This window comes from Buteo buteo, chromosome 11 (genome assembly GCF_964188355.1).
Source record: "Buteo buteo chromosome 11, bButBut1.hap1.1, whole genome shotgun sequence".
NCBI classification, from domain to species: domain Eukaryota; kingdom Metazoa; phylum Chordata; class Aves; order Accipitriformes; family Accipitridae; genus Buteo; species Buteo buteo.
Window position 1 is genome coordinate 37743707 of NC_134181.1, and position 72089 is coordinate 37815795.

Genomic DNA, 72089 nt, shown 5'->3' on the forward strand with positions numbered 1-72089 from the left:
GCTCAGAAGCCGAAGGTCTACGCAGAAAAATCAGGCTGGGTAGAAGGAGGTCACAGGCTCTTTCCTGGAAGTGCTTACTCTACAGCCTAGAATATGAAGTGGGAAGTAAGTCTCTTTTCTATCGTTTGTGCAATCTTTTTCAGGGAAAATAGAACATCACTGAACTACAGACTGAAGTGCTGTAGCTAGTCTGGCCCACCACAACATAGCTAGAATTTTTTCTTTTAGGCTATGCAAAAGACTTGGTTTTGCCTTACTATATGCCTCAAGCATACAATGAACTCTTATATAAAATGAGCAGGTTTATGTTTGTCAAGGCATGTTCAGAATATTTCTTTCCAAGAGCTACTTCTATTTGAAGGCTAGATAACAGCTGCACCATTTAAACATTTAAATATTTTCTCATTCTAATGAGAACTTAAGATTCTTTCCAAACACCTCAACATAACAACATGAGAATATGGCAAACCCAAACTTCAAAACATTTTAACTCCAGTAAAAAAAAACCAAACAAACCCAAATTGCAAGTATCAAAAAGCATCTAACAAGATATCAATAATTGGTTGTAGTGCAACAGGTAACAGATTTTGTTAGATATCCAAATCAGAAAAGTTCAAGAACAGTGTAACACTTTGAAAAAATTGGGTTTTTTTATATAAGGGATGTTGGCTGCAAGACATCTGCACAGTTACATATGCAAAACTGCATTATCAGTTTGGTGAAATAGGTAAATACCCATTACAGTCTCTACACATAATTTACAAGCAACTTTCTGCATGACGTATTCAAGGTTATTCTTGATTTCTTAAAAAAAAAAAAAAAAAAAAGGCAAAAACTTAGAGACAGTAACATGAAAGCCTGTAATCTACATTAGTGCTACTTGAATAGCAAACTTGATCTAGATGCAGAAAACAATGTTTTGTCTGGCTCTCGCCAAAGAGCAGAGACATGCTAAGTCTGCATTACTAGAGGACAGCCCATATTTCTTAAAGATCTCCTAGTCTCTGAAGAAGCACTTCTGCTCACTCCATTTCCCAGGTGTAGAGGACAGGCATTTCCAGACTGATCTGGTAGAGCTTAAGAATTAATTTCTGCATAGCAACCCCCAGTAAAGTTTCCTAGAGAACCTGGATGAAACCAGCAAATACTAGTCAAGGTAAACTGAGGAGCTCTACAAGAATTAAATAGCCCGCATTTGTGTTGTAACAGTCACTAATTCAGTCTGGAACAGAAACATCTGCCTCATCACCACTGTTATTTCATTACTTTCTACAGCCTAGGAAATGAGTGGCTACAGATTTTACAGCACATTTTCCGCAAAGAAACATACATCAAATGGGGGTGGTTAAACAGGACATGAATATTTGTTATTCCTTGCTTAAACAATTGAGGTGGATAAATGCTTCTGTGTCATGAACCCCATCAATGGCATCTAAGTTTAGCTTCATGTAGCTTTAAATCAAAGCTTTACATTTATTTCCACGGGCTTATTGATTGCTTCTTGCTCAAACCCCACAAGCAACAGAGACTGCATATGACTGATATCACAGAGCAGAAGGTTGGCTATGAGCCCCATGGTCTATTGGAGATCTGCTAGACGAAAAAGAAAACATTCACGAGTAAGATAGCACAGCCAGCCAAGAATCAGCAACGTCTGGCTTTCACCTCCTACTAATCAAAAGGAGACAGTAAAGCCAATGTTGGGCACCAGCAAGGAGAAACAATAGTGATGTTCAGTCCTGTTCTCAACTGCAGCTGGAATGGGCTCAGATCTATAGGAAGATGGCACCCTTTGTTAGGAAGTACCAAAGATGCCTACAAGACACTGGAGCGATTTTGTTCAGCTCTGTGTTGTTACCAGCAAAGAGTAGCTGTAGTTGCCTTTGGATTGTGGAGTTACCTGGCTGATGGACTCCCATAGTTGCTTTCCATAATCAGGAAAGAACAGCAGCAGTTAGCTGTTGCTTATGCTCCCTGGTGAGCTAAGTGCATCACAGGCTAGGGAACTGCTGCTAAACCTAGTCAAGCAAATCCCCAACCTACACTTTTCTGAGAATTTGCTACTTTTCGAGAGATTATTACAAGTGAATTTTCACTCCTGGAATTCTGTTAAAAAAACAGAAACCAAACCAACAGAACATTCAGAACCATCAAATGGAAGATGTTTTTAAGACATTTGAGGTTTGATCTGAAGTAGGTTCAAGTATGCCCACAGTATCTTGAGTAGAATCTACCTGATGATTATTATGGTTATCGTTATTTTTGTATTTCAAGAAATACCTTATCTGCTTCCCTCTGATGCAGCACCCTGGGCTCTAACTAGATTTTTATTTTTCTTCTTCACTAGGATAAGTACAACAGCATTTAGACAAACTGCCTGAAGACTGCATCTCTCAGATCCCCAAGACTGTTAAAGTTTTCTTTTTTTCAAGTCTCTTATCCCTGTCCTGCTCTCCTTACATTTTTCTTTCTTGAGGATATGAACACCAGCACTTCAGAAACAATCACACAGATTAGCTTAGCTTCCAAGCCATACTTACATTTTGAAAGTTACCATCCTTCTCAATACTTCTCTATGTTCTGTAGTAAATTAACCTTAACGTACTCCAGGAACTCACTGTCCACACTTCCACTTTGGCAGTTAAAGACCACTTCTTTAACAAGTATGCAAGTAAACAACAAATTGTCATGATCTCTGCTGCAACAGGGTCTTTCAGATCATTATCCCATTACTGTAAGACATTAGGTAGTACACCAAACAACCTGCATTATTGCTGTTGTTACCTGGTAAAAAGAATGAAAGAAAACTTAGACCAAATTAATTAGAAGTACACAGTCCACTTCTAAGATGGTTTTAGTGACATCATCTTTTCAAGTAAGCATGCTCTGTGATCCCAAGGATTGTCTCCTTCTAGCACTTCCACTGGTGTCTTCCCAGAAGGGCCCTATGGAAGAAGGTAAGATTTGGTGACAGGGTAACCACTCAAAGATGTGGAATATGACCATTGTGGATCCAGCTACTTGAAGTATTAGAATGAAAAATACATTTAAGAAAAGAAACAAACAATGCTTTGAATCACTATACTTTATTAATACTTCAGAAACATCAGATCCTACAGTGGAGAGTTCTTATCCCCGCCTGTTTCCAATCACTGCTTTGAAACAACTTCTTGCAATATGCAAATAGATACATGAGGCACTGTGTGAATACAAAAGTGACGATACAAAAAACCCCAACAATTGAACCTCATGCAATACATACACACACACACATATATATATAAAAAATATGGTAATGTAGCATAATACACACAAGCACTATTAGAACAATCCATGTAAATGAATGTACAATATGCATAGCATTTAATGATCAATGACAGCAGGTTTCTGACCTGTGCACAAAATCAGTCAGCTTAAATAAGTGTTTTAAGATACTAGATAACTGGTTAAGCCACAGCTTATAAAACCTGCTGTACTGCAGCTTTTCTGCTCAGGGTCACAAGTGCAGATTAGCATACAAAATAAATAAGGACTACAATTCTACAACACTTGGCTAACAGCTCCTATTTCAAAGTCACTGGCCCTCTTACTTTCATTCAAGGTTCATTAGCCAACACAGTGGCAAGAAATGTGCCTAAAGCAACAGTTCTGCTCTTGTACTACTTTAATACTGATAAGAATACATATTTTTAAGTCAGCAGGAGTAGTCACAGAGGTCTAACTTACCACTAAATAAGCACAGGATTGAAGTTATTGTACAGAGCAGACAGTGAAGAATTACACTGACTGAGAGGTTGATTAGCCATGTGGTATGCTGCAGTTACCAACCTGTCTGTTCCGTCAACTAGGGCAAGAAAGAGAGAGAATTGAACTGTTGAAGAAAATTAGAAAGCTTTTTTCCCCTACTCTAAACAGTGCAAATGTTTGAAAACGCAATCTGCAGGAACAAGGAAATACAGAGACAAGTATATTTCTGAAGTCCTGTATTCAGGATGAGAGCTTCTGTTACCTGAAATAAGCTTAAGTATTTGTATGGAATAACATGCAAATAACAGGCTTTTCTTCTTACATATCCATTAGTGGTCAATACCAAAGACACAACAGTTGTAGTGTCTTATCTTCCTAGCTGACATGGTACTTTCTACACTCTTGGTGTTGCAGGCCTCCAAAGATCAGACCACATTCATTATGAACACAGATGAAATTAAAATTATAACGTGGCAAGTGAACTGACTTAACAGCAAATGGAGTTTACAGTCTAAGAAGCAGCATCTTGGGGAGGGGGGGCTGACAGTGTAAAAGGACATAAAAGATAGAAGAAAAACAAAATTGGGAAGAGAATAAGGAGGAGACAGAGTAGGACTGACTTTTCAGAAGAGGAAGTTAGAAGTAGTTAAAGTAGTTAAGTAAGTTAAAAGTACTTAAAGTTAAAACTTTATACTGGCCTTTTTTTTTTTTTGCCAATGTAAAGTTTTAGCCCCCAACAAAACAAACATCTTGCTATTATTAAACACACTGAAAGAAGAAAAAAAAAAAAAAAAAGAAAGCAGCATTAATCATCCAGTATTAAGCAGAATGCCTTTTAACAAAGTTAGAAAGGGCAACGTGAAAAAGAGGAAGTCATAGTATTTAATTGCCCTGAGAAGGTCCCCATAGGATCTCTCTAGTTTCCTAGCTATTATCTCTTTATTCTTAGACATCCAAAAGGAACCATCATTCCTTAGATAAAAGGATAAATACTTCCTGCAGGGAGTGATGGTCACACCTTCCAGCTCCATTTACCAAAGCAACAAACCTTCCACATGCCTAATGTATTGCCACACAAATGATAATAAACTTCAAGAAGTGATCCGCTAGATCAGGAAAGACTGATGAAGTTCTTGTGCATGGAAATCCAGAACCATTTAATCATTAATAAATTCAGTACTTGCTATATTAATATCTCCTGGAAATTAGTAATCAGGATTAATAGTTGAGAGAAAATTCAACACTCATAATCTAACTAGTCACAAAACCAGATGCATTCAGCTCCTTAGAAAGTTAAATATATCTTCTCTCTGCAGACTAAAAAGCACATATCAACAACAAGACATGAAACCCTGACTGAGAGGAGTTTGTTAACAAAATAAAGCAGGCATTACAAAGCAGCCAAATTCATTTCCTTAAAACAGTGGTTTTAAGCTGACAGTGCACTGCCAACTCTTCTAGCTTACTTTTTTTTATTCCATTGTTTGCATTCCAAGAAGCTTGAAAACATTTCTTTTCCTATTGATTTTGTCCTCTTCTGTTTGACAAAAGCTGTGTCTTTCTAAATTTTCTATGCTGCCAACACAGCTGTCTTTTGTTTATTTTTGTGTGCAGCAGCAGCAGCAGCACGCACAGCTTGGAAAACACATTAAACTAGCAACGTTGAACAGCTTGTGGGGAAGGCTTGTGAGTGCTCAGTCTCTGATGGGCCACACCAAAATAAAGGTTTAAGTGACTCTCTGTAAGATTTCGGTTTCCTGTTCTATTCAGAGATAAGGTTATCACAAGAGCCTACCAGTTCATTTTAAGGTAGTATTTTAAGAAGAGTCTATGACAGATAGTTGTCCAGGTCCAGTCACTCCTTCATGTCTCCATTTGATTACTTTTCAGCTGACACGACTGATACCAACAGAAATAACTTCAGATAAAGTAAAATCCAATAAATGTATTAAACCCAACCAAAACATATGCAGAAAGTGGCTGGCTTAGCTCTTAGAGCTGTCAACACTGCAAAACAAATACTCAACAGGGCTGGCTGTTTTAGTGGCTTGATTTAGGAAAGCAGGGAAGACTAGTCTCTTGGTTTTGGTGCTGTCAGTTTTAAAGGTTATGACTAGCTTGGCAGAAAACCCATTGCTTTCCAGCACAACTATTCAAATGCAGACCTACAATAAATGTGTTTAGAGAGAATACATAACTCAGCATAGATTAGGAAGTTTTGCACTCATTTGAAAGCTCATTTTTCTCCCTCCCCAACCCTTCCTGACTGACATTTTATCCATCAGGAGTTATTTGCTCCTCAAAAAGGGGAAATGGACCATTACTTCCTAGTAGGATTTTGTCTGACAGCACAGGCCCAATTGTAAAAGGGACAGTAATAGAACTAAGCAGGGAAATTTAATTCAGGCTTAACTAGAGCTAAATTATATATGAATCATCTGCAATCTGCTCTGTTGTGGCTAACATCCCCCCACTTTCTCCCTAAAGCATTTGCTTGATACTTCAGTAATATAAGAATAGAAATAGACCACGTCTGGTGCTGTGCATTAAAGTACCTGCATCCACAAGAATATGAGTGATTTAACCAACACAGTCTCACTTACACAAAGAGCGAAGCTGCAATCTTAATTTAGACTTTAAGCAGCTCAACTGTCTATGCCCTTTACAGATTGAGGGTATTTGCTGGTTACCTTTTGTTCAATGCCATTTAGAAATACCTATGTTCCTCAGCCACTTGTTTTGGAAGCACCTTTTTTGTTACTTTTTAAAGGATTGCCTGGGAGTGAAGTTTCAACCCCAAACAGCTGCTTTAAGCTATCAACTGAAAATGGGTTTTCCAGTGCAGACAGCCAACTTTCCTCCAGAATTCAGAAAGCAAGAGAAGCACTTTTCCCAACATCCAACAAAAAAATTGAAATTTTAGTGGCTTTTCATGACAGAAAGCTAATAGCACTGGAAATGCTTTTAAAAAGAGCAGTATCTCATCTGACTTTGCATTCAGATAAGTGTCTATTAAATGTTATTAAAGTCATCACTGTGATTAACACTATTCAACTGCCAACTCTGCTGTAACCACTCCATGCCCAATTACTCATCTAATGAGAGCTCACCAGCCGTATCGATTCATTAACACACTTCATGGCATTTACTCATGGCAGCAGTTGCACTGTGACCAGTAACTGCATATACTGAATGCTCCCTCTTAGCACTACCTTACACATACAGATGTTTAGAAAAACCCATTTAGTAGCATTAGCTTCCAAGACAGTGTTGAGAGGTCACAGTAAGTCACCTCAGATGCTTTTATTGCGATTCCTTCCTTGGCTGTTTGAAGACACAGTTACCACATCTGAGTTTTGCCTTTTTAATGGGTGTGTTTCTAACTCTTTCAAGCACTGGTATTTCACTCTAAAGAACTGACATTTGTAGCTCTATTTTCCAGCCCACTTCCTTTTTAAAATAGGCATTAATAATACTTAAATGCATTCCTGTCTCTCTCTTTCACTCCTCCATCACTCAGAGGGTGGATTTTACTTAATCTCCCTCTGTTCTAAAAATTTTCCTGCATTTGTGTCCTCTGTATTCTCAAAAAAACCCCTAAACCAACCCCCTAACAAATGTAATTTGTAAAACTGTAATCTTGTCTATGTCATACCTAGAAGACTTACTGTCTTAGGTATATTTATTTGTAGAAGAGGGTGGGGTAGGGAAGGGAAAGAAAGGTAGAAAGCAAAAGAGATGTTTGATACCCACTAAGCTAGTTTTCAATCAAGCACAATACAAGAATTTAAGAATGCTCAGTTTTAAAAATGCAAGCTCCTTTAAGGAGCAAGTTTTCTAATGCTGGGTGCTAAAATGCAGCAGCAGATATTTCACTTGGAGTCCAGTAAAATATGAAAATACTTTCATTTTTCATTGAACATTTGTCTTGAATCCTTCAGCCAACTTCTATAGCTTCAAAGATTTTGGCTATACTCAAGAATTGGTTTTGTTGCAGGCCCATCAGAAAGACAACAAGGAAACAGGCAAATTAGTCAATTTGTCATTAGTCCATTTGACATTGCTGGACAAGTGCTAGTATATCGTAGATGGTGCTGGGAAGGCCCAGAGAGGCAAGAGCATTCTCTCACCAAAATTACGCATTATTTTTAACCCTTCCCAAAAGAGGGAAGGAAAACAGAACAGAACAGCCAACACCTGAAGTCCAAGAAGTTTTAAGAGGAAAGATAAGAAAAGCTAATGTAGCAGATTAGTACTACAAATTCACAACATAGCACCAGTCCATATTTTGGACTATTTAGTTCAACTTCATACCTTCTGCTAGAGCTCCTTCCCCTCTCTCCTCACCACCCATACTAGTGACACTTCTTGTAACAGTATTACGCATTATAGCTGGTGGCTTCTGAAAGTGATATCAAAGTCACAAGCGAAACAAAAATTGGAGGTTGCCTTGCTATCCCAAGGATAAGACCATCCTGATGACCATTTTCAATAGAATTTTAAAAGTGCACTTCCAAAATCCATACTTGCATCCTGTGTCATACTTTCATTACTGATTTAACATCAAATTTAATGTTGTTTTTTCAGTTTAAAAAAGAAAAAAAAAGAAGTTTCCATAGGTTTTGATCAGGCTGTCAAGAATAGATAAGGCATCTCCAAAACCAATTTTCCCCCCAAATAGAATTTGGAATTTTACTGTAGATGACATGCTAAGACTTATTTATTCTACTGATAGGATACAAACTGCCATTTTTGACCCAGTTACAACTCCTATAGATGGGACCAGACTTTTTAAAGCTAGTAAGAAAGAAGTCTCTAAATTTTTAGAGAAATATTTTTTATCCCTGCTGAAATCTGTATGAGTTCCCAAAGACTATTCCTACCCACTTCCATCTCAAAGAAATGAGGCACTAGGTCATTCAGAATGACAACATCTATATATGGGAACAGCTTCTCAGAATGCAGAATTTCTTCCCTAGAGCATAGCCTGAGAATTAAATTTTTGATTACCACAGACAGCTTTCTAAAGGCCCATTTCACTTAGCTCCTTTAAAAAAAAAATAATCTATCAAGTTTGAAACAAAAAAGGATATTCTCACAGAGCTGGAAGTATCGATTGAAAGACTTAAGACTTTATTTCCCCTGTAACACAAATCTGCCCCAAAAAGGTTGAAATAGAAGGATTATTACAAAGAATTTGGCTTGTTTGGTTCCCTCCATGTTTCAGGAAATTTGGCAAATTTCAGAAACTGAACCGTGCTGTGAATTTACCAACATTTCACACCTCCCTTCATGAATACAATAGCTTCCCCCTCTCCTGATAAACCTCAGATAGCAGTGAAATAAAACAATTCTGTATGATTCTTACTATATTATTAATGAGAACTATTTCCAAGACACCAAGAGGCACTAGTGGTCATCAGAATTTAGCATGACACTGAATATCTGGGTTAGAAATCAAAGAGATAGGAGATAGTAAATCCAAAGGGATTACTATGCAAGCCTTAACTGAAGTAGGCTCACTACAAAAAATAACACCTACCCTACCAGGTTGCCATCACAGAAAGCCTTCCCCACATATTTTAGGAGAGCAAAATGTAGGAGGGAAAAGAGTTTGCAACCTTCTCAGAGGAAAAGCTCCTGTTGTTGCACAGCAAAACAAGGAAGTCACTGTCCGAGTTGCTATGTAATGAGATGGTAGCTCACTGAGGAGTTTCTATGTTAAACTGTACAATCAACCATAGTAACCCAGCAAAAGACTCAAGTCGTGTGGGTAACTGCATTGCCCCACACGAGCTAACGATTCAGAGACACTATGGACATAAACAGTGCTGCTCTGTTCTTCCTTTTAGCCATCTCAACTCTTCTACATAAACTTCCTCCTTAAGCAACATTAAAGTTCAACACATTTTAATCAACAGGACTGACATATTGCAATGCCATGTGCTTCTAAATTAGGCATACAATCTTGCTGCCAGATGTAAAGCATTTCTTGTTTAGATACAGAAATTACTAACACATTTACCATTGAGCCTTCAGATCTTGTTGAGTCCTGCTAGCCTGGCTAGCAAGGCAAGACAAAACACAACCAGAGGCTCTAGCATGTAATGGATATAACAGTTGCACAACAACATACACATTCATTAAGGTTCATTCATCCTCACCTTAGCTTCACATCCCCTTAGAAAGTTATTTAGACCCAAAAAGTTCATGAAGTATGGCCAAATTAACCATTTATTAATCAAAACCTGTTACTAAACTGTTTCTAGTTTGTGTTATTAAATTTTCTTGCGAAGGTCAGAAGCATATTTGTTTTTCAATGAAGGTCATGATGACTCAGATTGTTACTTTATGATTAACTACCTAGAGCTTTTTGCATGGGGCAGGGGTAAATCACAGTAAGTATTGTGAAGCTTTTACTACAAGCCACAAGATTTGGCAACAATGAAAGACATGTTTTCTTGAAACCTAGTTCCCACTAAAATAATTCACAAAAATGAAACATTTAAGTGCATTAAACATTAATATTAATTAAATAAAAAAGTCACATTTTAAAAACATTATGAACTGGCTCACCAGAATATGATAGGAAGCAAGCAATCCTTGGGTGAAATATTTAAGGCACTTGAGGGTAGTCAGTTTTTAAAACCAGGTAATAAAGACACAGCCACTTTAAAATTCTAATTTAAATAAAAACCACAACAAAATAAAGTAACACTGCAAAAAATTCCTCCAACTGTAAAGTTCAGTAAATAAACAAAAAACCACTTAGAATAAAAATACAATTCTTATTTGTTATAGTACACAAAAAAGAGGCAGAAACAGAGCATATTTAACTGCTAGAGCGTACATACTGTAAAGATGTCTCTCAAATACAACAACAAGGGTCCTTTCTTTTCAGGTTGCCAAATAACCAATAAAGCATGTTTGTTAGGGAGAAATAATCCAGTGCAGTTAAATATTGGATTCCAGTTTCTAAACCAGAGCATTCCACAAAGCAGCTGATTTTGTATCATTTTGCCTGGGATATTTCTAGTTAGCTTTCTTGCTCTTTTTCTGGAGCATTCAGTTTCATTTTCTGCTTTCCATACACACAAAATTAAGTGTCTCTGAATAAAGAGCCCACATCATTCTTGTAATATCATCTTTGGTACAAAACAAAAGCAACTTACAGAGCATAATGGTGTCACCCAGTCTCTCGCACACCAAGCCTGTTCCTACAGACCACATGCAGTAACAAGCTTTTCTGTGATGGTGACAGCTTCTCTCCTCCCAATCTCCAAAGTAACATCACAATTAAATATAACATACAGCATTCTTTTTAAGCGCTAATAAAAGTTTTCACTCAGAATTCACAAACGGGTATTCTCACCCATTAGCTTATACATATTATGGTTTCTTACCACTTCCAGGGCAGAGGGGTATGACCAGCAGCCCTGGGACACACTTTAGAAGTCTGCTCCCAGAGACGAAATAGCTGTACAATCTCCATGTCTGCTCAGTGTTTTTTTTGAAAGGAGGGGGAAGGAAGGAAAAGACAAATGGGAACTCAGTAAAAGGAGTCTTGCCTTTCTGTTAAATGTTTGTCCATTTGTCATTTTTCTCCTGACATGTTTCGCCTATTGCATTAGAGGCTTCTTCAGTGGAAAGCAGTTCCTTATGTGAACTTATTTGAATGTTCTGGATTAAGCAGATTTTGTCACTGTGTGGCTGCTGCCTCACAGCTGAGGAAATTAAAGGGTGAGCTTCGAGCATCATCACCAGCCCCAAGGCTCTTAGGGTCTCTGAGACAGTCTGCCAAGATGTCCTGAGGATCCCTCAAGAACACCACTAGAACAGTGATGTTATCACTGGATCCATTCTCCTTTGCAGCAGCCACCAGTCTTTCGGCTGCTTTGAGACCCACTCCTTTGGTTTGCATTAAATGATCTAGAACCAAGTCTACAACCTCATATGGCTTGATAGCGTCAAAGAATCCATCGCAGGCTAGGAGCAAGTAATCTTCAGAACCAGTCAGCTCAAATGAATTTCCATCTGCATCACCAGAGATGTAGGGTTTCTGACATATGTCACCTAAGACAAACAATCAAAACAAAGGCTTTATTACTTCAAATGTAAACAGTTACTTCTTCACCCATCAATTACTTTTACCATCCTCAAGGACAGCCAGATCATATTCCAGAGGTACCTGATGCAGGACAAGAGTAGTGAAAAGCTATGGAATAAGCATGGAAGGCCTTTGTTTCTTTAAGAATGCTTGGAAACTACGTAAATCCAGTTGGCTTCTAAGGGGTTACTCTAATTCATGCTTTTCTAATTTTGCAGGGAAACTAAGGAAATTCTTTCAAAGTTTTTTCTCTCTGAAATATATTTGTGCAAGGAGATAGTCAGGCCTTCATTTTGCAGGTATGTCTCTTGTACAGCCTTCAGAATGCTATGAAAATAAGATTTTTCTTAGCTGTCCAGATATACAGCACAATGCCACAAGAATCTGCTCATTGTGTTTAGTTCATCAGTTTCATATGGACATACTTATTAAGCATGGGTTGCTATTGATCCAAATAGTATTATACAAATCTATACTAATTTGCTTCCACTCATACATTACAGTTATCTACTGTACTTGCCCAGGGTCTTTTCTCTTTTTGCCCTAATTGGTGAGTAGCAAAGTAAGCTTGTTTAATAAGATTCTGGAATATTACAATTAAAATGCCCTAAATTGCTGGATATGTGTGATTTGAAGGAGGATGCAGCGATCTGACTTAAGAACTGCAGTCAGGAGAAAGATATATTAATATTGAAGTGGACAAAAAAACCCACAAAGCAGACATTCACATATATAAAGATGGCTAGATGAACACTTATTACTTCCTCCACTTTTAAAAATTAAATACTTTATGTTTTTTAAGCTACTATAGAACACCACGGTATCAAAGACACTTACAAGAAGCAAAAGACTTCAAAGTATAAAAGAATTAGGACTGTCATTGCTAGTATGTAAAATAAAACAATATTCTATGCTTATGGTAAAACCAGTAAGATTATATAGCTGCAAGCTATGTAAGTTATACAGCTGTAAGCTAGCCTTATGGCAAAGACAGTAAGAGTGGTTTGCTATTTGGTCAATGCTAAGCAAAACGTCATTTACAGCAAACATACAGTCTCAGGTGGTGTGTTTTAATCAAATTTAATCTGAACAATACTAATTCTAATGGCTTATCTTACCAATTGCTCTGGAAACAGCCAAGGTACCATTAACCCGCCAGCAGTCCATATAGGTTACACAACCACCCAGAGTCTCAATACGTGCTCTTTCATCCTGAAAAACAGTAGAATACAATTTTTATACTGAAAACCTACCCATGGCTTACTGACCTTGTTGTTATCCAATTGAAGAGGAAAAAAAGACAAACCCCAAAACCAAGAGCTGCTTCAGCTTCTGTATTTATACTATGAATACAGCAAACACACATATCAGAATCTAGCTCGGAAACATGCACTTAAGATTACTGGAAACAACCCACCTACTTCCCAACCATACCATAGCTTGTCCACAAAAAAAGCAGAATTCTTAAGTTTTTCATATCTGCATGTTTTTTCCCATATGGATGAGTATCCTTTTGTGCCACTTCTTCCCATCCCATACAGCAATTGGGTAAATATATAAATATTTGGAATAAAATACAAGATAACTAGACTATTTAACAATAGTATTCACATTGATAATCCTTTAACTACTCAGTTATTACAAATATTCATGCTATGAAGGCAAAGGGTCATGCAATGCTATCTAAACTTGCAGGATCCCCATGAAATTTCATGTAATAAAATACCTGGCTATTTAAAATATATAGAAAATGCAATACACTTTAAGCCAGTTAGGTTAGTAGATTATCATTAGATTTTGAATGACAGTATAGCATTATGAAAGACTTGCATTCTATTAACATTTTAAATAGCTGTTAATCTCAAATTAGTAAGTTAATTTGTAACAGGCAGTTTTTAATTCACACACACAAAAAAATTCTGTGAAAGTCTTTAATTACTACAAATTTTGAAAAGACAGTCTGAGCGGGAACTGAAGTCAGGACTACCAGTACCATCAGTACTTTCAAGGGGGCGTAGTTGTAGGGATCACCTTTTCAAAACACAGGCATGGATGGAAAAAAAGAAATTGTCAATTCTCTGAATCCTATCATACAATATATATAATTATTTAAAGCACCAAACATTTAAGAAGGCTTGATTCCAAAGGTTTCAAGAGAGATTCTGACAACACACATACGAGAGAAAAAAAACAAGTCATACTTACTTCTCTTTCTGGTTTGTGAGGTTCCATTAATGTCACAGCTTTTCCTTGCTGCACAAGCATTACCTGTGAGTCCCCTAGCCATGCTATGTGTAGCTTGTTCCCTACAATCAATGCAGATACACCTGTTGTACCACTCCTCAGCTTCTACAGAAGAAAACAGGTATGTTAGATGAATATTCAACAACCCGTACTAGGTTACACGGCAATATTGTAAACCTAGGTTTAATCACAGTTAAATGCAGCAGAGTAGACCTGCCAATCATAATTCAGGCACCTGAAAAAAGGTACGAGATATTGGACAGACTTGAAATAAACTATTTACATATTTTAACATGCAGATGGCCAATACTGCCTCTGTTATGTTCTTCCTTTTCTGCTATTTATTCCAAAACTGATCTAGGAGACTAAGACCTCTATTGTTCAAAACACAGAGACACATAGAAAAGAAAGAGGATCTGAATTTCAGTAGCATGAACATTTCACAAACAAACACAGGTCTCCCCAATCCCTTTCACACCCTCCACTCTACCACTGGCAACTACAGACACCTTGCTCCGCATACAACCCCTTATCCTTGGGTATTCAAATGAGGATGCCAACAAAGGAAGGAACCTAACTGTCCTAGATTCCTTGTAAAGATTAGTGAGAGTCAGACCTCATGAAGATGCTCGTCCCTCTTTTGTATCGCATTGACAGAAATGAAGATATTAACAATGAATACTTCCATATTCAGTAACTGCTATAATAAAAGAGTTCTCATTAAACTGTATAATAGACCACCCTCCCATTATGTAGATTTGAAGAAAGAATGTTCGTCATACCAACTTGACTCAAAGCTGATCAATAAGCTTAATGAACTGAGGAGTCTGATTTAAATCACAGAATACATTTTTCATCTTACAACCACCTGTGACATTAATGGCAGGACAAGAAAGAGGAAGATAGTGACCATATTATCAGGAAGAGAGAAATCTCTTTTCCAGGTAAGAGGTAGGACAACAGAACATCTAGCGGCTGCCTAATTTAGGCAAAGAGGCAGCAGAGTGTTCTCTCAAATAATTGGTATGTCAGGACCATTTAAACCACTTAACACTTCTTTTCAATCACTCATCTTGAACTTGCAAGCACTACCATTTTGTTTTTCCTCAATAAAAGAAATAATTTGATCAAAGAAAACCTTTACATGTAGCATAATTTCATAAAGAAGTCGGTGATTTAAAGAAACTGTACTGCCAGAATATTCTGGATAATACCATGTTGTCCAACAGTTCTCAGTGTTATTTAAATACAGTGGAATTAATCTCTACCCACTCACCTCTCTTTTGGCTTTGAAAAGAAACATTTCATCTGTCTTCTGGAAAGAGCATTTCAAGGCCTCAGCTGGATTCTTAACAATCTCTTCGTGTAGCCCAACATTTACATGTAAATGGGTTGCTGAATAATTGGCAGCATCCACTCCACCATGGCCATCAAATACAGCAAAGTAAGCACGATCAATGTCATCCTTTTGCGGGGAGGGAGAGAGAGGAAGACATATTCATGTTCAAAACCAAAATAGCTCATAGACTGGTACCAGCAAGCAAAGATTCTTTATTCTGGGCTTTCTTCCATACAACGTTGCATAGGTAAGGGCAATTTAAGTCAGTTTACCCATGTGTAAAATGGATAAAATGGGTACTTTGCAGGGGAATTACTTTTCTTTGTTTGCTGTTAGTCATTTAATATCCTTGAAAAAAGTCTGGAATTGAAACAGCAGACAGCTGGTTATGTAGTCCCACTGCAGCTTCAGTAACTGGCACTTGTACAACTGCTGTTCTCCCCCCTTCTTTTCTTAATATATCAGTTACCTCAGTCACAAGAACATTATAACTCCAGCAACATAACACTGGGTGAACTTGCCATCTCCCTATATTGCTTATGACATGAAACCCAAGGTCACGAGATCCTTCTTTATCAGGGCCGTAGTTAGCCCCTAGCAATCTTAAGTCAGTAAGTCCTTGCTCCAGCACAGACATGATAAATAACTTGTGGCAACAAATTCTTACCATTTCACAGATCATCCATCACTACGTCATTGTGTTTACAGGAAGGTTGAAAAGCTAACAAACTGGCCTCCCCAATTTTGTCCAGACTTACTGATAAACCAAACAGCTGATTGAACTCTGGGAGCAGAACGTGGCGGTCCTCCATTTTCCGTCGAGTGTTACGGATGGCATGGATGGAAACAAGCAGGAATCGCTTCAGTGGTCTCAGTGGTGGCAACTGCTTCTGCCACTCAAAGCAAACATCCCGAAGCTTGTTAAAGAAGCAGCGCTGCAATGACTCTCCATCCAGCACTGACAGGACAAAGACAAAACAGTAAGTTGTGTGCCCCATTTTCCTACATTACCCCATCTTTTGGTCTGTCTTTCCTTCAAGTTTCTTTCCTTAGAGCTACATACACACATTCAGCACTCGGCCTTTACAGGCTCTGCAAGAATTAAAATAGGCTCCTGAGAATAATGTGGAGAGAAAGTTGCAATGGAAAACAGCATAATATTAAGGATAAGAGCAGCTTCTTTACTTATAAGCTTACTAGTTCTCTTTCAAAACAGATGCTTATCAAGTAGGTGATTATATTGCAAAAACCATAACAAAGACCCCCAAATCAGTCTGGCATATTAGACATAAATGTAATTGCTATGTAAGTAAAATGCACAAGTTAATAGTGCTGGGAGTGCACCCCTCCTCCCACCAAAAAAAAGGAAATAATCAAGTGGGCAGAAAAGCCTTCAAGATAAGAGATTGCTGTTGTCTTGGACACAAGGGTTGAAAAAGCGTTAGCCTGGCTTTGGGTCAGGTTATGTCCTACTGAACCACTTCCACTGAAACAAGGAAGTTTGAGAATGTTTTGCTGAGGTCAATAGCTCAACTCATAGCTGAGCTAAACAGATTAGAGTTTTAAGCTGTTGTCTTTATCTTTTTAAATACACATGGTTGTAGGAGCTAGAGGGACAGAAGAACACTTCCGCCACTTTCCTGCTTTGTCATTACAGAGCAGAACTGTAAACACCCATTGAGCACAGTGTGAAAAGCTCCAGCCAGACACTCAAATCCTTTTCTGGATAGGTCCCAAAGATCAATTAATCCAAACTTATTGTTCATCAGACTGAATGGTTTGGTGTTTGGCCTTGTGTCTAGCTTTGCAATGCAGTCTCTCTCAGAATAGGTAATAATTTAAAGTTTTGTTGTTTAAGAACCCCGCCTCAATGCTAAAACAACTAACTTCAAAAAGCATTGAAAAGATCATCTATAGAGCAAAAATAATTTGCTAGTCACTAATATGTTTCCTAAAGAACTGCAGTGCATGAACTATCTTTCCGATTTTATCCTGACTCCTGCTAACACTGCTAGCATTAAAGCTTCCTCAGAATTCCTTTTCATAACTCCTGGTTCTCAAGCATTTCTTTTTCTCAGCAACACTGGATGGCCAGCTTCAGATGCATCTCTGGGTCTGGAGAATTGAGAGCTTAAATTTAAAACACAGATCTTTGATTAGCAGTCACTACATATTAACCGAAACTACTTTTGGTTTGCTTAATATGCAGGTGTGAATGGGCAAGATATTAAAACCTTTAAATATTAAGTCATCCCATATACAAATATAATTAAATAGGACAGCATCTTAGACAGTCTTGTCTACAGCTATTAGTTTACATATTTGTAAATGTCTTGACTAATACTGACCAGAAGACTTGGACACACACTGCTGTTTAAATATTAAGCTTGTGAAATCTGACATAGAATTTAGTACCTTAACAGCAGAAATTCTTCTGCAGTATACCACATCAAACAGTGGTACTCATACAGGCACACGTACATAACTTGCTTTTATATAATTGCTTCTCTTTCAATCCAAAAATGCTTTTTTGCCAGAGAGTTATTATTGCAATGCAGGAAGAGAGTCCACACTGTGCTGTAGCACAAGGAACATCTTCCTTCCTAGTTGTATAGTTAAAGTGATGCAATAGCAATTACAAGATAGGGAAAACAAATACAGTCCAAACATGCAGAGAAACTAATGCATTTAAAGTAGCTATTTCTGGCTGAGGTTAGGCAATACAAGTACCTGAATAGTAAGCAGATTTCCATAAAGTTTGATAGGGGAATGGTAAATAGCGATTTGATCTAAATGACAATGGTGACAGAAGAATGAACAAAGATAAAATAGACAGGAATCTATAACACAGAGATTAAAGATGGTTTCAACCATGAGAACAGGGATGGTTCTGGGGCATTTGTTAACAAGGAGTACCGAGAGAGAACCTGAACTAGTTGAAGATGGAACTCATGCAAGGATTTTGTGACTTTGCCTGTGCTATCTTAAAAGTAGACTCCAATCCTGTATCTTTATGGCCTTTAGAGTAAAACAGCAGCATGAATTATTGTACAAGTGTCACCAGTATAATGTAACCATACAGGATTCCAGAGACATTAGATGCTTATGACCAAGAAAATGTCCCTGTCCTATCAAGCTCTTCATTACTCACTGTTTCTAAATATTATAATTTCTCAGCCATTCAGATGAGGTTCACTAACTGAAGGTCTGTGGGCCCAAGATTTTCATAAGACCTAGAACTAGGAATTACAATTCTAGGCTCACAAATACACAGCAGTTCACATCCTGTATAACTGCTACAGTTCACCTTGAAGATAATTATATGGGAGTCAATGAAGAGTCCCCAGCAGAGTGGCTTCAAGATGCTTAGATGACCAGTTTCCAACTGCTTTGTGAAATATTTGTGCTGAAAACCTACGTAATTATCATACGTAGGTTACAATATGCTGTTCCTCATTCTCCTGCAAAGGTTGAGCGATAGCAAATATACACTCCTGGAGCACAAAATCACAACACTGTAAGATACAATTCTCTCTGCTGTAAGGGAGACAATGGAGATGCTTTTATACCACTTTTGACAATGGGAGATCTTACCACATGCCTGACAGTCATTGCTGCAAACATAATAGGGAGTTTCTAGTAATGGCAGATCAGTACCTTGATCTCCTTCAGCTTCCCCTGCACAAAGCCATGCTCTAGCACTGCTGCCTGTACTTCTCTATCTTATAATTGCAGTGATCTAGTCACACAAAACTCCTATTTGCCAGCTCCTCGTCTCAGGCGGAGTCCTGCTCCAGGTTAGGTTAGCTGCAGTGAAGTCCGTGTGACCGCTCACAGACCAACAGACACAACAGAACATGGAGTGCAGAAACAGGGCGCTCTGGGGAGACTGCACTGGAAGAAGCACCCGCGAGAACCTCCGCGGGCCTGCGGGACATCCCTCGCAAGCTGGTTCTATACGGAGGTGTGGGGAACCCCAGGCCCAGCCGCAGCTCCGCCGGGGGGCGGCAGAGGGCGCGATCCGTCCCCCCGGCCCCGCCCCGGCCCCGCCCCCGCCGTGGAGGCGGCTGTGCCGGTGTCCCGCACGCCGCCCTCACGTTCCCCCTGGAGGCGGAATCATTCCTCCCTGCGCCGGGGGAGAAGGGCCAGGGCACGGTGTTTAGACCCCAGCCAAGCTGATACAAAGCCGACTCTTGCCATGCAAAGTGCTGGAAACTTGCTAGATCTCTCCAGCCATACGAAGGCTACAAACGTTAAGGCAAGGGATGAAATATTCAGGGTGCAGCAAGACTTAATTAAATGTGTTCCCCCTGCTGCCGTTTCAGACTTGTAGGTGAATACTGAAATAGGCTTGTGGGAAGAGTCATATCCTGGCCATTACCAGAGCCCTATTTGGAGACGTGTCCTCTGGGGCACGCTGAACCACCTTTCAAGTCATCCCAGGGAAATGGCAGGGTGAGTATTTCCCCTTACAGGATAGACTAGTTTGCCTAAGACATCTCTCCTCCGTTTTTATCTTTGACTCTGCCTGCATCCTGCTCCACTTAAATTCTTGGCACTGGGACTGAAGGTTTGGTGAAGTCTAATGTTAAACACTTCAACATGTAAATGCAATAGGACCATCTGTTACACAAGGCACAAACCCAGTACTCAGTCACCAAGGTCTGTTCTCTCTCCAATTCACTCAGGAGAAAATGCAGGCATCAGACAGAAGACGCACACAGGTTCTTCATCCCTCAGCATCCCATCTTTATAGCGGAGGGTGGGAAGCAAAGAAATAATCAATAGAGACTATTGAGAAACTTGCCAAGAGGAAGATCTAGAGTTTCAAGATGTTCAGGTAATGGAGGGGCCACAGGTCTCAAAATCTGGTTCCCAAGAACAGACAAAAGCAAGATGGATTATATGGATGAATTTAAGGTGTCAGTGTGGCTGCATAATAGCAACTGTGATGATGTCAATAACAAAACATAGGAGTAATTAGTTAAGCTCAGTCTACCAAAGAGAAAAGGGCACTTCAAAAATGTAAGAGGTTATCAACTTAAGATAGGAACTGAACCAGTCCAATTTAAGTGAAATTATCCAGTGAGGAAAAGTTCTTAACTAGTTCAGTTCAGCAAGCACAGTGGATACAGTCACTAATTCTTTTTGGGAAGAGAAACTCTCTTCCCTTTCCAGAAAACCAACCCACACGATCAGTCCAGGGCTCCAGACACGTTTGCATCTTGCCCACAAAACTAGCATAGCTACCTTTCATCCCACAGATACCCAGCAGGAGCAAATAAAGTTCTGTTCACTGCTGCTTGCCAGACAGCCTAACCAAATATTCTGGGAAACATTTCAAAACACTGAAGTCTTCCAACAGACAGCCTCTGGGAAAACCACAGAAGGAAAAAAGTATACTTACAGGTGAACCTTTCCTCATCTCCTTCTCCCTCTGTTTCCACACTTTGCTGCTTAAATTCAGTCAAATCTGTTTGGAGGACTTCATCAACTGCAGCATGGATCAACGATGCTGCAAGAAGTGGTGAAACACCTCTGCTGGTAAGAAAAGGAAGGGAAAGCAAAATAGACTGCATTAGTTTAAATTGAGCTACAACCTCACTGTTTATGGCTGGTGACCTCAGAATTAGAAAGCATTACACACAATCAATAATTCCAATTTCATTAGTAAACTAGTAGAGGAAACCGTATGTTCAATATTTATTCATACAAATCTTTAGTAAGATCTTCAGTTGGACAACTGCTTTCTCGAGAATGCAAAGAGGAAGAAGCATATGAATCATGTTTTCAAACTGTTGCCTCACACTCCAGTCGCAGATGGTACCTCCTTTTCTCGAGCTCTCAGATGGGAACTGCTACCTTCAGTTCTAGCCTCTGAACACAAACATTTTGTTTCTACTCACTACACAACATTTCTTGCTCACAGTCAACCGTCTCTCCACAGACAGGATCTCTACATTGTGGTACATGCAAATCTCCAAAAAGGTTACTTAAGAGTCCAGTTCCCTTCCCTCCTCAAAGAAAGTCATGCTCAGTACTAACCTACAGACCTTTAACACTCAGTTTCTCCTGACTGGAAGTTCCCCAAAGAAATCACCCAGGAAGAAGGTGCAAAGAGTTGGCACTGGGGACTGGGATAAGAAAAGACTCCAAGACTTGTGATTCAGCTGAAGCTTTTAGGTAAGCGTCCAGAAGACAATAATGCTACACAATCTACACACCCTCTCCTTTTCACTCAACATTTTATGCAAGCTGCATTCTTGATAGGAAGCACACACTTGCTATAATGCTTTTGAATCTGTAAACAAATAAGCCCCATCCAACATTAAAATGGGGCTACTAGAAAATAACTCTTTTATATTCACTATATTCCCATGGCAGGCACTAATAATTACAGTACATAACACACATTCCTGACATTTTCTATGAGCACAATGAAGAATAAGCGTGGACGTCCATAAAAAGCATTTTATCCATTGTTCATGGAGTGTTTGATACCCACAAAGTATCAAATTATACAAGCAAAGCAAGTAGCACATTAAGGCACCTGCAGTAAGTCAAGGACAAGACTTTGTTTTGCCAAGAAACATTTAGAAAGTCCTGAATAAAACTGGTTGGCTACGGAGTAAGAAATGGTGGAAGCAACTAGTCTCTGCAGATGTTCAGCAGAGATGACTGGTTTTGTGCGAACAGAAGAGCAGGGAGGGGAAAACCGTGAGGTTTCAGATCCCAGCAACAACAAGCTGAAATGCATTTTGCCATTGTGTTTCTGAAAGAGAGGCCTTGTCATATCCTCACAGCCATGTACGAGTACCTCCTGTGGCAGCAAACAGAAAGCATTGTGTAGTCAGCAGGCTGCTAACAGAAGCGTGTTTTATGCTACGCATTCTGTAGCAGTGATGGCCTACTTTAATGAGTCATTTTGGTACTTCAAATAGATGGCAACATGTTTGCAGTCCTTTCAGTGCTAGCTGCAGTCATATCACATCAAGGGAAGCCAGAAATTGGCTTTTTATTTCTTTTCTAAGGCTAATATGTTTAGGGGAGTTAGTTCCTTTCCTACCCAAGTTAAAAGTAACAGTGCCTGCTTATAATCACTCTGACACTAACAGACAGCCTTTTAAAAGGTCAGGCAAGAAATACATCTGAAACAGATATGGCAAAACCCTCAAAAAAATCCTGCTTCCTGTTTTTGTTTGTACAGGTGGAAAAGAAAGCAATATAAAAATACAAGCCACACTATGTCAGATATGTAGCTGATGCTGCTGCAAGTCAGAAGCTTTAGTTAAAGTAGGTTTCAGCTCCAAGAACAGAGACAAAATATTAAGTGAAAGAGCTATGCATTTAAATGCAGTGATAGCCACAGCTTCAGTCATCTTCAGAATTTCTTTGCTATGCTGGAGGAAAAATTCAAATCTAGCCTGGGTTTCCAGCTTGGCATCAGAAGAGGGCTTAACACTTTGATTTTAAACTTCGTAGACTTCTGCTTTGCAGAGGCCTGACTTGCTGAACTGGGTCCAGAAAAAGAAGCTTAAACAAAAGCTAAGTGCTATAATTCACAAGTCCTGTATAAACCTCTGCTTACAGGATGCCTGTAACAAAGAGGTTTACGAGTTATTATGTCACATCCTTCAACTTTTTCCAGTCACCACCCAGTTCCTAAAAAGGAAATTCAGAGATTCCTCAGTACTGATACGCTTCATTCAGCTTTGCTTTGCTTCCTATGTATTTCCTCCTGCTCCACAGTTTTGCAAATCTATACAGAGAAAATGGTTGTTCATTGGGATTTTATTTGTTATGCAGTCAGCAACAACAATGTTGAGCAGTTGATTCTGACATGTTGACAAAAGATAAAAGCCCCCAAAATGACCCTACCTATTTAGTTCATTCAGCCTCAGTTCCGAACAGAACATATTTGTCAGTTACTTTATGAACTCTTAATACTAGTACTACCATATTGGTAAGCCTGTTTTTTACTCAAGCTCACGTAAATGGAGCTCCAAGGCAATGGTATCTTCCATTCAGTTTCAACATCTACCGGTTCTAATTTCATCCTCTAAATCAGGGACTTCAAGAGTTAACAAAACATATAATTAAAGAAGAGTAAGAACTGCTTCTTTAGTTGAGAGCTACAAGGTCTCACTTGGCTAGAGAGTATCTGGAAGCAGACACAGTACCTATGGCAACCAGTGTAAAACTAGAAGCCCACTGCAGTTACCGTAACAGACTTCAAACCTTTTCTGTAAGCAAAGAAGAATGTCACTTTTTGTTAAAATCTTCCTTTCAAAGAAGCCCAAGACACCCTGCTGACAGGCTGAACCAAGCATAATTTAATCTTCATGAATCAGAAGAATTACTGTAGCTGTTTCCTAAGTGGGAAAACAACTGTGTTGGAAAGAAGAGGGAAGCTGGTGGGGTGTGCTACATGGAAAGGATGTTACCTTCTCTTAAAGACCTTTAGAAGAAACGTGTCAGCCCCGTTTCTATGACACATGCAACACTAATTACCTAGCCTCAGCGTATACAGGCTAGTAGTAAACAGACACAGAATTTCTTTGCCACAGGCTATTTCTTTACTAACAAAAAGGGTGTGTTTTGACCACAATAAAAAAATATTTAAAAAGAATTAATGCATGTTGTAACAGTGCAGATGAGGCATTGTAGTTTCTCCACCAGCTAAAGTCGGATCACCAGTGGCTGGAGCACGGAGCTCATATCACCCAGCCACTTCATGGTAAAATATAAGCCTCATTTTAAAAACTTGAGTATTAGAGAAAAGTGGTAAGTTAAGAGTAAAGCAATACTTATGCTGATAAAGAACACACTTAAATTTATATGCCATCCTCCCCCTTGAAAGATTCTGGACTACTGGACACATACAGTATTGTTAAAAGGAGCTATGCAAAGCTTGTGTTGATATACATACCTGTGGGCCAAAATAAAGTTACAGACAGAAATAGAAAGCAATTATGATATTTTGCATACTTTAGATTTGGCCTGAGTTACAGAACAGAACTTAATTCTCTTCTTGTTCACCTTGTTTCTCTTCCGCGATACAATTTAGTTCTCTTTCACTTTAAAAAACCAGCTGTCATGCCATCACAGCCACAGTGTATTCATTTATGTTCCTTCAAGAAGCAGAAACCCTAGTAAGATCACTTCTTATTTGATTTCATTTGGGTCATTAAATCCCCAGTACACTTGCAGTGAGCGTTGCAAACAAGTCACCAGTTCAAAGATGCCTCCTCCTCTTCTTCCCCTCAAATATAAGAGGGTATATTCAGAAATCTCTAGTAAACAGCTTTGTGGGCATGGGGGAAGCATCCAGAGCATCAAAGGTCAGGTCACCACATCTTGTTCAGAGCCTCAACTATGACTACACTTTTTTCAAAGGCTTGAAAACAGATGACAGACTTTCTGTTGTGCTCTATGCCCACAGCTTACAGCAGCTTTGAGAAAGCCGAGTAGTGCAGCAGATGGCAGACTCCGAACAGCTGCTCTTAGGCACTCTGAGCAGAGAGAAGCAAGCTCTGTGCAACCTGGTGGAGAGTGGTACAAAGCTTCACTAGGACATACCAAACACCCAGTGTTTACACAAAGCCTTCTGAATTTTTTACTTTTTTTGGAAGGAAAATAATTCACATCCCCCAGCCCCAAACACACACATTCTCCCACAGTACTGTCAGGAAATCTCTGTTTGTATAAAGAGAAGCACAGGAGATTACTAACTGTATTTGCTAAGTTGTTGATTATTTGCCACCTTTCAAATTAAAAAAAGTTTACATGATGTTCTTATTAGGTATTATTACCAAAGTGACGGCAACAAGGCAGCAGTGGTATTGCAGGCCAGAGCACCACTGTACAATCCTCTTTTCCTTTCAGAGTGTGCATATATATATATATATATGCTTATGTTGGGGAATGAAGAAGTGCTATATCTGCTAGCAAAAGCTTCTAGCATAACTCAGCTGCAGCTGACTTATATCAGAGGGAAGAGTGTTTGTGCTCTGTAACACCAGAAGATCACATACAGGACAGCTTTGCCAGTAAAGCAAAGTTTGTCACTGTGGACTCAGTGTGTGTTTCTAGCACGTTACAGCTATATCAGCAAAGTGTTTTTACTGCAGATCTGCAAATGCTAGCAGTTCTCTAGTAAGTGAAAGATCCTCTCATACTGCCAAAATAATAGCAGGTCACAAGTTTCCTCATAAACAAAAGCTGCTTGTATTCAGTATTTTCTCCCCAATCTGCTACTTTTATTTCCCTCCCCCCTTTTTATTCTTATAATCAACTACAGAATGCTTCCACTCAAGTGGCTCTAAGCATTAGTACTTATTACAGCAGCACCCAGAGTTCCCAGGGTGACGGTGACCAGAAAAGTACAAATGTATACCCATTGAGGAGAGAACACCTGACATCCTACAATGCATAGGAAGTTGTTTCTTTTGTTAATGACATCAGGTCTTTACAGTAGATGAACAAGATGGAATCAAAACAAAGATATAAACAATGCCACACAGAGAATTTCAATCTTTTACATTTCCATCATTACATGAAGCAGTTTTTTGCACATTTTCTTCTGAAACTATCAGAAGAAGCAGCAGCTTTAGAATCCAGAATCCATCTATTTAGGCCCTTCAGTCATCATCAGTTTTTTACAGAAAATGTGCAATGGACAGTCACCAGCTACTTCCATTTCATTCTCAGCAGGAAGAAAAAGCACACAGCAGAACAGGAGAGGCTTAATTCCACAAAAGCCACTTTTCAATTAAGCCCTAAACGTGTTGTTTGCAAAACTGAGTATTTCTTATCTTGATGCCCAATTCAAACAGCAACGGAATGGGTGTTTCACACAGATTGAGAGCAAAATATGCAAGTTCTAGGGAAAGACAATTTCAGTTTTCCAAGCAGAAACAAAGAAACTGATTTAAACACTAGCAAGCCAGACCTAAAAGTTTCCTCATCGTTATAGATTTGATCTTTTTTTCAGCATTTCATCAAGTGTTTTCTCTCTTGTATTGCAGGCATCCCCATACATACACTTCCTTTTTAAAGGCAAAGTGATTCTTTCCCAAAATTACTATTGAGAGTATCTTGTAACAGGGAAAACTCCCTGGGGGTTTTAAATTACGAAACGCATTCTGAAAAGCAATTTACTGATCACAAAATTAACAGCTTGTCCAGCCTCTATATACCGTAGGAGGCAGGTCAGAACTGCCAAAAACTTTATTAACCAGACACACGTACAGTGTGAGCTGCACATCATTTCTCTCAAGCTGTGTATCGTCCTGCCATCAGCTTCAGAAGCAGCAGTGGGCAAACCGTGCACAATGGAAAAGCAGCTAGTTTTGACCACCACCCAAAATTACCAGAGCTGGTTTGTTAACCATTTGCTAAATTAACTAGTAAACAGCAGAAGTGCCACATACCTCTTGCGCATTAACTTTATCAAGACTTCCAATTCTAACACTATTAATCATATAACAGTGAGAAACTCCTGAAAAGAGTAGGCTGTTTCTGCTAAGCCCATGCTTGCTTTTGCTACCAAGCGCAACTGGTCCCATGAAAACTAGAAAGTTTGTTTGCAGGCAATCACACAGGAAATTCACTTTCTTGTCTGAAGTGAATAGATCACTGATGCTGTAAACATGTTCCTAGCAATGGGAAGTATTAATGCATTACAATAACATACACTAAATAGTACAAATTAGGAACAAGGAAGTAAGTTTTAGGGGATTTATTAAAAGCAGAGGTCACAGTAGACAGGGTATTAGTAGCTTTCAGAGGAAGGGACTAAAGGGAGTTTTAAGAAGAGATTGGGTAAACCAGAGGCAAGATAAGGGTTTTTTTTTTCTCCTCTTCCTGCTTACAACACATAAAAACATAAAAATATAAGAATTGCTGAATTAACTATTCTAAAAGCAGGGAAATGCTGAAAATAAAGATGCCAGAGCCACACCTTGGCTCTAAGCACTACAGTGTAAAACACAAAGACACAAAACAGGATGCTGAGGCAACCGAGAGATGAAACACAGTGAATCGTTTGGGAGGGGGCAGAACAGGAAGCCAAAGTCTCACAACTATTATTGTAGTAAAGCCTCCTCAAACAGGAAGGCTGCTGGAATTTCACATTGTTCTTTAGCTATGTCACAGGATGGTCATACAAGTTTCAGCTCCTATCAAGGGAAAGGAGAAATTTCTGTATTTGCGGGTCTGATTTCATCTCATGTTCTGTTTCAGTACAAGTTAGTAAAATTTCAAGTTATCTTCTAAAGTTTTGGAAGTAACTAATGGGCTCTTCATTCACATTGACCCATTTCCAAAGATGGCCAGAACACATAGTTCTTACCCAAAAGTGTATGTTAATTAAAATTCTGCAAAACAAGATTACTTAAACCTGCCCCAATTCTTCAGAATTTTATGTATGTATTTAGCTCCATACAAGGCAGGCAGTTCCATTGATTTAAATGAATTATTCAAACTTGAAACATCTGCAAAGCTTCACTGGATTAGCGACTTAAGCACAAGTCCTGCCAGGAAGTGAAAGTGGTTGGCTGTCTTGGCTAGCGTTTGGCTATGCTAGCTGCATTTGCAGAAGATTGTTAAAATAATTCATTTTAGATTAGTAAAGACATTTAAGGGGTTTAGCCTGAGAAATCCAACTGCTTCCATGTAAGAGATGTGTGTAGCCTTAGAGAAGCAATAGCATTCAGAAACTCCTCATTGGGCCTAACAAATGTTATTCCTTACCCCATTCTCTTCTCGACAGCAATCCTGATCGGTGGCGGAGGAAGAAAGTTTCTCCTTGCAAAGACACAAAGGTTTATGCCTCCAAGCAACTGGAAGGACAAGCTAAACATCACCATATGTTGTCTCATGAGCCAAGGATATTGCTGGACCTTTATTGGCTTGGGCCCCTCAAGGCATGACCCACACATCTGTGTGGGTGTGAATGAAGTATCTGACAACGCAGAAATAAGAAGCAGAACTGCAGAACTGTGTGCCAAACTTGATTCCCAATAACACTTTGATCTATAGAGAAACCCTTCATCATTACTAATCATCATGTGAAATACATTCTTTGACACTGGAGTGTTAGAGAAGTCTCAAATTGAGGAAATACAGAACAAGCATCAATGCCAGAAGTCAGCAAGGTACACCCGATAACATCTTCATAGTGTTAAACCTGGTTATATTGACACTGTAATATTTGAACGTGCATATTTTCCACTGAGCTGCCACCTGCATGTTACAGATGCTGCCGTGATAGCCTGCAACAGCACATCACTGGATCTAAGCTACAGTGACCTCTCGCGAACTTGCTTCCTGATCTGGCATCACTTCTGCATCTTTAGCAACTTTTACACAAACATTTCGATGTCTTGTAAGTGTCATCCCCTCCCCTTATTTTTCCTTTTCTTAAAACCTTTAGCATCCTTCCTTCTCCTGTTTCCTTACATTGCCTCATCTATTTTATTGAGGAATTGTGGGATTCAGATCAACTGAAAAGTTTATTTAACCTTCAAAACTGCATTTGGAGTTGTTCTGCAGTAGCAAACCTGGGAATGTGGGAAAAAAAGCCTAATGTCTGGCAATTTCTCACATAACCAGAGACTTTAGTTTTGGTCCTTAATTACATAGATTATGATAAGAGGGCCTACACTTTCAAAATATTAGATTCCTGTCTTGTTTTTTACCAGTCTTTTCTTCCACATGCAAGAACTCAGCCTACCCAACAGGAAACTGCAGCCTTTTTGCAATTGCAAGATGAGGTTTCTTTTTGTCATAGGAGTCCAAAACTGAGCTGTACGTCTGCTGGGATCTCTACATTTGACACTTTAGGTATGCTACACTACACCCAAGCACAGTTTCACACAGAGGGCAGCTTCACTGTTTTGCCTGCAGGCAGCCACAAGAATTCATAAAAACACTTTCCTTATGTACTTCTGTTTTCCAAGTACATTTTGTGAAAAGAAGGATAAATAAGTAGATTACTGCATATTTAATCTGCTTTGTTTTCTTTAGCTATCTTTCCCCTGCCTTTTTTTTTTTTTTTTTTTTTTTTGCCAGCTTGGGACTTAAGAAGCTCCACAGAGCAGGTTGTCTAATCAGAACTGGCTGCAGGGCAGGTATGTGAAAAATGCAGCTTCTGACAGGGCAGGCTCCTTTCTGTGTAAACACCAGAAGTGACAGGTGAGATGAAAGCATTGCAAAAGCAGCACTCTTCTTCTGCTTCCACTTGTTAATATGCCCACTAGAGAACAAGAGAGTGTTAGCAGATATGTGACTCAAAAATATTGTTTTAAAAATCACTACAGTTTGAAGAACCTATCCCGTATCTCTACAGCTTCATACCTTCCTCTCTAAAGCAATTTTAGAAAACATTAGCCTGGCCCACATGGCAGTTGGGTTGCCATGTGATAAGTATTTGTTCAAGACTAGCATTACTCTGTTCTTTAAAGCGCTCATCCAGAACCATTCTTGCTCCAGAGTTCAAAGATTCAGTGCACTCGATGAATTTGTAATCTCATTTAGGAATGCAACAGCTGTGTTTTGTTCAAGAGCAATTTAGTCAAAGCACAACTAAGTAATGCAATGATCATCTGGGTCTTTTTCAACTACAGCCTAAAAACCTAATTTTTTTTGCATGCATTTCTCACCCTTCGGTTTAGACACACCATTTAACTGAATGATGTGACATCCAGGAGCATCTCTGTAATATAAAGCACAGAAGCAACTTGATTAAGGCAATTTAAGTACCTAAAAATCACCTATACACTTTCGACAACAACAACAAAACCTATTCAGTGTTCATAAACTCACCAGATGGTAGCTAGAGACGCAAGTAATTCAAACCCTGTTTTCTATCTCTTTATCAAATTCCTCTAGCAACCAGGTAACGTTCGGCATATACCTAAATAGAACCAGTCTCCCTTAACTCCCTGTCTTCACTTGTTATCCCCAGTATCACAGCACAAAGTCAGCTCTCCGCTTTGATTCTTTTAGACCATCTATAATCCCTGTTCTTGACTCTTAACAAACATGTTAATGAAGCAGCCCATGGTAGGAACTTTGTGAAACCTAGAACACGCAGACCCTACCGCTAGAGTGCTTTAGGAAACAGGCACGAAGAGAGAAAAGTTATCAGGAGACAAGAGGCTAGAGCAAGGCAAATTGTTCTTGGTGAGGCACTAACTTGCCAAAAGAAGTAAGTCGCATCCAAATTCTTAGCAGTGTTAAAGAGACAGTCTAAACTGATAAGGATGAAGCTTGTAAGACATCTCTCCCGAAATCAGGGGGTGACAGAAGCATCACTGAAAAAAGAGCTGTGTTTTCCAGTGGTGGTGTGACTATGCTCTTCGAGCACTGAGAAGAAAATCAACTTGAGAAACCCATGCATGCATGTCCTACTCAGCAGGACGATTCAAGAGGGCTGGGAATACTTTCCTAGCTGGCTTGCTGCTTACGCCTGACAGCCCTGCAAGGCAGGTTGCAGCTCACTGACTCCCTCTCTCCCTCCCTCCCTCCTTCTCTCTCTCTCCAGACTTTCAAGTAGATCCACACACAGGTGCCCTTAGGGACTTGAATTCAAAGTATTGGCGCTTTACCACAAGAATCGCCCTATCACGCTAATTGCAGGATTGTAATTTAATCTCTCATGCACCAGGAATGGGAGAGAAGTATTTTTGAGAGCACACAAACATTACTACAGAGGCACAGGTCCCGGCCGGAGGCCCGTGACAGAAGCACGCTGTTAAGAGCTCAGCATTCAGGAGAATATTCACAGAAACGATTAAGAAGGGGGAAATAAGGGGGTAAAAGAAAAAAAAAAAAAAAAAAAAGCGAGGCAGCAGGACGGCACGGTCGGGACGGCTGGGAAATCTCCTCAGGAGGAAGCGCCTCCCGCCGCCTGCACCTGCTCCAGCCCCTCACGGGCGCTGCCGGGCCGCGCGCGGGAAGGGCGGGCAGCCCCGCTCCCCTCAGCGGCCCCGCGCCGCCCCTCCCCCCCTCCCCCCCCCGCGCGCCCGCCAACTGTCAGCGCGCGGCGCCGCCCCTGAGGGGAGGCCGGCGGCAGCTCCCCCCCCGCCCGCCCGCCCCCGCCGCCGGGCTCTCACCTGCCGCCCAGCAGGCTCCTCGCCCGCTCGGCCAGCGCTCCCGGCACCTCGGCCTTGCTCAGGGCGCTGCTCCCCGCGGAGCTCCACGGCAGCGGCTCCCCCGGGCCCAGCGGAGACGGGAAGTCCCTCAGGAAAGAGCTCAGGGGAGCCCCGGACGCCTCCACTTCCAGCGCCATGGCGGCGCCGCGCTGAGGCGCGCTGCCCGGCCGCCGCCGCCGCCGCCTCGCCTCGCCGGGAGCGGGCCAGGCGCCGGCGGGGACGGGCGGTGAGGGGGCAGGCCGGGGAGGGGAAAGCGAGGGGAAGAGGGCGCGGTGACGGCTCCTTTAAGCGAGGCGCAGGGGCGGGGACAGGCGGCGGGGGTGTGGTCTCCGGGACGGGGGCGGGGCCAGCAACAATGTCTGGAATGCGGGGGGCGGGGCGGCCACGTGGCCGGACGGAGGGGGCGGGGCCACCTCCCCGGCACCGGGGGCGTCCCGGTGGGGGAACGGAGCCCGGAGACCCACCGCGGGGGGAACGGGGTCGGGACGGGACACGGCCGTTCTCTCCCGAGGGAAGCTGCTGTTGCCCTCCTTCCCCCCACCCTCTGCAATCGGAGAAGGGCTGAAACGGGAGTGTTCGGCACAGAAACATATTTGCAAGTGACAGCTTTCCACTGAGCTCTCCTGGTGCTCGACACTTAACCCAGCGGGACAGTTTTCCGTCCTAGAGTACAAACTTACTCGACATCAGATTGCAAAGAAATACACGCCCTGACCAGTCACAGACAGACATACGTGCAGCTGGGAAGGGTGCACAGGCTACAAGTTCACCCAAACTCACTCACTGAGACAAATCCCCCCCCAGTCTTGTTCCTCACACTCCCTTTTTGTTTCTATTCTCACTGAAACACCCATAAAAAAGGATTCAGAAGACGTGATTTTGTAGCCATGACAGGGTTTTTGCTGTGCATAATTCATTGCCAAACACCAATACTAGCTTTCAAAACCTTATCACAGGCAAAAATAAGAGATGCTGTCGCTCCAATGGACTTAGCTAAAGGTATAGTGATTTTGAAGAGAACAATAGCATGTTGACCTGTTTCTCAAATGCTGCAGTTAATTACGTCCACCAATCACCTATAACCTTTTCTTGCTCATTTAAGAGCACCTCTGGCTTAGAAAAGGGATAGCGTCAGCAAACTAGATGGAATTACCTTTGTCCCAAGCTGAAATCTTCCAAGAAAAGAGTGAAGGAAAATCCTGAATCCTAGACTCACAAAAATAACACGGTATCAAACCCCCCTGTGAGGTTAGTAGGCCATAGGCATCTAGAATACTTGCATTGACTTCGCTCCTAGATCTTTTGGGCCCTTTTGGGTATTTACAGCATATCAACTAAAATACCTTTCCTTCTTGCCTCACACAGAGCTGTGTAACAGCTTTACTTCACTTAAGTGTGGTACCAAAGCACAATGCCATTCATTTACCTCATCCAACCAAGAAACAGCAAAAGTCTTTCCCAAAAACAGGACTCTAGTTTATTAGTTTGCCTACTGGCTTTCTGATTTTTAATACCATAAAACATGGGCCTTTCATTTGGGAAGTATTAAACAAATAAGTTTTATCAAGACATTAACCTGAATATTCAGTTTTGGGAAAAAAAACCCCACCAAAACCCAAACCTCAAAACTCTTTCCCCTGCAATGACAATGTCTTTAATGCTATTTGTATTCCCCATCTCCTCCTCAATATTCAAACACCTAGACATGAACAGGTGACACGTCTTATTTTCCAAACAGCAGCAGCTGCCAGCATGCACAGCTAGAGATACCTTTTTACTTCAGGTATCAAGAGAGTGATAAGGATTCTGTCCTTACATTATAATAACGTCCAGGGGTAACTGGAAATAATAGAACATTTTTAGAGAAAAAAGGAATAAAATATCAGATGCTGCAAAGCCAGGACAGAGAACACATTACCCAGAAGCACTAGTGAAATATTGTTGCAAGCATTTGCAGTACCTTGATTTCTTGTTTTCTCCTTCTCAGACATCTCTATTTCAGAGCATTAGCTTATGTTCCATCCCCATTCTACTGAAAAACCTAGCAAACACAATATACTTCACACTTCTTTAAACCCTTTCTGAAAAGAAAGGGGAAACACAGTTAGTGCTTTCAAAACTTGCTTAGTATCCCATAAAAATGAACTGTCTATTAAAAAGAGAGGGCCACTATTACACTGTTTTCAGTAGGCTTTTAATTCAGTGGTTGGATGCTCAGTTTTGTGAAGGATCTGAGTGATCTAAACTCTTGCTGAACCTAGATACAAGTTTAGGGTTCATGACAGATTGATGCATTGGGCACAAAGTTAACTGTGTTCAGCAGAGACTTGCTGAGGTTTTTAGACAATTCTAAACCATTAAAGTTAAGGAGATTCATATCCCAGCTCTTCCCTTTGTTATTTCCACACTAAACTATAGCAGCCTGTATCCTGCAACATCCCTGCTATGATCACTCCCTACTGGCAGTTCCAAGAACAAAAATTGTTTTAAAATAGTCAAATGATTTAGGAGAGAGCAACTCTAGATATGAAATGAAATCACCCCTTCAGTATTACTAACCCCAAAATGGCCACTGATCACTTTCAGACAGAGGTACTATATTCTTTCCCTGCTCCTACCAGAGATCTAATCCCTTTTTTCCTTCCACAGAAAAATAAGTATCAGATCAAAAATCTGTATTTTGATACTCTTCCTACTCCTGAGTGCTGCACTATGTCTATCTTTTGGCACCAACTTTCTAGGGACAACTGCTACTTCCCTCTCCCCAGGCTGACAAAAAGCAAGTTTCTCAGGGCACATGGGTACCATCTCATCAGGGACAAGTGTACAGCTATATCATATAGATGAATTCACTTTTATTCTTTCAGCAGCTATGGAAGCCAAATCAATCTCCTCTCTTGAGTGAATGATGGTATTTCAAAGGTAACTTCCTAAGTAATATAAGCTTTGCCCTGAGCTTTTCCCACAGAATATAAACTGAAAGTAGAAGAGATTCATTTCATAAGCCGCAATTCTTTTTTTTCCAGTAAGAACCATGGACATGAGACATGCAGTGCTCACCTTAATGTTAGAGATGCATTTCCAGGGACTTCATCATTTTAAGAAGTTTCTTGCTCTCTTGTACCTTTCAAAGCAATCCCAGGAACATGCCTCTATGTTTTAAGTAGAAACTGAAGGCACCCATCACCTCCGCATTCTTTCTACTCCACGCTGGAGACAATTGCCACCACCAGCCTGTGTACCAGGCCACAGCACTGAGAGCCCACTGTGGCACCTCCTGCATCATGCAGCCTTCTCCCAGGCCGTGGCCACCCTGCACTGCCCAGCTGCAGAGTAAGTGTCCATGGCCACTGGTACAGCACAAAACCAATGCCTTCATTCCTCTGGCATAGGCACCGATGGTTCTGAATGACTGTTCGCATCTGTATCAGAAAGAACTTTGCCGTCTGTGGTAGTTACAAAGGAGCCACTAAAATCTGCCAGAACATGTAAATGGCTCATTCTAAGCACTTGAGAGAAAGTTCCCAGCACTTTATTCCCACTGGGGCTAATATAGCAAAGAGATTCTACAAGCAAAAGTTTGTCTGCAAATGGCCAAAATAAAAGCCATGCTTGGAGAAAGTGTTCTATCACAGGTCAAAAGCCACAAAGAATGACTAATGACAGGTTTCCCACATTTCCAGGGCCACTCTCTCTATCACAGAAATCCCAGTCAACAGCCAATGTCACACGCAGCAGCCGAAGCTAGCTGAGCACAAAGGGATTTTTCAGAGCAGTATCCTAGTGTACCAAAGCAGGCTACAGAGGTGAGAAAGGACTTGAACAACTGAATCAATACAAGCACCCTGGAAGCTATTATACTAAGTTCTATGGCTCTGAGACACTACAGCAAGATGAACTTTAAAACATGGAAAGAAGCTACTCACTCCAGGCTAAGGGAGATGCAAAGACAGTTTGTTTTTACTAGAGAGAACATTTAATATTTAGGAAAAAACCAAACAAGAACCTCAGAAAGAAACTTCTACCTATGGCTGGGTCTTTTAAGCAATACTATTAAAACACAGTTCATGTTTGTGCTGTAACTGTGTAAACATTTGATCAGAGGAACAAGCTTGGGGCTGTGGTGTTTTGTCTATATTCTCTTGTTCAGTAAATGCACACGCTGTGCCAATTAAAACAGCAGAGTTGTACATTACCTTTTGTAGGGACTTGTCTTTCGTTTCTGTTGCCAGTGAATCACGTGTCAAGTTGCTCTCTGCATATTCTGTGTTCAAATGCAGTACCCTTTACACCACGTAAAACTGCGATGGCATCCTCCCATCCAACCACAACTAGCGCTGAAGCTGTTTTGGGGGTACAGGTGATACAAACTGTACTTGATCAGATGACTAGACATGATCAGCTATGCGCACATGGAAGGAAAGGAGAGAGTATTATATATTTGTACAATTAGAATTTGTAACGTGGCACCCAGCGGTTAGATACAGCTCCATATAAAACCATGCGGACACCCTCCTTTTGACAACAAAACTAACCAACACTGCAATGACAATTTGGGGTAAAGACAGTACAAACTGTACTTGATCAGGTATGATCAGCTCTGTGAACACAGAGGAGGAGTAGAGCAGGGGTATTCTATCTGACCTCCAGCAGCAGGAGGAGGTCTTATTTAACTGGGGCCCATTGACTAAAAGATAGCAACTTGGCTGCACAGACCATAATTTGGAAATCACTGCTCATGGCAGATATTCCCCTTCACATTTGTAATTTCCATTTTGTATGTCTCTTGGCATTATTCTCTTACGCAGCAGAGTGACAGATTTGAAGTAACGCTCTTGCTATCGCAGATGTAATTTGAAAATCTGACAGCTACTAATCATTTACTATTTTTGAAGATTCAAAGTCAGATGAAACAAGTCTAATTCCGCACCTAAAGACTACAGCACCATAACACTGATCTTAATCAGCTCTTACATTCCTGGCACTTATATTGCTGACAAAGGCCGCAGAAATCGCAGAACAGGGAAATTTCAATTCCTTTCTATCAGCCACAGGTAACAGTCTAGGTAGACTTCTTGAGTCTCCCTATTGTTTTTGAGCTCTACTTGGACCAATGAATTCCAATTAAAAGCTTAAACGCTTACTCAGTTACTAACTGATCATCCAGAAGAATTTGTTTTGTGCTTAAATCAAGGCATACAACAATCTAAGGTGTTTCACTTTTCTAAGAACAGGAAAGCAGTAAAGATAAAAAATACTTAAAAATGAACTTAAAGGGAAACAAATTCTTATAAGAAGTTTATTTTTCTGTTGTGTAGCCATTATACAAAGTAAGCAGCCAGAGCTGCCATTTTGTCCTTGGGTTTCTTTGGATTGAGTCTTCCTCCAGGCCTCCGGCCTTTACCTCTTCCTCGACCTTGCCTTTTTCCTTGTCCCCCACGGTGCATGGGGTGCCTCATGGCTGCGTGTTTCAGCTCCACCAGATCTTGAAACACAGGGTCACAGAATATGCAGCCTGAATGCTGGGTCTCATCACCAGGTAGAGGAGATTTGGCTTTGTTAAAATCTACGTCCACAAGGGCTGCATCACACAAGTCACAGGTCTCCAGTGACACTCGGACTTTGTGGGCATTCTCAAAGAAGTGCACAATCACATTGCATTTGTTGCAGGCCATCTTCCACTTGGGACCCGATGTCGAGTCTAGCACCAGAACCCCATTCTCACACTCAACGCACTGCCCAATTCCAAGCATGCTAAGCGAATGCTGGCATGTGGGGTGGGTGCATTCATTACAGCCCATTCCTGGCGGAAGAAGAGTAAAACCATACCACAAGGAACCCTTTATATCACTACCCACTCTACCCAGTTTGGATGTGTGAGAGACAGAAGTCAAAGACAGCTTAGTATATTATAGGTTTTCTAAATGACGAAAGAATGGAACCACTCCCCAAATTGCAACTTGCCTTTTCACAGATTCGGAATAATCCCTTGCTCAAAAATTATTCTGTAATGGCTTTCAGAATTGCCAGATACTGTCACTGTACAGTACAGGCAGTTTGGACACATTAGTGATGAAAACTAACTATGTCTTCAATTAAATGTATGGCTCCTAACTAATTGCTATTTTATACTTGCACTATACACTGTAGTACAAGACATTTTTAATTAAAAGGGGGTAATAAAAAGATGCCAAAAAGCTCCTGATAGCCAGAACTCCAAAGCACTACTTTCGTAACTCTGAGAACATAAGTTACTTAAACTAACTGCAACTTTTACCCCTTCTTATATCCTTCAACAGCTTTTGACACACCATCTACCTCAGTATCAAAACACTCTCAAGACCTGGTCTTAATCTATAGACCTATCCATTCCAAGAATACTCCAATGTGCAAGGTGTCACAATCTCAGTGTCTTTCACTGCATACTGAGTGTTACGAAGGTCACCTACTGTGTATGCACATAAATTAGTTTCTTACTTCTTTTATAAAGAAAAAAAAGGTATTCAGAGATGAGTTAACTAATAAATTTTGGTCAGTGAGTTTGATGTGAATTTTAGGTACCTAATGTAATTTGAACAGCACTTTATACTAAGCAGCACTGATTAAAAACTACTAAAAAGCACACTGTATAGACTGCACCTAATTTATTTCAAGTGAGGTTGGTCCTGCATGTTTACAGAATTCCTACCTTTTTTCATGTCCCTGAAGGGAGGATGGTTGTAACAGTATGGACAGAGTGGGTAGCTCTTTCCTCTGGATCCAGACGACCACAGCACCAGCTCAAAGTCATCTAGGGGACAACGCAACTCTTTGTAGAGTTTAATGGTACCATTCTGTGGGAGACTGTAGGTGTCATCACAGTGAGAGCAGTGCAGACGACTTGGTTTGGCCTGGAAACAGAATACAAATCTCCTGAACAACTGTTGTGTCGATAGAGTTCAAAACTTGCAGTAAATCCAACTGGGGCTGCTCTCTAGTTTGCTCCCTCTGGAAAAACTCCATCAGTCTTTTTGTTTTAGAAAAGCACTCCTGACAACCACATATGAATCCAAATTCAATAATGGAAAAGGGGTTTCTAGCTCAATGCCCCTCAGCAAGTGAAATTTAAATTTCAAGCATGAGGTGAACTTACTTGAATATACTTCATGAAACGATGGCATTTACCACAGCGGGAAAGAGGTTTACCCGTGGCAGCTAAGGGTGAAAAAGACACCTCCATCAGTTCATCCATACCTGCAAAAGAGATAATCACATTTATGTTAGAATTCCAGTTCTTAAAAGGAAACCTTGCACAAAATCCTCTACAAGACCGGTGAAGAAGTGAGAATTAAAATATTTTACTCACAATGCTCTTCCTTGTTTATGAAGACTTTTTAATACACAGTGTTTTGCACTGAGCATGCACAAACACACAAGGTTAAGTACCTTCAGCTAGTCTGAAGTTTTTGAAAACTTACCACTACACTGTCACAAAACGAATTTGAAGTAGAGTTTTGGAGCCATGATTCAGTCCATTTTCTTTTGGAGAGCGACTTATTTTGACTGGAAACTTCCAGTCCTGGCACAACTTTTCAGTAAGCCTAAACTTCTGAAAGGAACCTAATATACAAGTATTTTCTACTAGCATCTTTGCAACAATTAAGTAATTGTAGGGAAAGTTTTACCTGCAATAGAATCCACAAAATAGTGAAATTTCCTTTTGAAAATGTCAAGGGTGTGCTCCAGGACCTGATGATAATTTGCTTTACCCAGAGCTATTAAGTTGAGTTGCTTCTCTACAGCACTGCGGATCGTAGGAAGAACCAACTCTGCATCTAACAGAAAACCAGAGACAGCAGCAACAGAGAAGCAGCAATGAAAGATCAAAAAATGGGGGTAGGAATCCGTCCGTACATAAACTGACATCAAAATAAACAAACAAGTTTTAATTATTATAGTCCTTGGAATTAGTAATACTTTCCTTGATGCATCAGTTGAGATAGAAATGCTACTTATACAGTGACAACAGCCCTTGACATAGTGCAGGGAAAAGAAGGGAGGAGGATGGAAAGGGAAGAGCATTTAACTGACCTATTTTGTAATAACCATGAACCAGAACAATGCCAAGGTTTGTAGGCTTTAGTCTCCGACCACTCTCCACTGTGACATAGTTTCGCTGGCAAATGTTGTTAATGTGGACTGGAATACTTGCATCAGTTCCTGCCACACAAAGGAAAACAATATATCCATCCTGAACAAAAAAGTTTTCATCGAATTACTCACTTCTGACTTCTCTGGTTTTATATCAAATTATAAGGCTCCTGAGACTGCTTAAAATTCAGATACCTTTTTACTGTTACCCAGCTTCCAGTGGATAAGAGTTACTAGAGAGGAACTTGTGTTTCTTTGCAATTCTGAGAACTCTGAAACATATGGTTTAACCTTAATCCTTTCGTCTCTTCCAAAGAATTACTATCGGGAAGACATCTATTCTCACAATCACTTATTCTGGAAAAACACAGTGGAGTAAGAGACTATGTTTGTTTTGACTGGACAAATTTATGAAAAAGCATCGAAGGAAACAAGTCAGACTGAAAAAAAAAAGTAATATTGTAGTAAATGGTATAATAAGATATATAAGGACTACTGAAGCCAGCAAAGCTGAAGCAAGCTGTAAAGACAAGAAATCATTCGTAAGAATGGGGAGGTACATTCTTCCACGCAACATCAGCTCTTTCTGACAGAGAAGTGACAAGGATGTGTTATGAAAGGGTACTGCTTTGGCCAGAAACTAGGCATAAGGATAAGAAAGGGAAAGGGATGTGGGGGAAGAGACAATCTACCATCTGCTAGGAGGAGCTACAGGCATTGTGGTTTGAAAGGAAAAAGAGATTATTACTGTACCTATTCAAATGAATACTGAAAGGTCATTACCGACAGAGATAGTTCAGAGGAGCGATTCAGACTCTTTGCACTCCTGGTGATGTATTAGAGGATAATGCAAGTTAAGCAAGTTCCTACCGATGCCATGCTTTTCCATCAGAGTGATAAGTTCTGCTTCTGTCAGGTAATCAGGAGGACTGGTTTGCTTTTCCAGCAATTTTATTTCACCAATTGGAAAAAGATCTCCTTTCTCACAGTGGGGAAGACTCTCTTCTAATGGGATGCTGTGCCATGGCATAATTTCTGTGAACCCTGGAGGTAAAGAAACAAACAAACAAAAATAAAGAGAGCTTATCTTCACAGCTTTCAGAAGGCCAGGGTGTATGTTTCTAATTTTAACATGGACCATGTTATACAGATCAAAGTTAAAAGGCTGTCTGCCACACCTTGCAGAAAATAACTGAGGCTAGAAATACTGATGAAATACAGTATCACAAGACACTGTCACAACACTGCATCAGATCTATTTTGTGTGTGACTTGAGTTAGGTTGAGGTATGAAGAAAAAGTAAACACTTTCCTTGAATGAAAGCACAGCGCCAGAACGGATGGGAAGAGTTTCTTAAAAAGGAAATACAAATAGTAAGTCATATTAATGTAATAAGGACTATTGGGCCCGCTTACCATAAAAATCTCAGCAGTGGTGCTACATTCTTTTTACAGAGGCCCAAGAAAAAAAATCTGCCTCTGTGTAATTTACCCCCCAAAAGGCATTTGCTGTCTGTAAAAGGACAGCTCTTCACACTGGCAAATGCAGTATTAAATCTTTGAGACTACTACATGAAAATTTTCTATTGTAACTGAAGTATGGAAATGAAGACAAAGATATGGTCTCTGGTCTTGATAGCTCATAACAATGTCTTCAAAATTGTATTTGTCCCCAAAGCTTCACTTTTATATCCATCCAATGTATTAATGAGGAAAAAAAAAATCTGTAGCTAACTTCTTACTCTCTGATGAGTCTTACCTGGTAAAGTTACCACTTTTCCAATACAGGTAAAACGTTCAGGGCCAATACTGAAAGAAATGGTGGTTTGTAGGTACTTGCAATCAGCACCGACAGTGGCAATGAAATGCCTAGTTATATACTCATATAGTCGCCATCCATCTCCACCTGAGGATAAACAACATCTTACCGACATAACTCAAGTCCTGCAGCTCTACATAAAATCTGCACTAAAAGGTACCAGATTTCCACAGGTATCACAGGAAAAACTGGTACGTAAAAGAAAGTATCATTCAAAAGTCCACCCAGTTTCCCCTTTAAAAATTCCTGCCTATAGAATCGCCATGTCATACAGACATGAGCTGCGTGCAGATGCTCTTGGAGAAGGACTGCTATCTCAGCCAGCCCATCTCCCTGTTTTGCAATGTGTTTGAATGAGAGGGTAAACTAGAAAAGTCATTTTTTTTTAAGCAAAAACAAAAAGACATATGAAGAAAAATAAAATTATCTACTGCTTAATGCCACTGGAGACCACACCCTAATCTAAATCCTAAAATGGGATTCTAGTGGCAACTGCCACACTGGGCAGGTTGAAGTCCTGCAAGAGATCGGTCTAAAACACTATTTATTAGCACTAATATAGGTTAATTTTCAAAGCAAAGTTTCCTTATTCACAATCTACAGATAGATGGAATAGTCAAAAGGTTACACTGCTATGATCAGCTTCTAATTCTTAATCCCGTGCTTTACATATTTCATCTTGCTGTGTATATAAAGAAAAAAATCTTAAATGGCCACTCAGTACCCTATACAATCACTCAAAAATTTAAAGCATTTATTTTTCTGTCAGAGATTATTTCACCAATTCATGAAAGTCAGAGGTTACCTCTTTTCTACAACAATCTCAGCTATTCCTAATAAACAAAACATTCACTACAATTTCTTATAACCTTAAAATCCTCGTTTGAGGGATTACAGTGTACAGAAAATCAAATGTTACATTTTAACATAAAACCCACAAACCATAGAGACTAAATTAAAATGCAGCTGAAGTTTGACTTACAAGCACAAAAATACAATAAAGTTTCACTACTCTGGAGCAAATTCCTCCTAGAGAAAGCAGGCATTAAGTTGTTAAGATGGCTATTTCTCTCAGCAGTACTATGGTCCCTAGGATCAACTACTGAAGAGCAGACCAGCTCTGAACTTCACTGTCACTAGAAGTTTAAGTTAGGATAAAAGTCTGCTCTCTCTTCACTTCCTGCCATTCAAATAATTGTATTTTCTGTTGAAACTCAGGGATTTTCAAACTGGCTCCTATACCTCAATGAACTAATTTCCCCACATAGTGTTCCAACACTACCCAACTTGCCTATACCTAATTCCGCTTCTGTTGCAGCTCTCATTGGGGTGATGGGAGGATGGTCTCCTGCATCATGGCCTTTCCTTGGACGATTAATGCCTTCTGATAGCAATGCTTTTACCTGGGTGAAGGAAGAGAGAGAAAACAGGCTGACTGAAGTGGATAACAGGTCTCTCTTAGCGGGTTAAGAAACTTTTCAGATCAAATCCATAACAATACAACGTCCATAAATAACAGCAATTACAGATACTTATTGTTTCTGAAGACCTATAGGTCATAATATACCAAGAAAGATATATCCCAAAACACAGACTAGAGAATGATCTGTTAGTACAAAGTTTTACTTCATGTACTCACAGTTTCTGCCCAGTAAGGATTATTGGCTTGTTGTCTCAAACATCCTTTCAAGTCAAAGTTTTCTGGATAATGAGTAGTTTCTGTTCGAGGGTAGCTAATATAACCCTGAGTATAAAGACGCTCTGCTATTTGCATGGCATGTTGTGGACCCATTCCTAAGAAAGGACAGGAGAAAAAAAAAATCACTTCAATTATGATTTGTTTGCTGCATCTGAAAGTATACCTTATCCAAGCATTTAAATAAATCATGGTTTGTCCTTTCCATAAGACTTCTGTCACCTTGATCTTACCCAACATTTCACTTTTGACAAGATTTTTAAACTTGATCCTTCCCCCAGAATGAAGTGTTATAGGGAGAGGAGGGTATCAAACTATATTTGATACGTCCTTGATTATTTCATTTGGCTGAGAAGCCAAAATATTTTGCTTTAAAACAGTGTGGAAATCTGAACTTTTACACATACCTAAAGCAGCACTGGCCACTCGCAGCATTTCTACCGTGTTCAGAGCCAGTGGTCTCTGCTTCACCTTCTCTTTTTTACTCACAGATTCTACCTAGAAAATAGCATTTTCCCAGTAAAAGTTTTGAAGTTTGGTAATTGGTAGATGTATAATTTCAGTCATAAAAAATAGACATGTGGCATACCTACCATTATCTATTCTTGTCATATCTGTTTTGTTTTCTTAAAACAGTAACCACCAATATGTTTTTACTTTAGAAAATCTGACCGGAGATAATTTTGCCAAATTCTAAAGCTACAGTTCTAAGGTGCCTTTGTGCTATGGACTAGATCAGGCCTATAACTGGGAATGCAGCAAGGTAGCTTACTGCTATCTTTACTTCCCATTTACCGCAGCAGCACATACTTTCAGCGCTATGAGGATTTAGTGCTTATTCCAAGTAATGGTCCTAACTATAAGGATCCAGATTTTTAAAAGCTTCACGCAGTCTTCGAACCTTGATGGCTATAAGCACTTAAATCCAAACATACTGTCAAACAAGTATTGAAAAGAGCAGAATTAGAAGTTAATTGGCTATAAAGTCTGTACCATACACGATTAAAAATTTAACTGCAGCAATACTGCCATATAAGTAATTACACTCTGGTTTATACAATGTCACATGGGAAATAAGAGGTCTGCTTGGAGAGATCTGAACAGTATTTCTTAGCAGGTTTAGTAATGAAGAATTCCTATCATGAGTGATGATCATTTCCAAAGTCAATATTAAGAAGGGGCTTCTGCTGAGATGACCACACTAGCATAACATGAACCACAATAAAAAAAACCTCTTGTCTTTTATTCCCATTTACACAAAGCTGAATGGAGTAAAAACCAAGATACAGATATTCTACACTCTTCTTTAACCAAAACAAAAAAAAACCAATATGCAGCAAATGAAATATTAAATGGTATTTCCTTTATATAAAATATGGCTCTACTGACACTTAGTAAATATTCTTACCTTTGCTTCTTTTGCTATCTTTGTTATATTCAGGAACATTTGAGCAATCTCACGATCAAACACCCTCACTCTATCCCAATCCAAAGTGAGAGAACTTTCTTTTTCAGGGTTCACCTATTGGACCAAAAGAAAAAAACATTTAATTCCCATCAACTCTATTACTACAAGTGTGAGAATGCACATTTTCAACAACAATCCAGCAAACAAATTCTAACAATACCTGTACTGGGACACAAGTGCTTCAAACGTGCAGTTGTACTATTTTTCATTGGGGCTTTCAAGAAAGACGGAGTACTTTGAGTTTTGGGGTGGGGGGAATGAGTGGAATTATTCCTGCAGTTAACTGATATACTATTCTTCTTTTTAGTACTGGGAACAGTAAAGGCTGAAATGGGCAGAAATTCAAAGTTTACCATTTTGATTTAGCAAAAAGAGATTGCAGTAAATCAGAAAAGAGATTACAGTAGACACCAGACTTCATCTTTTTTAAATTATTTTAAAATCTAAAAATGGCAACTTTTTACCATCTATCCCTTATTTGTTTAAAAAATTCTTGTGATCACAAGCAGTAAAACCATGTTGGTTTGCTCTCAGAACTTGGACAGCAGCAAGGCTACAAAACTGCTATAAGCTGCCAAAGTACTCCAAGGACTCAACTGCCAATTAACACAATGAGCATTTTATTTGCTTTAAAATTCCAATACTCAGCAATGCCAATGTTTGTTGGCAGCCTAATTAATTCCTGGGTTCAAATTAACAACACAGTCAGTCCAAGGACCCCAGGGAACAAAAGAAAACCATTTGAAGTAGTATTTTTGGCTGAGTCTAAGCTTAGATGGTTAGCACTAAAGAATTCTTATAAACAGCAGACAATAACCACTTTAATACAAAACTGACATCCTGAAATCTGTTCTTGAGAGAGTGGTGACACTCATGTGAACTGAATGAGAACACATGAGTAAACTGTAGGCATTGTGAATTCTTGTCAGCAGCTACAAATTTATGAATGAACAAACTGAAAATATAAATGCATTTCTTTGGTAAAAATATATGTTCCTCATATACAAACAAGTATTGTAAAACTTACTTTAGCTTGCAACACCCAGTAAGTCTCAGGCTTAAATGACTGGATTTTGTCATGCCTTTCAACACAGAATCCAAGCGTTGGGGTCTGACATGGCCCAAAGGAGATGAGGGAGCTGTCTAAATTCCCATATTTTCCCTGAAAATATTTAGTCTGAAACCTAAGACAGGGGCGAAAAAAAAAAAACCACAAAACCAAACAGGAACAAGTACATTAATATCCTAATTCCCATGAAAAGCAGAAGTTTTCATTAACTTATACACACAAATATGAGTAATCTATTAAATCATTCAGGCATTAGGAAAAAAGCATTCTGAGAAATATCACCTTACAGCTAATTAAGTCATAATTACTTTGCCTCACTGAATCCTTTTATTCCCAAAGAAAGGTGGGAGAATATCATAAAATAAGACCATACCATAGCTCCTGATAGTACCTTACCTAGCTCAGTTAAAGCCATAACACAATTTTTTATTTCTTTTTATTTGTCTGTGCATAAAATCGTGCAGTTTGGTGCTGAGCAGAATTAGGCACTAGAGTTCCGAGACATATTTTGTGGACAGAGCTCTATTCCTGAACCTTTCATAGAACTGTCTGTAATCTATGCTGTCACCTTGTAAACGCACAGCCAATTCTAAGATCCAGCTCCTGACGGGCATCCACTGAAAGAGCTTCATTGCGATTGGGTTCTCCCAAGTGATTCATGGCATTGCAGATGTCTGTGTCAGTAATAGAACTGAATTTAGCTCTATAAATTGTCCTTTCGGTGCTACGAGGTTTGTTCATAACAGGAAGAACAGCATCAAGAACCTAATGAAGATCAGAAGCATATTTTAAGAGTATTTGAAAGGTAAGGGCTTAAGTCAGTTTTTCTCTCTAAAGAAAAAAACCCCACTCTCCACAAATTATTTGCTGATATGTAACTACTTTCTTAATTCAGCAGATGTAATGCCAATACACTAACTGATAAGCAAGAGCAGTATTTGTATATCCACTCAGAAGTGTATTGTTAGCAAAACTGAAGGATTTATTTATTAAACAGCAACTGCTGGAAGCGAAGCACTATTCTTAGCCAAGTGCAAAGACATTCACCAGTGCAGCTGCAGTACCTTTTGGTGAATATGTATCAGTTTCTATCTGGGTTTATTCTACACATTGCCAGGGCCGTTATGATACAGTGGTATTAAAGAACTTAATTACTTGATAAAATGTGCTGCTTTAAATAAAAACCAAAAAATACCCTTCATGTAGGCTTCTGGGAATCGGATGTTAAAAAAAAAATCTTTGCGCAGTAAGCCTACACTTAGAAGCAGCCTCTTGCTCAAAAGTGTCTAATTGCTTAATGAACAAAAGATAATAGAGATGAAGTTTTACAAGAACAGCAAAATAACTACTCCAGCTGTGAAATACAGACCAATTCTCAAAGCACTGGAATGTTCTAACATTTAAGAGACCTTACAGTTCACCTCATATAAGCAACACCTATGAAATTGATTTATACACTTTAACTGACATCATAAGAGTTCAAAAGCACATGAGTTTTTCCACCTCCATGCCTTTAAAACTTTACTCAAATTAGTTTGAATTTTACTGTATATTCATAAAACAATACACTGATAGTATTGTATATCACAGAAAAATACATTATGGTATTATAAGTCTTAAAAATGGAAACCTTACTTCAAAACAGATGTTCTCTCCTTCCTTATCACAATCCAACCACAAGACAATACAATCACAGCCTCTTCCCTCTACCTGTGAGAAAAATTAGCACAGTTCTTTAGCAACACAAAAAAAGACCTACCTCCTCAATAATTGTATACTTTTTGTTTCTATTTTAAAGTACTAGAGATCATTTACTTGGTGTAAAAAGGATTGGAAGAATATAGCAGAAGTGACAAGAAGTCTGCAGGTACTTAAACAGTGGTTTGAAGAGAGAAGCAAGCTGTGCTTCGTGGGACCAGAAGTCTGCCTACGAGATGCTTTTCTGTAGGACCTGAAAAAAATCAGCATAGCTCTATGGCAGTGAAAGTCTCCTGAAACCGCCACAGTCTGTGTATGCAGCCTTGGGCACACTCACTTCCCCTTGGGCACACTCATTTCCCCTTTCTGTGCCTTAATTTCCACATCATTAAAAAAAAATAATATTATTTTCTTAGAAGCAATACATGCATTCAACGATCCAGTTTTGAGAAGCAAGATATCGACAGTCAAAAAACTCAAAGGCAAATGCAAGAGTGAATTCAACAAGGCAAAGATTTCAGACAGTGTAAGAACCAGAAAAATTAATAAAATAGATCTAACCATGACAAAAATCTGCTTTCTGCAGGGAGGAAAATCCTTATTTAAGAATGCACTCATTTCTTTTCGACCCTAGAACTCTAGCATATTGTACGGCGCGTTGCCAAACACTGCCCACTTCTGGGAAGCAGGTGAATAGACCTGCTAAATCAAACATTCAATGTGCAGCGTGAGAAACACTATATTCAGATGGCCTGTCTGCCTTAGTAGAGGGAAGACATGTAACAAATGTTTTAAAGGACAGAGTGCTCTGGCAGTACCTTCCAACAGAAAAATATCTGTTGTGAAGACAGACTCCATTTTTTATACTAGAGTGAAGATGACTGCCATGGTTTAACCCCAGACAGCAACTAAGCACCACGCGGCCACTCTACCATTCCCCCTCCTCAACTGGACAGGGGAGAAAAAATATAACAAAAGGCTTGTGGGTCAAGATAAGGACACAGAGAGATTGCTCAACCGATTACCGTCACGGGCAAAACAGACTCAACTTGGGGAAAATTCACTTAATTTATTGCCAATCAAACCAGAGTAGGGTAATGAGAAATAAAACCAAATCTTAAAACACCTTCCCCCCACCCCTGCCTTCTTCTTGGGCACAGCTTCACTCCCAAATTCTCCAACTACCCTGCTCCAGCAGTGCAGGAGGACAGGGTATGGGGGCTACTGTCAGTTCATCACACATTGTCTCTACTGCTCCTTCCTCTTCAGGGGCAGGACTTTCTCACACCCTTCCCCTGCTCCAGCGTGGCGTCCCTCCCACAGGAGACAGTTCTCCATGAACTTCTCCAACAAGGGTCCTTCCCAGGGGCTGCAGTTCTTCATAAACTGCTCCAGCGTGGGTCCTTTCCACAGGGTGCAGTCCTGCAGGAACAGACTGCTCCAGCGTGGGTCCCCCATGGGGTCACAAGTCCTGCCAGAAAACCTGCTCCAGCATGGGCTCGTCTGTCCATGGGTCCACAAGTCCTGCCAGGAGCCTGCTCCAGCACGGGTTTCCCATGGGGTCACAGCCTCCTTCAGGCATCCACCTGCTCCGGCGTGGGATCCTCCACAGGCTGCAGGTGGAGATCTGCTCCACCGTGGACCTCCCTGGGCTGCAGGCAGACAGTCTGCCTCACCATGGTCTTCACCACGGGCTGCAGGGGAATCTCTGCTCTGGCATCTGGAGCATCTCCTCCCCTCCTTCTTCACTGACCTGGGTGTCTGCAGCATTGTTTCTCTTACATGTTCTCACTCCTCTCTCTGGCTGCAGTTTCTGTACTGCAGCAACTTTTTTTTCCCTTCTTAAATACGTTATCACGGAGGTGCTACCACTGTTGCTGATGGGCTCGGCCTTGGCCAGCGACGGGTCCATCTTGGAGCCGGCTGGCATTGGCTCTGTTGGACATAGGGGAAGCTTCTAGCAGCTTCTTATAGAAGCCACCCCTGTAGTCCCCCCGCTACCAAAACCTTGCCATGCAAACCCAATACACTGACCCACTCTAAGGGCTGGAAAAGGGTTATACTTCTGGTTCTTAAATAAAGCTAGCTAACTTCTAAGATTTTTTTTTTTTTTTTAAAAAGCAAGGCTAATTCATAGCAAAATCCTACACTGATCTTTCAAACTTATTAGTAATTTTTATTGCTTTCCAAACCCACAAAATAATTTCACTTCTTTTTTCTTGGCAGGATAAAAATAGGTCTCATTGCTTTATATCTGAAGAGGAAGAATAGGAACAATGAATCCTTGAAGATGGAATATGCTGCAGATGAAATAAAGAAAAAGAACGCCAAAACAAAAAGATATCTCTCAAATACTAGTCATAAGAAAGAATACCTGTAAAAACTTCACCATAGTCAGTTTGGGATTAGCTTCTTTCTTTTCTGTGGGAGCTTTGCTAAAAAGTTCTGCTGGATCCACTTTGTCCCAGCTGTTATACTTTCCTGAAAAGCAAAAGTGTATTAAGTAGAGCTCTAAATATATATTTAAAAAAAAAAAACCAAAAAAACACAACAAACAAAATTACTTTGCAAAACACTTGGCTTTCAAAACTTGTATTGGAAAATTTTCTACCCTAACACATCTTGCTTTACTATATATCAAGGCACCCCTTAGCTTTTTATGTGAATTGCAGCTACCGTTTTGAAGCATGACATAGGAAAGAAAAGAAAGAAATACTACACACCGTTCAGAAATTTTAACATGAGCTATTAAAATTAAAACATGAGCTATTCTGTCGTACAATCAATCGATCAGGCCAAGGGGTGGGAGGTATTTTTCCTTGTTTTCGCAGGGCACACAGAACATGCACACTGCAGTCTGTTTTACTGTTTATCTTTGTTCATTCCCATTTTTCTAAAGTAACCGTTAGTAATATTGCTTAGCAATTCCACGAAACTGTACCTCTTTAAAGCATTGTGTAAATAACTCAAAATTCAGTCCTCATAAAACTCGTAATTATCATTCGAGGAAATACAGTAGTCAAACAACTAGTCCAACGCTTCAAAGCAAGTTAGTGACAGGATTCTTTGTGCATAATCCTTAACAAATCTCTATTTTGCAGTAATACACTACAATGCTTCAGAGAATATCCTTTTGGACTCTGCGTTCTTTAATCATCTTTCATCTGAAGCACCAAAACATTTTTCCATGTAAGCAAACAGAGCCTCATCTCCCCTCATTTTCCAGGGACATAATTCAGGCACAGAAAAGATAAGTGGCATGACAAGGTCATGCAAGAAGTCAGCCAGAGAACTAGAAACAAAAATCAAGAACTGCTGACCACAAGTGATCCTTTCATCCTCCTTTTCTCTCTTCTTGTCTCCTGAAAATTCTTCCTGAATTATTTCCACGATCAGTATTTTCCTATTAGAAGTCTCTGACAGCTCTACAAGCCATATCAGCGAAAATATCTTATGAACAGACAAATACCTATGAAATCCAAAGTCATGACATGACCACATACAGATGTCATCTTGAAATGGGCACTCTGTCCTATAAACGATCCAGTGTATTCATGCACAGAGCATGCACCATTCAGTCCCTTGCGAGAGGACATGTTTCCTGTGAAAATAAGACCATAAATATCAACAGGATAAAAAAAAGATTGAAATAAGTTATTTTGTGTGAAATGACATCCCCCTTTTCTTAGATCTTATAGCTAGGGTCTTCCTGATCACAAAATTCTACTCATTGATACAGTTTTTATTTCAGTTAATTATCACTTTAGACCTTTTTTAAAGCATATTTCATTTTCAACTGAAACTATCCATTATCTCCTCCATCTTTTCCCTCCCACCAGGAAATCCTTATGAAAACACAGCTAGTTTTCTAGACCAGTACAGTTACAATCAACTCATTCTATTTTCCACATGATTTATAAAACATTTACTAGAGCTTCAAAAATCTCGTAACAGCAACTTGCTACTTGATTGGCAGTTTCCAGAAACCATATGTACCAACACACGCTACAGTTACATAAAATATCAAAACCAGATTCCTTTAGTCTTGAACTGAATAGGCATCAGCACATAAAAGTAAACAGAACGTGAAGGGCCATCCAGCTTTTTTGTGAACCGCAACCTGTCCTAAGCCACCACTCCCAGGTGGCAGCTGCCCCAAGACCACCAAGTAACTGACCAGGGTGTTTCTCAACCTCACTTCATCTACAGCAAAGCCTGGTAACCTTCACCATCACGTGATTTGCCTCTAGGCAGCTAACACCAATATCCTCAGTTGGGCTGGGCACTCCAGAGCACTTTGGTGCTGCCACTGGCCGAACAACAAGCAGAAGGACCGAACAGACACACTTTCTTTCCTACCCCTTGAGAGGATCTTGGCAATGGACTGAGCCAGAGAAGGCTTCTCCGCAACCATTAAAATGGTCTTCATTTTCACTTGATGAGACACAAGGTGCCACAGGCCTTAATGGTACAGCTTGGCCTTACTGGTGACCACGGCACACAGCTCACAAGCGAAAGTCAGTCCTCGGCCTGGAGAGAAACAGAGAGAGCGAGTATAACACAGGTTTACTGCAAAACCACTTCCAGTAAATACAACTACAAAAACCAGAAAGCCAGTGACGGATTTCACAGCTCCGAGCACCCTCCTCCCCTCGGGGCTTTGCGGTGCCCGACCCCCCCTCCGCAGCTTCTTCCCCGAGAAGCCCACCGGGGCAGAGAAGACGGCTGGGAACGGCTTCAACCGGCGGTTTAAATAACAGCCGGGGCCTGCCGGCAGAGAGGGGCCGAGAGGAGCCGCCCCGGCCTAACCTGCGGGGCGAGAGAGCGGCTCGGAGCGCTGAAGGAAGGAGAGGAGCGGCCCCGGCCCCGCTCCGCAGCTCACCTCACCTCAGCAGGCGGCCATGGCCTCCGCTTGCACTGCCGGGTCACGGCACCGGAAGGCGCAAGCGCGCGGCACCGCCGGCTTGAAGCGGCGCGGGCGGGCGGGCGGGCGGGCGCGCGGTGGGTGTGTGGCCCCGCCCCTCCGCCGCGCGCCGGCGGCCGCCTGAGCGAGCGCCCCCTGGCGGCCTGGAGGAACGGGCGGGGCGAGCGCCTGCCCCACACCACACGTCTGGGGTTTTTTTTATTCCAAAGACTTTAACAAAGCCAAAACTCACCCTCGGAATTGATGTTAGACACGTAACCGAACACAAGCACACCAGAAAAACGTACCGCCACCGTTCCCTGCCCAAACTCCCTGCACAAAGTCCTGCCACCGCGCCGTACCCGCTGCCGCGCAACGGGCCGGCTGCGCGCAGGCTCGTCCCGCTTCGAGTCTGGTTGTCACCAGAGGCGCACAGAAAACGGGGATAATCGAAGCTGTCCGAGAAAATCCGCGCACACCGCTCGTATCTGCTTTACGCCAGCGACTTGAGTCAAACCGGGGCGCCTGCGCACAGTCTGTAATTCAGTTCCTCGCTTCTGTAGACTTAAAATGCTACAGGCAGCCTCTACTTCTAGCAGCATCTCCTCCAGCGCAAAGGGACTCGTGTTCTGAGTGTTCAGAGCTGCCAATTCCCTTGCACCCAGCGGCAGCAACGGAAACAATACTGATGTTTTGAATGATCTTGAATTTGTGTCATAAATTCCTGAAAAATGCATTTTCCGCACGTTCAGTATTAATTGAATGTCGATTTCCCACTTGGCAAGAAAAAGAAGGGGAAGGAGAGCGGGAAGGGAAGGGCATGGGTGAAGGCACATCCTTCCCTCACCCCACATTTCCTTCCCCCAGGGCCATGGAGGGGCATCAGAGACCCTGTGCCCTGGCTGCCGCTCCCCAGGGACACTGGGCCCTGCTCAGCGGAGGTTTTGTCAGCAGATAGGGACAGTTCCCGACCTCTCCTGCAGCCTTCAACTCTTTCACGTGCCCCAAAAACTTTTTGTCGAAGGAAGTGCTAAAGAGGGAAGCCCCGAGTCGGTGAGTTCTATAAGCTCTCTGCGGAGGAGCTCAGCTCTCTGTTTTTACCCCTGTGGTGTGCATCGATCGTTGCTGATGTTTCTAGCGCTCTTCCAAGGGCTGCTCAGTATCATACAAACCCAAAGAGAAGAGATTGGGAAGCAGCCAGGATCAGGATGTGCATCAACCTCACGCTGTCTGGAATAAAAAGGAACTAATTCACCTTCAATTAGATTAATAGGCAATTAATAGATATTAAAGTTACTAGTGAAAGGAAAATCAAAACAAACTCAGGGCTTTTAATTCTTTGGCAATACTGAAGCTAGAATGTCTTAAAGCAAACGTGTTCTGCTGTTTCAACGCCTGGTTCCCTTTGACATCTGGGGAACATCTGGAACAATCGGGAGGCAAGTTAAAACCTAGTCTTCAGATACGTCAGATACATATTTTTCAGTTTTCTCTAGTAAAATCCCTCTACCAAATCCAACCTTTCTTTTTCTTTCAGCGTGCAGCGTAACATGCCAATTCAGACTCGTACTTGCCCGCGAGAGCGCAGCCGGGTGTCTCCGACACGGAGCCGAGGGACGCCGGGCGCTCTGAGCCCCCGCGCACCGCTGCGCTCCTACGGACACGTCCGTGTCTTCACCGGACCACACAAAGATTTCCCCGGCCTGAAGGAACCCCTGCTTCCCGCACAGCCCGTGTACGCACCAGCCCTCCTTGACGTAACCCACGGACCGCATCGGGACACCGACTCGACGCCGGTCGCTCCGAAAAGCCCTCTCTCCATTTGGGACCCCCCCCACACGCACCCCCCCAGGCCCCACCATTTCTAATCCTCCGGTGTGGAGCTCCATCGGCCCGAAGGTACCAGATCACCCAACCGGGTTGGGGCCGGGGGCTCCGCCGCCCTCCGCCAGGCGGGTTTGGCTCGGCCGTGGCGATGGCGATGGGACGAGGTGGCCGCGGCGGGGCCGCCGCCAGAGGGCGGTCCCTTTCCCCGGTAACCGGCTCCCGTCCCCGGTGCGAGAGCCCCGGCGAGGCAGGCTGCCACCGCCGGCTCCTCTCGGAGGGCTTTTGGGCGCTGGGGTGCTCCTGCTATTTCAGGGTTTGCCCGCCTTTTCTTTACTAGAGCTTCTCACTCTTCCGAGGGGGCTCCGAAGATCGTCGCGCCTGACCCAACCGTCCCTGCGAGACTCTTCGTTCCCCCCGGGAGAAACTCCCAGGACAAGAGGCCGTGTTTGCCGAGACACCAGTTACCCACGGCGCTGGGGCAGGCGTCGTCCGGGACGGCTGACACCCCCCTCCTTTACTTTTTTCCCCCGCTCTGGCTGGTGTTTCTTCTCTTCCGAAGAGCTGAAGACCATAAACACAGCTCTCTAGCTGTACGAATGGGGCAGAATAATAAAAAAACAAAGCAAGTAGCCTCTCCTATGGTTTTCTCGGAGGAAAACAAGTTTTGTTTCTAGGTTTAAATCATTAGCCGGAGTTTGGTTTATACTGACTTGGTAAGCGTATAAAACCAAGAAAGCTACAGCTCTGGGTAAGCACTTTGCACGCTGAGGACACTTTGACCTCATGGGTCCTGCTGCCTGTAGAGTCCCAAGTTTTTCAACACCATTTATCCCCCAGGTTATTCCAGTGGATCGTTATTTAAGTAGCCAAAGCTGTCACTCTAACTGAGATGTCCATGTCTCACTTCTCCAGCAGAAGAGCTTGCGGAGGGGTTAGAGCCTTGGAGCTCCTCGTTCTACCACTGACTCACTGATTCATTTTGGTAACTAATGCCTTGGTGCCTCCTCTCACCTCCAGGACCAGAGTAGCAACTTCCGTCTTCAGGGATGTTTTACAGATCCGTATGTGTAAAGCCCATTTTAAGAGCAAGATAGAAAAAGCTACAGAAATACAAACTGTTGTAGGGAGCATGATCATTCCTGTTTCGCTTCCCTGGGCTTGTTCTTGACCTTAGAGTAACTTTTTCCTGTTTGTTTCCAAACACACTTAAAAAGATTGCCATGAAATTAATAAGTATTGACAGGAGGGTCAGGCAGGCAGAAACACATCTGGAAGGATGCCACAGACATTAGAAATTATGAAAATGCAGGTCAAATTATTAAAATAGTTTTTCTTTTTTTATCTTTAAAAACTAAATAAGAAGTATGAGGCCACAAAAATGCGCCTGAAATCTTGACTACAAATCTAGGCTCCAGATATTTCAGTGCTGGGAAGAAGGAGACAGAGCCTACCCCATACAGACCAATAACAGCACTTGAAGTGTTTTGTGCTGGAGTGAAAGTTATGCTTGTCCCTCTTACAAGAAATAATTTAAAACAAAATCATTGAATAATAGAAGGGAGAGAAGAGGGTGAATGCTGATGAAACAGGATATTATTAGTTGCTGGGACACACACACAACACATGACGTATCTTTGGATCTTGACTCTGTTTTCCCCTTAAGTAGTAGCCTTTTGTGCAAAGGAAAATGCAAAAGTTCACAGATAACCAAAGCTGTGTGTTAGCAAACATCGAGGCTTCCGTCCCATAGATATCCAATGTACATCTGCCAATTAGTACAGTACTGCTTAGAATCAAGTAGGCTCACCTACTAAAATGGCGGGGGGGATGTCAGAATAAAAAGACTGTGGAGTTAAAGCACCATTTATCTATCATATACAGCATTTCTTCTCACTTTAAGGCCACGTTAAAGTGAGGAAGAGATGTGGAAAGGATCTGTGTGAATGGGAGGGGATCCACGGGGATGAAATGAGAGAAACCAAACACATGCTTTTGTTCAGGTTCGATTTGTACTAACTGCTGTATAACCCAGCCCAGTTTTCGTGTTGACAGTAATCCATAACCCAGGTAGGATAACACAGTCCCTTGTCCAAATGTAGTCTACAATAACAACAACAACAACAACAAAAGCAAAAAGAAACCCAAAGGCAACATGATGGTGACCATTTGAAACTCGTGCCCCCATGTGTATGTAATTGTACTGCAGACCTGTAAGTATGGCTGGAGGAGGCACAGACCTCAGCTGCTTTCAGGGCGTTACCTGCAAATTAACAACAATTTAGCCACGGCCACACAAGGTCCCAACCTCCAAGCAAGTAGCTGAGACCTGGGTAGTACAGCCCACGTGGGAGCCTATCTGAGTAGAAAGATCTGCATAAATTGCAATCTCACCACTTTGGTGTAGACATGCCCCGAGATCAGCTACCATCAGCAGGCTCAGCATGCTTCACTCTCAGGAGAGCTTATCCTCCCTGTGCTCCCAGGGAAGGTAACGCTGTCTTCATGTCACACACCAGGGAAGCCTCTGGCACAGGGACATTGATGTGCAAATTTCTCAAGAGCTGAGCCAGCTTCCCAACTCCTGCACAGGGTTTCCCAGCTGTGGTTGTGCTTCACCTGAGAAAGCTGGCTTTGTTCTGCCCTGCACTGTGGAGCTTCTCATCTCCTACCCTGAAGACCACCTACTGCTGCCCACCCTCCCTTACGCTGGCCCAGGCAGGGCTGGCACTGAGACCAGGCTGATAACTGCCCAGCTGAGCTACATCATGTAGAGTCACTCCGGTCTGCTCCATGTCGCCCCGCCTATACATACACCATACTCCCAACTATATAATACTGCAACACAGAGACACTCAAGTTGACCTGTCGGAAACCCAGCACTGGTCTGGCAGAACACACACATGCACTCTGGCCATGCCATGCCTATACTGGGTATCGACTACATTTGCAGTTTTGAAGTTCTTGTTCAAATGAGACAAATCTAGATAACAATATGGCATGCCATAAACAACCCTACTGGAAAAAAAAAAAAAAACCAAACAAAAAAAAATGGATGTGAAGAAATACATAATTTATAATTCATAACCACACAGGGAGATTTAGACAGCCTTGTAATGTTTACTGTATACCTAATTATTCATGTCTTTGCTTTCTAAATATCTGAGTTGTGTAAATTAGAGGTGATGTAAATTCTTGGCTGTCACCTGGCTGAAATCTCAGCTGGTTTTTGAACCAGAGTTTTTATTGGGTTTGGAACTTGGAATTTCTGCCTTGAATTGGGTTGAATCCTCAGTGCTGAAAGAGCTCCGCCAGCTGACCCCAAGCGGAACCAGCCAAAAGCTTATCTGCCTGAATTTCACATCTCACTCCACCCAGGATGGGGCAGAATTCAGGACTTTGAAAACTTAATCATATTTTTATACATTCTATCCTTCTTATTGCAACCACATTTTCTTATGGCCTTTCTCTATCCCACATCTCTGATGTTAAAATGATCCAAACAACTGTAGCTACACTGCTCGCTCTTTGGGAAGGACCACCCGTCTCCCCTCAAGTCTAGGACCTTGCTGAGGTTGAAGCAGCTGTGAAAAAAAATTAAGAACCAGCTTTGAAAAAACCAAACCAAACCAAAACCTAAGACCCCTCAATTAAGAGAAACCTCTCAGAATGCAGTTCACAATTACAGTGTTTTTAAAATTATACCTACACAAGAGGCTCTTCCTTCTGCTGACTGTGTCTGCCACTTAGCCTAATCCCAAAACTTTGTCTGTAAGTAGCGGAGTTGCTGTGTCACTGGTTGTGGCCCTGGCCTTTGAGCTGTGAGTCAATTTTGCATTATACATTTTGAGCTAACACCCACGCTTGTGCTGAAGTCCAAATTTGCCTTGCATCTCCGCTGTTTGGAAGTTGCTTTGGGTCTGGATCCATGCCATAGCTCCCTTGCCGCCAGCTCCAGGCACACAGAGTCCAGGGAAAAGAGCCCCTCTTCTCAACCGACCCAATTGCTTATTATAAAACCTTTTACCTCTCTCCTACAGGAGACCAGCAGCTCCCTCGCTCTTTACAATTAGAAGTAAAACCAAAACCATTTGGGTAAAAATGTGGTAGAAAGGAAGGAGTCTGACATTTAGTGTTAGCTACTGACTCTCCTGCTTTGAAGCTCTAAGCAGCACATTGCAGTCTACATCGGTATAAACTGGCTTCAAAAATCCTTCCAGATGCAGCCTACAGAGCTCAGCATCCTCTTCCTGAAGTGTTAACTGCAGTATACACTGAGAAAGAGTCCCTGGATTTTGGTTCCTTCTGGAAAGCTCATGGTAGTGCCTGCTCAGCCTCCTCACCTGCCCTGGGCTCTCTGCACGCTTTTGCCTGGTCCCAAGGCAGCTGCATCGTTCCTGCATCTTTTCTCCCTGCTTCACAACACTTCTGAACAACTGCAGCACGGTAAAGCATCCAAATGGGGAGATTTCTCCAGCATAAACTGTTGAGGATTTGGTTAACAGAATTGCTGCATTGTGGCTCTCACTTGCAGCAGCGCTGACACCTTTGTGAAACACGCCCTATCAGGACTATTTTACTGCAACAATGAAAACTCTTTACCTGGGTTTTCTTCTACAGCTGTGGCTACCTAACTCCACCTGGATAGTAAAGGCTGTACAACCTCCATTCAGACTACCTTCAATGAGTTTGTTAGCCCATAAATAACATCAATCAGCAACTGTTTTTGAGGTAGGGAAGTAACTTGACAGATTCTTTCAAAGGAGAATTAGGTTCCTAATTATCTGTGACCTTGCGTGTTTCAGAATCATTACAGCCCTTACAGGACATCACTTGTCTTTACTCTGACTGTTCCTGCTTCCTTTGCATTCTCTGACATTTTTCCTATTGATTTTCAAAGAAACGGATGGGGTCACGCTGTGGCCCTCAGCAGAGAGGAATCCTCAGTACCTCTAGCAGCTCATAATCAGAGAGTGGAATGAAAAGCCATATATTGCAGGACCAGTTAAACTCTGAGCCCTGCACTGCTGCGTGGGATATTGAGGCAGAAACAATGTCCATACTGCATTGGGGTGGACTTGCCAGTTAGGGCAATTGCCTGAAAAATGGGCTACCACCCTGGGGAGCTGCTGGGATAATTCACCTTCCTGGGACCCTGATTGTGCTGCAGTTAAATCCATGCCTTGCAAAAGCGGTCAGGCACACAGCCCATATTTTCACGGATTTCCCAATTGCTTGCTACAGGTACTTGGCAGGAGTATAGCTGTAGCTCTTGCAACAAAATCTTAGCAGAGCGGAGAGCTTTGTGCCGTGACAGGGTGGTGTGACTGGTCCCGAGTATTTTGAAACTGCAGCCATGTTTGCAATTTGATAGCTCTGGAGGTATTTTAATGCACAGCCCGCTGCCATCATTGTATCACCTGAAGTTGAGGGGAGAGAGGCTAGATGAGCCAGCAGCAATGTGGTATTTTACACATACATTAACTATGAGCTCAAGCTGAAATCAAAAACCAGCTGTCAAGAACATTTCCATGGGAGGTGCCTGAGGTCATTTTTCCATAGTTTTCAGAATAACTCTACATCACTGCAGAATTGTCTGGAAAATATTGTGTACAGGACACTTACTCGCTTTCCATTTTTGAGCCTCCATGGGTGGAGTGATGGAAGGGGTTAACTGGGCGAGAGGACCGTGAATTCTGGAGACATTTTCAGATACCTAGGGTACCTTCGGCTCCACAATGTTGACCTCTGACTCTCGAAGTTTATCAGCACATTCACTAATCAGGGGTGTTTAATGGAACAGCCACACGGATTCCTGGCATTCTTGAAACGTTATGACCCTGTCAGTTGTATGAAGACTAAAAGTCTCTTGCTTTTGAACTCACTAGAGTTTGCACTGTCTTAGAAGCCTTTGATAAATACTTGCTGGATTTCTTACCTAGCTGCTCTAATCTGCCCAAGGTCATCATTCCAGAAAAAAAGGTTTTATTTTGTGTGTATTCATCACTTAAATGGATCGAATCAATGTTTTCTCAAATTCTGGAGTGGAAAAAAGCATTGTGTGCCATGTTTATGAAAGCCAGCAGATAAAAGATTTATTTTCATGTTACACATGGGGTTTTTTGTGTTCACTGTCAGTCTCTAAAGACCAGTAAAAAACAAATGTCAAATATGTTTTTCCACAAAAAAACCCTAACATTACTTAAATACACCTCACAGAAGTACCCAAAGGTTTTATCAACAGAGTCCATGTGCATGTTCTTTCGTCACAGTTCACACCAGAGAGTTTAAACATAAAAGTCTGGATTCAGCTACAATCAGAGATCCAAGCCTGGCCGGAGGGATACGTGACCCAAACCTTGTCCAGAATTTAAATGGACCCAAATTCAAATGGGTTGAATTCCCCATGAATGAGGTACCCAGGTCACTTTTTAAAATTAAAGTAGAATTTAATGGTCACTTTGAGCACTTTAAAAATTTTACTTCAAGTTCAGGATACAAACATAGTACATCAATGTCCAAGTAAAACAGCTTGAATTTTGAGCAAGAAATATTTTTGTTTATTTTCTTGTGAATAAGCTCCATACAGAGCAAGCCTTGCTGGCACAGGTAAGACTGGATAACTCATCAGTGTAAGAAAGCCTTGTAATCAGGGTACTGGCAACAGGCAAAGAAAAGACACTGGAAATATCAGGAGTTAACAGGTGACTTGATATGTTGGCTGTCTCTGGTACAAGGCTTTTAAAAGCAAACAGTTCACATAATTTATGAATAGTTTCATGGGAAGGCTCGCATTTATCCCAAGAGGCCATGCCTTGGCATAGCAGACCTCCCAGGAGACTTTTCAGGTGACTCCTCCTTTATCAACTTCATTTTGTTACTCTTAGTTCTCTTCTTCTGCAGTTTCTCATGATATCTCTTGATATTTTTAAACTCATCACCTATTGGCAGTTTGTCATTAGATTACATTGTTCAGCTGAGCTACACACCCTCATTTTGCGACAGACAATGGCAAGAGCCTGACCCTTCACAGGGCAGAGGAAAAGCATATAAAAAGAGCTGAGGGGGTCAGATTCTGCACACGGTGGGAGCTGAGATACTGCTGTTAAGCCGAGCATTGAGTAAAAGCATCTCGCTTGCAGGCTAACATAATGCTCACCCGTTGCGCCACACGCACCATCTTCCACCTCTTGGCTTTTACCTGATGTTGTGAGGAGCTGAGGAATGGGGACGCACACTGAACAAGATTATTTCCCCTGCACTCGACCTCACCAGCACCCAGGCAGACGTCAGCTCACATGCGGTGCAGCACAACTACCTCGTGTTTCCTGCCGAGTCCCCTTACATGGGCTCAAAACCTAGGAGGAATTTTGTAGCAATCCTTGGGATGTCGTGCTCTCCTCATTACCTCTCCTGACCTAGCAAATGGGGGGCAGGGTGGGAGTGATCTTTGTATCTAGGTCAGATCTTAATCTTTTTTTCCTTTACTGCAGAATCACTCCCTCCCATTCCCCTCAGCTCTTTTTCAGGTTTGGCTTTCAACTGCTGGTTGAGGACTCGTCTATCATTCTCTCCTTCTGCCCTCTTCAGCCCAGGGCAGAATCATTTGTACTGAACAGGATGGCACTTTTCTTTATTTTCTGTCTCACGCTTTTCTTTTTCACCCCATCTATCATATCCCCACTCCACTCCTGACTGGTGTAATACAATGAGATATTTAAAACCACAGAAACTGTGCAAACCAGATTTTTTTTTTTTTCTTACCTAATAGCAGAGCAGAAACCAGCTGGGGAGCCACTCATGTAAAACTGACTTTACCAGTGAGACTCACTTACTCATTTCCAGCCTCGTGTTCCTCTGGCCGATGAGGCCATGGAGCAGGTGCAACCACTCTATCTTCAGTCCAGCAACTGCTTTACCCAGCATACAAGGCTGTGGACGGGGATTGGGGATGTGACCTAGCAGTGCCCTGGGCTCAGAGGCCAAGGGACCTGTCAACTTTTGCTCCATACGGTCCTGATGTTGGGCATATCTCTTCTGCCTGACCCCTCATCCTGCTCCAAACCGTGTTACCACGAACACAACATTCACGGTTTCGAGGTGACTGGTCCTGTGTTGGCCCATACCCTATATGCCAAGCCCTGGGCAAACCTCCTCCTTGCAGCCTTGGTTTTTGCTTGGGTAAGTGGTAGTCCAACGCAGAGGCTATTGCTGATAAAACCCTGGCACACACCACATAAAGCTTTGAGTAGAGCAAAATATAATCAGCGATTTAACAAGTATCAAAATAAAACTCAAAAAAAATTACCACAGTACAGGAAGTCACAGAGGAATGGCAGCCACGGGAGGAAAGCAGGAGAATACCACAAAGCCCTTGAAAGGCTGCGGTGGCCGGGCAGAGACACGGCTCTTCCTGATCCCTCTCTCCACAGAGGGAGGAAAACTCACCTCCTCCACTCATCCAGGGGACCAGCCTGCAGTTAGTCACCCATTTTGGATGACTGCAAATACGTGAATTTAGCCAGCTAGCTAGAAGAAAAGCTTTTGAAAGAGGTATCAAATAAATCATGGAAGCCCCATGTATAAGAGCAGGCAGCGTGATGTGAAACCTCGGCACGGGCCAGCTGTGGCGTGTTAACCCACCCAGGCGCTGGCACTCGAGAAATGCTGGAGAGAAAAGTTGTAGAGATGATTGCTAACTTGTACAAGAACTGCTGCTATGATCATCCTCTTTATCTACCCCTCTCAGAGCAGAAGGGGCTAGAAGGGCAATCCCAACTGCTTTTCTTTTTCCCTTGTGCTTGTGGACTCTGATCCACAGCATGCAGCAGAGCCAGGCTGTGGGCACACATCCTCTCGCAGCTGCCAGTGTTTCAGCTGAGAGGTAGTTCTCCTGGTTTGCCCTCATTTCTCGTCTCCACAGCCTCCTCCCGCATTTTAGAGAACATTGCTGTTTGAGAGCTGAGCATCTTGTGTGACATTCAAGAGGAGATGAGTTAGTTTAAAGCAGCAGAGCTGACCTGGCTCTTCTAATTCAGACTACACCACAAAAGGAGCAATCAACTCCAACAAAGGGAAGGACAGCAAGTAGATCAGAGCTGGGGAAGGCTGGAAGAGGAATCAGAGCGGGGATAAATCTACAGACACAACTGCTAACAGAGCCCTGGCTGCCAGACTCAGACTCTTCAATCAACAGAGACAAGTAGGTCCCATATTTTGACCACATACTTATTTGCTGTTGCAGTTTCTTTGGTGTGTGGATACAAGGATGTGCCAGTGCTGAGCGGCAGGCAGGCTAGATGGTCAGCTTGGACCTCAGCCCATCACTCAAGAAATGCATGGCAGAGCAGGAGACCTGCAGGGCAGCCAGGTCCTGGCTGGCCTCTATCCCTTCCATCTCATCCCTCTCTCAACCGAGTACTGGTCTCCTGGTAGAGGCTGTACATTGAATGCTTGGTAATGCTCGGAAAGTGCTGAGTTTTATTCCTTCACATTTGTTCTTTCCTCCCCAGTTCATTTTAGGGAAGGGGCAGAAAAGCAAACTCTAGAAAGTGTTTGGAACCTGCCAGTCCCTTGGAGGCTGAAACATTTTCCACTCACATGAGTGTTACTGGTTTAAGACTATAGGGCAAATTGCTCATTTATGGCAAAATAGTGAAATGTTAATGTGTCCGTACCCCTGCTAAAGCTGCAGGATACTTTGGCTACTGGTCAAATTTTAATCATCCAAGCTTAAGCGAACAATTTAGCTGAAGTGAACAGTTGGTTTCATGCTTCAATTACCGAAATGCTCTGAGCTGCGAGGCTCCCTGTTTGCTGTGCACTGGTTGTGGCTTGCTCTCCATGCGTGCCACTTGTGTTTGCTGCTCCGATTCTTGTGTGCACTGTTAAATTGGAGCGGTGAGGGACTTTAAGGTATACAAAGTAATAGCTGGGAACTTCGGTCACTGCCCCAACAGTTGGCACTCACGGAAAGCACCACAATCTCTGTGGGTTCTGCAGAGAGGAGGCTCAGCTGGAGGACGGCTGGTTGGGTCCAGCTGCGCACTTGAAGGCAGAGGCTGCTTCCACAGCTTCTCTGCTCCAGCACCTGCAGAGTTCTCCCTCTTTTGCTTCTTGGATAAGAAGTTATTTTTGGCTGTGTTTTGCTATATTAAATATTAGCTCTAGGCTTTCCCCTATGTACCGTGTAATCCTGTTCTGTGTGGGTTTTATATATTGTTCTTTTGACATTATCACTATTGCATATTAATAAATTAAACTTTCAATTCATGTTACTCTCTTGGGCCAATGTATATTGCTAGGGGGTGAAAAGAAGGGATTAAACTGGCTTAAGGTGTTCTGCTCTTGTACCATGTTACAGCAGATGCGTAAGGATCAGCGAGTTTTCTTGGCTCTGAATTGTTATATTAATAGCAGAATTGTGGGGTCATAATTTTTATTACACTCTTTTAATAAGCTATTGATGCAGACACATTTTACACCTATGGGGAAATATAATTATGCTGGAACTGTAACATTGGATGTTCTTAGCAGCATATCAGAAGGTATTAGGAGGAGAACAAGCCTTCACATTACATTGAATGAAGTTTTAGAAAGCCTAGGGAGGAACAAAGGTTCAAGTTAGAGAAAGAGGAGTAATAACAACCTGAATGTCTCTAAGTTTGGGCTTTGAGTTACTAATTAGCATAGCAACTGGGGAGATGGTGGCATGGACTGAACTCCTCAACAGGAACATACACAGGTGCACGAAGTGATGCTGCATATGGTCAACAAGCTCCGGAGAAAAGCCCCCTGGTAGAGTATAGCTTATGCTGGGGCTTCAAGACATATATCGCATCTCTATCTTATCAAATGCAGTGACAAGTTATGGAAGAGTGAGGCAGAAAATGAACCCATGTCAGATGCAAGCGCCCCATCAGCCAGCTCCAAAACAAGGGAAGAGCTAACGTTGACTGAAGGACTGTGTTTGAGATGGGGTTTGATGAGGTAAAAGAGATTAGATATTCTATGAAACCCCTCATAAAAAGCAGAATTATAGGGTTGAAAGCCACAGAATAGGAGAGGCAGAAAGCTCTGAGGCGGGCAGCTACTCTGCGTTAACTCCCATGCACCAGATGAGCCAGTGCACATCCAGCTGCTCTGCGAACACAGCCTTTGCCCAGCCACCTCCACTTCTTCACTTAAAAAAAAGCCAAAAAACCCAAACGGAGCTGAAGCCACATACTTCCCCCAGAAACCCCACACCCTGTTAGGCTATAGCAGGGTGTCTGCTAGAAAAGGCATCTTGTTTTGAACATATTTGATAGCTCTTAAAGCCATCCTTTCCTCCAGTTTATTTCGTGCTTGGGCAGCCAACACCACAAGCCCTGCATCTGCACTGTCAAATATATTCTGTCCATGGCTTAAAGATACTTTCCCCAGAAGATCAGATGTTCCTGTAGCCTCATAATCATACAATGTCTAAAATATGTACAGTGCCATAAGTAGACAAATATGACTTATTTTTACTGTGACTACTGTTGTTATTTTAGATCCTGTAGCACTACAGATGCGACAGGCTCTTTACCAACATTAAAGGAAGTCAGTTCCTTGCACCGAAAAATCTCACCAAGAACAGAAAACTGTTGCCTTAACTCTTTTATTTTGTGGTTTAGCACTTGCCACCACACAACAGCTGAGATACAGGCTAGTTCTCCAGAGAACTTTGCCCTTGTCCCCCAAACGGTGACTCCTGGGTTATGATTCCTGCTTGAAGCCCTGTCAAATGTATCTTAATTTGTTAATAGTTTTGCTCCATTAGGCTGACTCTGCTAAGAGGCTATAAAAACTAATAGTCCATTTGTGAGTTTACTGCTATTAGCTGCAAGTGTTAATTCATGCGCAAAAAACTATATAGCTATGTACGTTCAGCCAATAATGAAGTAGAGGAGATTACATAGTGGGTGAGGAAATTATTCCCATTGTAGATTTGGTGCATACTCATCTGTAAACAGTCACCCCTCCTGCCTCAAGAAAAAAAGTGGTAACTTCTTGGTTTTAATCACACTCTGTCAGTTCTAATTGCTTCACAAACAACATCACAGGGTGGGTAATTGGGCCCTTCAGCTTCTCCGTCATAACAGCGTGACTGCTCAGGAGAGGAAAACAATTCCTCACCCATTCCAAAAGCTAAAATAAAGCAAGTGATGGAAAGGGAACCTTCTAATTTCTGTGCAAGTCCTGACCTACCTGTGCAAGGTAACACATGTTAATGCTTAATTAACCAAGTAAGAACAGGGATCTCTCCAACGAGCTACTTGCCAGGGGATGCATAGACAAAATTATTGCATTTGGAAAAGTACAGACTCAAGCCTCCCACCTGCTTTCACACCCAGGCAAAGGAAGATGAGCTCATTGCCACCTTCCACTGCCCTGTTTGTCAGTGCTTTTCCTTTCCCCAGGACATACAGAGAGGAAAATGAAGCCTAGCAGGTGCTGGGCAGTCAATTTTTCTGCAGAAGTGCTCATTGCCTCCCCAAGCACCGACACAGCAGCCACCGCTCTCCTGCCCCAGCATTGCCTGCCAGCACTGGGCAGAGCCTAGACGAGGGCCACCAAAGTGCCTTTGCAGCAGATCTGCAGCAGCATCAGGTCTTTCAGCAAAACCCCCAGACAGGCTGACAGCACCAAGCACTGCTTCTCTCAAGTAAGCCCCTAACTGAGCCCCAAATGTTAGGGATAACTTTTTTCCCAAGCAAGAACAAAATTCTGCAAAACTAAAATCCATCAAGGATACCAACTGAGCTCAAAGTTCCCTAGTCTTGCAGAGCAAAGAACTGTAGTTTCCTAAGACGATTCCTGATCATATGCCTTTTCAGGAGACCAGAGAATGAGGAAAGTCTGTTAGCTCAAAATCTCATTGCTGCAGCAGAATAATTGCTCAAACACATTGCAAAACTGCATCAAGGAAAAGCCCCAATCCTGCAAAGCGCATGCTGTGTGTGCATGCAACTTCACTTGAACATACAAGCCATGCTTCTTGAGAAGCATTTTGTGGCTTTCTGGGTACTGCTACATCAGAACTGTAACACTAAGAAATTTTTGCCTGGCTTTAAATAGGAAAAATAAATGTGGCTGTGGAGATAAGATGAATAGGAAAACAAAAGAACTTATCATAGTTAAAGCAAGACTCAAGTGAGACCACATGGAATGAGACAACAGGGAAGCTGAGCAAAGAAAAATATTGGAAAAATGCAGGTCATATTTGGTGGAACAAGATCTTGAAAATCTGAGGATGTTTGCAAAGCAGTGCTAGTTCCTGTGGGATACCAAGTACTAAAAACCTGCCAGAATTTGTTATCCTGGGTTAAAAAAAAAAAAAAAAAGCTAACAGTGTTTCTAATTATTTTATTTTAAAAGAGTGGCAGCTCCCTCTGCAAAGGTCTCCAGGAGAAGAAAAGAGCAGGTTGAGACTATGGATGTCAAGAAAACAATAATGAAGCAATACGCATGCAAGAATCTCATGCTACATCACACAGAGCAGAGAAAGCCCAAAGGAGCTTAACATTACTTTGTCTGTCCAATATATGGAAGCAGGAGACACTAAATCCCATTTTAGCATATATCTGGAGAAATGTTTATAAGCCCTAGGGAAATTATTCTCACCACACCCTATGAGAATGGAGAAAACAGGACTAGTTTTGTGACACAGTGGTCTGCAGTGGCACGCAGACACCTATTTTCTGTGCACTAGAGCCTATTTTATGGTCATATGCATATAAACATTATGGTACCTTCTCCCATGTCAAATCTGCCCTGACTGAAACTGTTCCGGGAATATTTTGTTTAATGCTTAGTCCCTGAAAAACAATATTTGCTTGGTCCAAACTTCTTGCTTGTTCTTATTGGAATGAATTTTAAGAGGGTAACTTTTAATGATGTTTTCATTGAGTTCAACCTTGTTTGCATTACGTCACACCAAAATGCACTGCAGGAAGGTTCTTCATAATGCCATTATGCTATTAGTGATAGTGGGACAAATTGTGATATTTAAGTATCAACAGAAATAGCTTCATTGCCTTTCAGAAGAGATGGAAAAGGGAAGAGAAAAGGACAATCAGCTGATATGTCAAACATCCGTATACAAACGATGATTCAGAGAGGGGTTGTAATGGTACCAAGGCTAATGAGACACTACAGATAATATGAGAGACACAAAATTGAGTTCACTTTACAATCCGAGTGTATTATAGAGCTAATCAAGAGGAAGGAGGAAAACAAATCATTGCTTGTAGATGGGGGGGGGGAAGTCAGCGGATGACTCGGTGCTCCTGGGTCATTCCAGTTTCAATTATCCATCAACCTGCCTGGAGAAGTTTGAAGAGCACTTTTAAAAATGTTCTAAGTGTGCGCTATACTTTCTTGACTGAAAAGGCAAAACCAGGACAAGGAAGTGGGATATATTTCTAGATCTGCCATTTACAGCTAGGGAAGAAACAGAGCAGAAGAGGGAGTCTTGACAGTAGCTGATTAGAGAAATAGTTGTGCCTGCTGCGGGGAAGCATGCATTCACATCAGCTAATACTGCCCTGTTGATCAAACTTTTTTTTTTTTTAAATAAAAAAATGTTTTGCATGTAGTAGTCTTTTAATAACACAAAGTATTTGGTTTTAAGTTTAAGGTTTACATCTCTTCATCACTCTGCTTTTCCCTGTATGGGAAGGAACATATGATGATTTTACACTCTCTAAAGCACTCCCCTGCTAGTCAAACCTATGAAAGCAGCAAGCATCCAGCAGTCAGTCAGTAGAAAGATTTGAGAAACACTTACCCAGGATTCATATCTGAATACTAGAAATGAAAATGAGCCAGGCTCAGGGTGCATCAAACTTACTGTACCTCTGGGAACAGTACAGTGAAAACCTGACGTTTCTTATTGCCTGCCTGGGTCCCGTGATTTCCTGAAAACTTGTTCTTAAGTGCTGAAAGTTAGAAACTCTTTTCAAGCTTTGCTATCCAAATTTCACAGAAGCGAAGAGACCATTCTGCAATTTCTGTAACAAAGTATGTGATGCTGTCTGATTACATTGGGTATCAGCACTGGGAGACTCTGGGTTTAAGTTCTTCAGAGAAAACTATTCAAAAGCTTCTGTAACTGGAACTGATTCATCCTCTATCAAGTTAAAGAGAAATTCACTAAAATATTGTAGCCTCTTGTAGATAATGCATTATATCAGCCTGTGTGTTTTGTCACAATGTATTCCAAGTGATATGTGATGACAGCAAACCTGTTACCCATTAAAAAGGTGCTGAACACCAGCTTGTCAGAAGACTTCTTCCACCAGTTTTACTCCTCATTAGCTTTTGAAGCCTGGAAGTTACAGAACAAAGTTTGTGCTAAAGGCTACCACTAATATTATCATGCTGCTTTAATGCTGAAGTAATCAGATATGTGAAAACTATATTCCCATATCCTAGCACCACATTTTTATCCTAAACATTAGAAAAGCACACACATCCTGGAGAGAAAAATGTTTGCAGCTGACTGATATTTATCTGAAAAGCATGATTTCCTCAAAAGCAGCTTGATGCAGCTTCCTGCCTGCATGTCTCACACCGCTGGGGCTCTGATTCAGTACTTGCATACTCTGCAAGTGGACACTAAGGGGTGTAAATTCATCAACTTCTACTGAACTCCATATTCACACACTGTTGTAAAGTGAGGTCAGAATAAGACTCCAAGCTTTGTTTAGCAGTATAATTCTCTTTTCATGAGCTTGGAAGGGATTTTTTTGGTAATAAAAATGCAGGGAGGCAGAATTAGTTTTATTCTCTAAAAAAATTTAATGGATGTTACTTTTTTTTTTTTTTTTAAGACAAGGAATTTATTTATATTTAGGCATCAGACATTTTCCTCTGATTGAACTGAGTCAGGTGCATTCCACCCCAACCTTTGCACACAGAGATTTTGGAACTAACTTTTAGACCTTTCTCCTTACATCAGCTAGCAAGACATCTCAGACATAGCCACTTAGTCCTTCCTCAGGGAGTTTAAGATTCATAACAAAAGATTCTGCACATCAGTCATTTGGAGAAAAATGCCTCCATGCCAAAGTTTTCCAATCATCTTTGCACGTTGTTTCTGTGCCTTAAGACATCTGATGAAAAGCCTATAATAGACTTTTGTAGGATCTGTTTGGAGAGATAGTTCAATGCTATACATCAGAATTTGTGATGATTTAGAACTATTTTATAAAACAGATGAAGACTAACAAAGAGATTAGTATATCTCAGCCATATCTTGTTCCAAATGATGCTATTGAGAAACATCACACTGGAGCTTAATAACATGGAAGCAGAAACTTGTGGAATTCAGAGTTCCCTGGCAAAGCCACAGTCCCAGGCTGTGCAGAGGGCAGAACTGAGATACTGAATATCTGATAGAGAATATGATGGAACTCATCTGGTTCCATCTGAGTGGTCTCTTCCAAGTACTTGGGCTGTAAGTTTCTTAAGGTATACACACAATTCACAGGTTTGCCTGGTGCAGGAAACTTTCCCCCGCCCCAAAATTATTCCAGAAAGTATGTTATTAAGCAGTCCATAATCAGCATTATTCAGACTTCTCACCACCTACCCTATAAAGGACTGAAGCCTGCCCATGTAGCTGTGCACAGCTATAACAATAGGAGTAAGGTCTATCATGGTAACAGAGAAGTGGCTCTCAGAGCTTTTTCTACTCCCGTGAAAAAAAGCAAGCCTTAGAAGAGATCCTCAGAAAGTTTTCCTGGTCAGACACAGCTATTCTTCATTCCTGAAAAGCAGCTATTCTAAGACATCTCTTTTTAAGGACAACCCTGTGAGAGCACATGGTAGCTTTCCAGTATTAACATTCTTTTACTAAAGGTAAAAGAACTTTATCAAGTAGTTCTGCTTTCTTGATCCCTTAAATGATCACTTGCAAATTCCTTCATATATTTGTAAAGATTTTTAAAGAGATCTCTTTAAAAGAGGGAAGCACCAGTGGTAGAAGACCTCCCTGGGGCAGGGCTCCCAGAAAGATGATTTTATGCTTCTGTTCCCCAGTAGTCACCTTCAGCCTTGCTCTTGCTTAGGAAGTGTTGGAGACCTTCGCTCACATCTCAGAGTACAAGGAAGTTCCAGCATCATTTTAAAGGGTGGGAGCTGACAGCAGGCACCACCTACAGATAGGACTGTTTATGCTGATGCAGGATAAATGGATGGAGATCTCCATTAATTGTAACCACTGCAGTAAACCTGGAAGTGTTTTCTTGTACAGAGAGATAGCAGTGCAGGCAAGGAGCTCAATGGGAGCCACGCTATAGCTGCAATTGGTTCTTTGCAAGGAAAGTTCCTGCTATTAATATCATTGCTATCATACCAGATAATACAGTAAAAGGCAGCAGCTTGCAGAAAGGCTTAGGCTAGAGTAAACTGAGGAGTACTCTTCTGATTACAGTGTGGGGTAAAGTCCACAGGGTGTTCTCATATCTCTGCAAGCTAAACATTCATCGTATACCAGGACAGTCCTGCTATTTGTATTGCAGTAACACCTAACAGACGGACCAGGAGTGGGGCTAGATGCTGTGTAAAACAGAGTAAGAGTCGGGCCTGCGCCTGCCTCAAAGAACAGGGACGAGATAAAGGTTGGGAAATGGGAAAAAACTGCTGTCCATCACAGTGTGCTGGGTCAGATCCTGATCCCTCCAGGGAAGGCAGGTGACCTGTGATCTGCCATGAAAGGCAGATGAGCTCCCCCCGAGAAGACAGCGATGCCGCTTGGGGCCAGTCCCACCCGTCCCTGGCAGTGCTTACGGTGGCAGAGGGATGTTGCTTGTCTCCACAAAGTTTTGAACCCTTGGAAGAAGTGTAGCTGTTCTCTTCATG

The 72089-nt window shown here is 41.5% G+C and overlaps 2 protein-coding genes across 5 annotated transcripts; both read right to left on the reverse strand.

The window, feature by feature from the left end:
* Positions 1-3073: 3073 nt before the first annotated feature.
* Positions 3074-31878, reverse strand: PPM1F (protein phosphatase, Mg2+/Mn2+ dependent 1F). The gene is made up of 7 exons (XM_075041588.1): positions 31556-31878; positions 20845-20975; positions 16196-16395; positions 15375-15563; positions 14060-14203; positions 12973-13066; positions 3074-11820 (listed from the first exon to the last, which is right to left on the reverse strand). The coding sequence occupies exons 1-7, from the start codon at positions 31729-31731 to the stop codon at positions 11447-11449; spliced, it is 1308 nt and encodes a 435-aa protein (XP_074897689.1). The 5' UTR covers positions 31732-31878; the 3' UTR covers positions 3074-11446.
* A 4904-nt stretch (positions 31879-36782) lies between these two features.
* Positions 36783-52450, reverse strand: TOP3B (DNA topoisomerase III beta). 4 transcript variants are annotated; one of them, XM_075041589.1, is made up of 18 exons: positions 52361-52450; positions 51833-52003; positions 50943-51074; positions 49848-49954; positions 47411-47485; positions 46344-46540; positions 45734-45890; positions 44647-44760; positions 43646-43736; positions 43182-43336; positions 42840-42945; positions 41483-41629; positions 40595-40768; positions 39665-39793; positions 39259-39408; positions 38727-38827; positions 38283-38484; positions 36785-37397 (listed from the first exon to the last, which is right to left on the reverse strand). In XM_075041589.1, the coding sequence occupies exons 2-18, from the start codon at positions 51900-51902 to the stop codon at positions 36916-36918; spliced, it is 2589 nt and encodes an 862-aa protein (XP_074897690.1). In that variant the 5' UTR covers positions 51903-52003; positions 52361-52450; the 3' UTR covers positions 36785-36915. The 4 variants fall into 4 exon arrangements, with proteins under 4 accessions (XP_074897693.1, XP_074897690.1, XP_074897691.1 ...); XM_075041590.1 differs by having other exon boundaries at positions 52356-52443; XM_075041591.1 differs by lacking the exon at positions 52361-52450 and adding an exon at positions 52283-52305.
* Between the last annotated feature and the right edge of the window lie 19639 nt (positions 52451-72089).

Coding starts and splice junctions, on each gene's coding strand:
- PPM1F (XM_075041588.1), bottom strand. CDS start 31,731: ATGGCGCTGGAAGTGGAGGCGTCCGGGGCTCCCCTGAGCTCTTTCCTG. Junction 20,976..31,555: donor AGGAGCCTGCTGGGCGGCAG/GTGAGAGCCCGG, acceptor TCTTACCAGCAG/AGGTGTTTCACCACTTCTTG. Junction 13,067..14,059: donor CTCACAAACCAGAAAGAGAA/GTAAGTATGACT, acceptor ACTGTTTTTCAG/GATGAAAGAGCACGTATTGA.
- TOP3B (XM_075041589.1), bottom strand. CDS start 51,902: ATGAAGACCATTTTAATGGTTGCGGAGAAGCCTTCTCTGGCTCAGTCC. Junction 45,891..46,343: donor ATTGGCTGTGCGTTTACAAG/GTGACAGCATAG, acceptor CCCCTGTCTTAG/GTTTCAGACTAAATATTTTC. Junction 43,337..43,645: donor AGTGGCCAGTGCTGCTTTAG/GTATGTGTAAAA, acceptor GTCCTTTCTTAG/GAATGGGTCCACAACATGCC.